The sequence below is a fragment of the Salvelinus fontinalis genome, chromosome 39 (assembly GCF_029448725.1).
Source record: "Salvelinus fontinalis isolate EN_2023a chromosome 39, ASM2944872v1, whole genome shotgun sequence".
In the NCBI taxonomy this organism is placed as follows: Eukaryota; Metazoa; Chordata; class Actinopteri; order Salmoniformes; family Salmonidae; genus Salvelinus; species Salvelinus fontinalis.
In genome coordinates, this window is record NC_074703.1 from 23,320,966 (window position 1) to 23,391,801 (window position 70,836).

Below are 70,836 nucleotides of genomic sequence, written 5' to 3' on the forward strand. Positions count from 1 at the left end.
CAGTGGGAACCACACATGCGGAGATCATCCGTTCACCTACTCTGCGTCTCACAAAGACACGGCGGTTGGAACCAAAAATCTCAAATTTGGACTCATCAGACCGGAGGACAGATTTCCACCGGTCTAATGTCCATTGTTTGTGTTTCTTGGCCCAAGCAAGTCTCTTATTCTTATTGGTGTACTTTAGTAGTGGTTTCTTTGCAGCAATTCTACCATGAAGGCCTGATTCACGCAGTCTCCTCTGAACAGTTGATGTTGAGATGTGTCTGTTACTTGAACTCTGTGAAGCATTTATTTGGTCTGCAATCTGAGGTGCAGTTAACTCTAATGAACATATCCTCTGCAGCAGAGGTAACTCTGGGTCTTCCTTTCCTGTGGCGGTCCTCATGAGAGCCAGTTGCATTATAGCGCTTTATGGTTTTTGAAACTGCACCTGAAGAAACTTTCAAACTTCTTGAAATGTTCCATATTGACTGACCTTCATGTCTTAAAGTAATGATGGACTGTCGTTTCTCTTAGCTTATTTGAGCTGTTCTTGCCATAATGTGGACTTGGTCTTTTACCAAATAGGGCTATCTTCTGTATACCACCCCTACCTTGTCACAACACAACTGATTGGCTCAAACACATTAAGAAGAAAATAAATTCCACAAATTAACTTTTAACAAGGCACACCTGTAACTTGAAAAGCATTCCAGGTGACTACCTCATGAAGCTGGTTGAGAGAATGCCAAGAGTGTGCAAAGCTGTCATCAAGGCAAAGGGTGGCTACTTTAAAGAATCTCAAATATAACATATATTTTGATTTGTTTTTACACCGTTTTGGTTACTATATGATTCCATATGTGTTATTTCATAGTTTTGATGTCTTCATTATTATTCTACAATGTAGAAAATAGTAAAAATAAAGAAAAACCCTTGAATGAGTAGGTGTGTCCAAACTTTTGACTGGTACTGTGTATATATATATATATATATACAGGGGCGCAACTTTCACTGAGGACTGGGTGGACATGTCCATTGCATTTTTGTCCCCCTCCCAGTTTTATCATTGGAATGTGATACAAAACAAGTCAGACCAGGACCATGCAGATGCCTCCGAGCAGTCAGGTAGGCTGTTTGGAGTGTTTATCTGTGTCACGCCCTGACCTTAGAGAGACGTTTTATTTCTCTATTTGGTTGGGTCAGGGTGTGATGTGGGTTGATGTTTTCTAGGTTTCTGTATTTCTATGTTTTGGCCGGGTGTGGTTCTCAATCAGGGACAGCTGTCTATCGTTGTCTCTGATTGAGAATCATACTTAGGTAGCCTTTTTCCCCACCTAATGTGTGGGTAATTATTATTTTTCTGTGTGTGTTTGTGTGCACCTCGGTTGCGTCACATTCTTTGCTGTTCACCTGTTTGTTTTGTTGGTTAAGTTTTTCACTCCTATTAAAAGATGTGGAACGACATGCACGCTGCGCCTTGGTTGTTTTATGACAGGGAGTTTGAGGATAGCGAGCGTGACAATCTGACTGGATAATAAAAAATATATAATCATGTCCCACCCACTTCTAAAACCAAAGTTGCACATATATATATAATGATATGTATAGACAGTATGGACAGTAAATGAATAGAAAAGGTGTGTACAGCAATAGTTATATAGGATCAGGCTTGACTAGAATACAGTATATACATATAAAGTGTGTAAAACAATATGTAAACATTATTAAAGTGACCAGTTTTCAATGACCATGTATACAGGGCAGCAGTCTCTAGGGTTCAGGATAGAGTACCAGGTGTGGTAGCCAGCTAGTAATAATGACTAAGGTTCAGGGCAGGGTACTGGGCGGAGGCCGGCTAATGGTGACTGTTTAACAGTCTGATGGCCTGGAGATAAAACCTGTTCATCAGTCTTTCTGTCCCAGCTTTGATGCACCTGTACTGTCTCTGCCTTCTAGGTGTTAGCGAGCTGAACAGGCTGTGGCTCGGGAGGCTGAGGTCCTTGATGAGCTTCTTGGCTTTCCTCTGACACGGGTGCTGTAGATGTCCTGGAGGGCAGGCAGTGTGCCCCCCTGGTAATGCCCTGCGGTTGTGGATGGTGCAATTTCCGTAATAGGGGGTGATACAGCCTGACAGGAGGCTCTCAATTGTGCATCTGTAAAAGTTTGTGAGGGATTTAGGTGGCCAAGACACATTTCTTCAACCTCCTGAGGTTGTCTTCTTCACCACAATGTCGGTGTGACGGGACCATTTCAGGTCGTCAGTGATGTGAACGCCGAGGAACTTGAAGATTTTGACCCTCTCCACTGCTGCCTTGTCGATGTGGACAGACACATGCTCTCTCTGTTATCTCCTGTAGTCCATGATCAACTCCTTTGTTTTGTTGACGTTGAGGGAGAGGTTCATTTCCTGGCACCACTCCACCAGGGCCCTCAAATCAAACAATACCACAAACATACATCTAAATATGTCCACGTCTACCAGTGGAGTTATTACAATTAGAAACATTATTTTACAAGTCCATTATCATTGTTGATAATCAGGCCTACCACTGTTGTGTCGTCAGCAAACTTGATGATTGAGTTGGAGACGCGCATTGCCACGCTGTCATGGGTGAACAGGGAGTACAGGAGGGGCTGAGCACACACCCCTGTGGGGTCCCATTGTTGAGGATCAGCGTGGCGGAAGAGACCCTAATTAAATCATAGCCTCAGGGCTGAAACAGTTCTCTCTTGCCCTAACGCTACAATAAAAACAATGTAACAAACCACTGCTCCCAAAGCACTCATCATAGTAGCGACTTCTGTCCACTACCTCTACTTAGTGATTTAGAATGGGACCCTGCTTCCTGTATAGCTCTCTCAAACAAGCACATACAGCTTTCAAACATATAAATCTCTCTCTCTCTCTTTCTCTCTCTCTCTCTCTCTCTGTATCTCTGTCTCTCTGTCTCTCTGTCTCTCTGTCTCTCTCTGTCAATTCAATTCAATTCAAGGGGCTTTATTGGCATGGGAAATATGTGTTAACATTGCCAAAGCAAGTGAGGTAGATAATATACAAAAGTGAAGTAAACAATAAAAATTTACAGTAAACATTACACATACAGAAGTTTCAAAAGAATGAAGACATTACAAATGTCATATTATATATATATATATATATATACAGTGTTGTAACAATGTACAAATGGTTAAAGTACACAATGGAAAATAAATAAGCATAAATATGGGTTGTATTTACAATGGTGTTTGTTCTTCACTTGTTGCCCTTTTCTTGTGGCAACAAGTCACAAATCTTGCTGCACGTCGATGGCACACGTTGGAATTTCACCCAGTAGATATGGGAGTTTATCAAAATTGGATTTGTTTTCTCGAATTCTTTGTGGATCTGTGTAATCTGAGGGAAATATGTCTCTTCAATATGGTCATACATTGGGCAGGAGGTTAGGAAGTGCAGTTCAGTTTCCACCTCATTTTGTGGGCAGTGAGCACATAGCCTGTCTTCTCTTGAGAGCCATGTCCGCTCACGGCGGCCTTTCTCAATAGCAAGGCTATGCTCACTGAGTCTGTACATAGTCAAAGCTTTCCTTAAGTTTGGGTCAGTCACAGTGGTCAGGTATTCTGCCACTGTGTACTCTCTGTTTAGGGCCAAATAGCATTCTAGTTTGCTCTGTTTTTTTGTTAATTCTTTCCAATGTGTCAAGTAATTATCTTTTTGTTTTCTCATGATTTGGTTGGGTCTAATTGTGCTGTTGTCTTGGGGCTCTGTGGGGTGTGTTTGCGTTTGTGAACAGAGCCCCAGGACCAGCTTGCTTAGGGGACTCTTCTCCAGGTTCATCTCTCTGTAGGTGATGGCTTTGTTATGTAAGGTTTGGGAATCGCTTCCTTTTAGGTGGTTGTAGAATTTAACAGATCTTTTCTGGATTTTGATAATTAGTGGGTATCGGCCTAATTCTGCTCTGCATGCATTATTTGGTGTTCTACGTTGTACACAGAGGATATTTTTGCAGAATTCTGCATGCAGAGTCTCAATTTGGTGTTTGTCCCATATTGTAAAGTCTTGGTTGGTGAGCGGACCCCAGACCTCACAACCATAAAGGGCAATGGGCTCTATGACTGATTCAAGTATTTTTAGCCAGATCCTAATTGGTATGTTGAAATTTATGTTCCTTTTGATGGCATAGAATGCCCTTCTTGCCTTGTCTCTCAGATCGTTCACAGCTTTGTGGAAGTTACCTGTGGCGCTGATGTTTAGGCCAAGGTATGTATAGTTTTTTGTGTGCTCTAGGGCAACAGTGTCTAGATGGAATTTGTGGTTCTTTCTCTCTTTCTCTCTCTCTCTTTCTCTCTCTCTCTCTCTCTCTCTCTCAAATTCAAATTCAAATTCAAGCTGCTTTATTGGCATGAAAAACATTGTGTCAATATTGCCAAAGCAACAATGTATACAATATACATTGTAATAAAATTATAAACAATAACAAATAATAATTTAAAATGGCAGTAAATAATAATACAAAATTATATACAAAAATAATAATAATAAAATGGTAACAGTCAATAGTAGAATGTAATGTAATAAATATAAAAATATAAATATGGAAAATTAAACTATAACTAACTAAATAACGGTCATCTTCACCATTACATCAGTACTACAACTACTATCATCATTACCACTACTACCACCACAACCATCACTAAACTGCTATCATTACCATTACCACCCATACCACTACTATTTGGAATGATAAACAACAATAATAATAATAATAATAATAACAATAACAGTAATAACAGTAACAATACTGCTTACTATGCAGATGTTATTATTCAGTCTCTCTCTCTCTCTCTCTCGCTCATAAGATCAGACTCACTCCAGACCAGAACGTTTTTAAGGAGCAGAGCCCACTTGACCCAGTCACCATAGCTCCACCCCGGGGTGTCAAACTCATTCCATGGAGGTCCTCGTCCCTGCTGTTTTTTGGGTTTCCCTTTCAGTTAAGACTTAAGACCTGGACAACCAGGTGAGGGGAGTTCTTTCTTAATTAATTATCTTTATTAATCAATTAAGTACAAGGGAGGAGCGAAAACCTTGATCCCTCCATGTAATGAGTTTGACACTTGCTTTTTTTTTTTTTCCCGTTATTTTACCAGGTAAGTTGACTGAGAACACGTTCTCATTTGCAGCAACGACCTGGGGAATAGTTACAGGGGAGAGGAGGGGGATGAATGAGCCAATTGTAAACTGGGGATTATTAGGTGACCATGATGGTTTGAGGGACAGATTGGGAATTTAGCCAGGACACCGGGGTTAACACCCCTACTCTTACGATAAGTGCCACGGGATCTTTAATGACCTCAGAGAGTCAGGACACCCGTTTAACGTCCCATCCGAAAGACGGCACCCTACACACAGGGCAGTGTCCCCAATCACTGCCCTGGGGCATTGGGATATTTTTTATTAGACCAGAGGAAAGAGTGCCTCCTACTGGCCCTCCAATACCACTTCCAGCAGCATCTGGTCTCCCATCCAGGGACTGACCAGGACCAACCCTGCTTAGCTTCAGAAGCAAGCCAGCAGTGGTATGCAGGGTGGTATGCTGCTGGCTTTAACCCATCAAGCCTCATAATCACAGTCCAGCAGTTCAAGCAAACTCCATCCAGCTGGAGGAGAGAGTGTCCTTGCTAGTTGCACGCACAACCTCACTCAAATATGCTCACACGCTTACACATTCACACGCAGGCCTGGGCCCTATACACTGTGACCAGATGTAAACCAGACGGGGACCAGATGAAGATAAGGACACAAACACACCACAGGAATCATAATAGCATTTCACCTTACCTCCAAAAGACAATGAACAGACCTGCTATTCAAGACAAGTATATAAATTTAGCTCAAAATTTTACCTTCAGTATGTTGGATTACATAGGTCATGTAGAAAATGGGCTATTTGTGTGGTTTAGGGTGTCATTGAGAGAGGGTTAGAGTCACTTTCCATTATGCACATATGTTGGGACGAAAACAAAGGATAGAGTTAACTCCTTGGCCCACCGGCCCGAGTATATTTACTGGAAAAACACCTTCCAAAGAGCAGGGACGTCATCACCTTAAACCACAGACACACTCTGAAAATAACAGACGACTCTGTACCCTAAATACAGACATACACACACACCTGTATACAGTGCGTTCGGAAAGTATTCAGACAACTTAACTTGTTCCACATTTTGTTATGTTACAGCCTTATTCTAAAATGGATGAAATGATTTCCCCCCCCTCATCAATCTACACACAATATCTCATAATGACAAAGCAAAAACAGTTTTTTTGGCATTTTTACAAATGTATAAAAAAACAATATATATATAACATTTACATAGGTATTCAGACCCTTTACTCAGTACTTTGTTGAAGCACCTTTGGCAGTGATTACAGCCTCCAGTCTTCTTGAGTATGACGCTACAAGCTTGGCACACCTGTATTTGGGTTTTTCCCATTCTTCTCTGCAGATCCTCTCAAGCTCTGTCAGGTTGGATGGGGTGCGTCGCTGCACAGCTATTTTCAGGTCTCTCCAGAGATGTCCGGGCTCTGGCTGGGCCACTCAAGGACATTCAGAGACTTGTCCCAAAGCCACTCCTGCGTTGTCTTGGCTGTGTGCTTAGGGTCATTGTCCTGTTGGAAGGTGAATCTTCGCCCTAGTCTGAGGTCCTGAGCGCACCAGAGCAGGTTTTCATCAAGGATCTCTGTGTACTTTACTCCGTTCATCTTTCCCTCTATCCTGACTAGTCTCCCAGTCCCTGCCGCTGAAAATCATCCCCACAGCATGATGCTGCCACCACCATGCTTCACTGTAGGTATGGTGCCAGGTTTCCTCCAGATGTGAAGCTTGGCATTCAGGCCAAAGAGTTCAATCTTGGTTTCATCAGACCAGAGAATCTTGTTTTTCATGGTCTGAGAGTCTTTAGGTGCCTTTCGGCAAACTCCAAGCAGGCTGTCATGTGCCTTTTCCTGAGGAGTAGCTTCCATCTGGACACTACCATAAAGGCCTGATTTAGTGGAGTGCTGTAGATATGGTTGTCCTTCTGGAAGATTCTCCCATCTCTACAGAGGAACTCTGGAGCCATGTTATAATGACCATCAAGTTTTTGGTCAACTCCCTGACCAAGGCCCTTCTCCCCTGATTGCTCAGTTTGGCCTTGCGGCCAGCTCTAGGAAGAGTCTTGGTGGTTCCAAACTTCTTTCATTTAAGAATGATGGAGGTCACTATGTTCTTGGGGATCTTCAATGCTGTAAAAATGTTTTGGTACCCTTCCCCAGATCTGTGCCTCGATACAATCCTGTCTCGGAGGTCTACAGACAATTCCTTCGACCTCATGGCTTGGTTTTTGCTCTGGCATTCACTGCCTACTGTGGGACCTTATATAGACTGGTGTGTGCCTTTCCAAATTATGTTCAATCAATTGAATTTACCACAGGTGGACTCCAATCAAGTTGTAAAAACATCTCAAGGATGATCATTGGAAACAGGATGCACCTGAGATCAATTCCGAGTCTCATAGCAAAGGGTCTGAATACTTATGTAAATAAGGTATTTCTGTTTTTTTTATTTAATACATTTGCAAAAATGTGCTTGGTCATTATTGGGTATTGTGTGTAGATTGATGAAGGAAAAAAATAATGTTATCAATTTTAGAACAAGCTGTAATGTAACACAATGTGGAAAAAGTCAATGGGTCTGAATACTTTCTGAATACACTGTATACTGTATCTACACACACACACACACACACACACACACACACACACACACACACACACACACACACACACACACACACACACACACACACACACACACACACACACACGCACAAAAGCACATAAAAGCACAAAAGCACAAAAGCTCACTCCAAAGAAAGAGAGTGTAATTGAAAGTCTACACTCTACACCACAGAACCTCCCAGCTCCCCAAAAAACAGTCATGCTAACTCCCCCCAAAACAGTCCTGCTAGCTCCCCCAAAAAACAGTCCTGCTAGCTCCCCAAAAACAGTCCTGCTAGCTCCCCAAAAAAGAGTCCTGCTAACTCCCCCCAAAACAGTTCTGCTAGCTCCCCAAAAAACAGTTCTGCTAGCTCCCCAAAAAACAGTTCTGCTAGCTCCCCAAAAAAGAGTCCTGCTAACTCCCCCCAAAACAGTCCTGCTAACTCCCCAAAAAACAGTCCTGCTAGCCTCCCCCAAAAACAGTCCTGCTAGCCCCCCCCCAAAACAGTCATGCTAACTCCCCCAAAACAGTCCTGCTAGCTCCCCAAAAAACAGTCCTGCTAGCCCCCCCCCCAAAACAGTCCTGCTAGCTCCCCCAAAAACAGTCCTGCTAGCTCCCCAAAAAACAGTCCTGCTAGCTCCCCAAAAACAGTCCTGCTAGCTACCCAAAAACAGTCCTGCTAGCTCTCCAAAAAACAGTCCTGCTAGCCCCCCCCCAAAAAAACAGTCCTGCTAGCCCCCCCAAAAACAGTCATGCTAGCTCCCCAAAAACAGTCCTGCTAGCCCCCCCAAAAACAGTCCTGCTAGCTCCCCAAAAACAAGCACCAGGCCTGGCATCCCCAGGCACAGTTCATCTTAAACCAGTTCACCCTGAAATGTTTACTCCCCCAGTGCACCCCTGACCATATCCAGCTGCTGCACTCTCTCCCTCTCCAACCTACCCCCCTACACCCCCACCAATCCCCACCACCGCTTTGCATTCACCACTCACCCCCCCATGAAATTGAACCAAGTCCCCCTCTCCCCTCCTCACCCACCTGTTACTCCTACAGCTGGAGGACTACTATTCCCCTACTGACACCTCCTTTCCCCTCCTTTACTCAATCATGGGGGGAGATTAGAGGTGTGGGGGGTCCATCATGGTTTGCTGCTTGTTATTGCCATACCATTATTGCTCTGCACAGCTTGGGTTGCAATATATACTATGTGGCTGAATTTTGATATTGAGCCTTAGGGAGACAGAAAATGGGAGGTAGTAGTCTTTTAGTACTCCTATGTTTTCAATTAATCGACGGTAGAAGCAGGCATGTCACTACTGGAATCTGACAGCCTGCCCCCCTTCTTTCCCTGTAGCCAAAGTCTGATGATGTGCTATCACTATCAGGACCACACAAGAGCCAGCAAAGACAATGAATGTCCTCATTTCTAGGAGAATCTTGAGAATTTCCTGAAAATAGTGTGATGAACCATTTTAGTATTATGGGGTGCCCTGAATTGTTGACAACCAACTAATGAAACCCCATGTGCTTGTGATACTAGCTTGTGGGACATATTTTATGGTCTCCATGAGCGTATGAACAGATACTTTCTGTAGTATCTGTGAGCCTTGGTTCATTCTGTCAGAAGGGCATGTGAAACCCCCTACACCTGTGAACTGAGGTCCTTCTCTCTGTGGTTCTCTACATCCTCTTACTATAGACTTCCTGTAGACATGAAACTGTGAACTGTGTCCTCTGCAGTGCCTCCTACGCTCTGTGCACATTTACCACCTTGGGGCATATAAGCCTACAAGTATTTCATATCAGTGCTTCCTCACACTCAGAAGCCCATTGACAAGATTTCTCCCTTTCTTTTCCTTTTAGAAAGGTGTGGTACGTCCTGAGTTTGACCAACAGGATTCGGTGTGGGATATTCTGGTAGTAATAGCAGAAAAGTTACTGATTTCTGTCGTGTTTTAACAAGACCAATACATATTTATGAGATCGTTCTCAAACATCTTCCATGTCAAACCAATGATAGCTATTTTTAGATTATATTATTATGATCCAACACAATACAAAATAGGGCCTACTCAGTCATATAATACAATGTACTTTGTGCCAGTTAGGGTATTGGCTGTTGTGCTAAGTGTGTTTCTAAAGGGACTGTACTCTGTAGACAACATGGGTCACTGTGCTAATGTGCCGTCCTTAGCAATACTGTACTGTGAACAGAGGAATCAGCAAACATGAAGGTTCAATTCTATCGTAGACAGACAGGAGGATTAAAGACTGGCCTGGAGAACAATAGATAGACAGTAAATAAGGACAGGGTCATGGGAAAACAATGGAGGGACACATTTCCCACAAACACTGAGGAGCTTCATGGTCTGCTGATGATAAGCCAAACATTACAATGTATACAACTTGCTATGCACCAGGGTTGGGCTCAATTACAATTGAATTTGAATTCCCAAAATGTTCAAACTTTTGACATGAATAACTTCTCCTTTTCAGTTAATTAATAAGCCATCAAAAATAGGTGCCCCTTTCTCAATCATTTAATTTTAATTTCAGTTTGCTTCCGGGAATTGACTGCCTTTAATTCTAATTGAGCCCAACCCTGCTATGAACACAGACTGATTCGTTCTTAATGGTACCAGCTGAATTCAGAGAGTCACGGGCATTGTCGTGGGCACATTCTCAACAGCGGGAACAGTCATTGAGTGAGTCAACCCATTACTCTGTCATAAGACAATAGTCGCCATGAAATGAGTTGGAATCAAATGGAGACGCCCAGTCATTCTCTTCTGGAAGAATCCTGCCTAACCCTTATTTTATAATGTGCAACTAACAAAATGCGCTCTAACCAAAGACTATATTTCAAACACATCCTTGCCAGCTCTACAGATCATGCTTATCTGTGTTTTAAACTCGTCTCGGGGGAGCGAGAGAGGGGAGAGATGGAGAGATAGGTGAAGAGGGTAGAAGGCCAGCTGTGTTATGATAATACTACCACCAGAAAAGTCGGCATCAAAGCTCCAGAACGTATAGTAGGCCTACGTTAAGTTAAGGAGAGTACAATGCCGTACAATCAAATTCCGAGTCAAATGTTCAAAAGTGACCTCTAGTTGGCATGTTTGGGATGCCAATATACAATTCAGTGGGAAAGTGATCCTGTATGTCGTATACATTACATCAGCTGATGTGTATAAATAGCAATAGCCGTTGTTCTGGAAACCTGGAACAACCTCAGCTCAGACTGAGGAGTGGTGTTGGGTGTTGGCCCCTGAACAAACAGTCCCTATGACGACACCCCACAGCCGTGTAAGAATGACAGAACCTATGTAATAACTGAAAGAGGAGAAAGGACCTATGAGGAAAGGGATCCACTGGTATGGACCTATGAGGAAGGGGATCCACTGGTATGGACCTATGAGGAAGAGGATCCACTGGTATGTAATAAAGGAACAAGGAAGGAGAAATTACTTTAATAGTGACACCATATATATTACTTTAAAACTGGACTGTGTAGCTTAGGCTACATGTCACTCTTATCGACAGATTAGCCTTGAATCACAAACATAACGTTTATGGGATTTAAAAAAAGGATTGGACAGAGATGTAAGTAGCCTATACAAGGACAACTAGCTATATCTATGAATTATGCAGGCTATAAACCAGGTTAGTTCATTAAATGTACTTTATGTAGGCTTATGTATCATATGTAGGAGATATGTGTTGAAAGGGAAAGGGGGATACCTAGTCAGTTGTACAACTAAATGCATTCAACTGAAATGTGTCTTCCGCATTTAACCCAACACCTCTGAAATGTTTATAGGCTGAAGATAGCGCATTAATTAGAACAAATTAATATATATAGAACAAAAAGGTATATATGTTTTGTTTATTGACATAATTTAACCCTCTCTGTGAGAGTGGATACTAAACACATAAATTAAAAGGTATAACAAGACATAAATCATCAATAATAATATGACACTTCAGCTGCAGTTTACACAGGCAGTCTAAATCTGATATATTTTCCATGAATTGGTCTTTTGACCAATCACATCAGCTCTTTTTCAGAGCTGATTTGATTGGTCAAAAGACCAATTAGTGAAAAAAAGATCAGAATTGGCTGCCTGTGTAAACGCAGCCTTGTTGTTGTCCAAATGTGGGCCTACTATAATAGTGTATTAATAAAGCTTTGTACATGTTTTAATACATTTTCATTAAATATTCGTTTATTGACACTAACATTGTAATTCATGTTAGTTAGAATAATTAATGACTGTTAATTAGGACTAATACTAATAGATAGCCCAATAGACTAACTAGACGAACATAATAAACTAACATGGGCCTTATGCTTGATCTGTAACATACTCTTCTAAATAGTAATCTGACTGTCTCAAATATAGGTCCAACTTTTAGAAAACGGCGCAAAGCAACAACAAAAAACATTTTGTGCCTAGTAAATCCCATTGAGAACTTTTCGAGCGGGAGATGACTGTATCTAAATGAAACGTAGGTTATATAAACTGCGGGAGAAAAAAATACAAAATGGAGTAGAGGGTTGACTAGATCACGTTGAAATTCAACGTGACTTATGGTCTTGGAACTGAGCCTTTGCAAAACGTGACGCAATGCCAACATAAGAATGTGTCACATTCAAAAGAGCAGGGAAAATGGGTCCTACGTGCCGAGATATTTTACCTAGAGAGTATAACTCTGGCACAGTGCAACAAGTCTTTGCGCGCAGTTCGAATCTTACCACTGAACTTCAAAACTTTCTTATGATGAAAACGAGGTAGGAAATCTATTGAAAAACTCATGAAATATTTATTGATTTCAAGAAAGTAGTCTATACCAAGGTTATTTTTATTGCATGCCAGATCTTGCATTAGACTACACTCTTAGAAAAAAGGGTTCCGTAACGGTTATTTGGCTGTCCCCATAGGATAACCCTTTTTGGATCCAGGTAGAACTATTTTGGGTTCCAAGTAGAACCCTCTGTGTGTGGAAAGGGTTCTACATGGATCCAAAAAAGGGTTCTTCAAAGGGTTCTCATATGGGGACAGTCGAATAACCATTTTCGGTTCTAGATAGCACCTTTTTTTAAATTCTAAGTGCATTGAAGAATGCAAGGCCAGGTTGCACATCCTTTGTGTCATTTGTTGACATTTATTTGAAGACATCAGGAATGACTGATTACATCAAGGTGTTTTCCTTGGGCATTGTCCAGCTCAATGGTCCAGCTCCAAAACCCCGATTGTTATGATGATTATCACGTGATTAAGTCTTCTGTGGCGGTAGGACGTCCCATTGCCTTGTAGGAACAAACAAGTCACATAAGGGGACAAGGGAGCCCAATAACTGGGAGATTTTAAAGTTAAATTAGTTCATCGTGGACAGTGAAGAGCATCAGTCTATACTTCGGTGAGGCGCGTCATTTTTTGACCCACAACATCAGGAATCGCAACATTATTTCATATTTGAGTGCATCATTGGACACTGCTGGTAAGAGAAGTCACATATTGGCAGCATTTGAGAAGTTTTCTTATTCAGACTTTGCAGAGGCAAATCTGTGCTGTTCGGGTTTTTATTGTCAATGTGTATTTTTTTCTGTTGCATCTCATTGATCAACATCTCATGTAGTATGCGAATGTAACTGCGTCATCTGTGATGAATACTTCTGCTGTGTTATCTTCAATAATGCTAATTTGAATCTATTTTAACATCTGGCAATGATATCGGGTGCTATACTCTTAAAATGTGTGTAAAACTTTTTCTCATCTTATCGCCTATTTGGAGAAGTTGGACATAATTATAATCGGAGGTTGAGAATGTTTGTGTAGGTCTGGGGATTCCAGAGAGTTGTAAATGATCTAGTTACCGCGCCCACTTTTTCGACGCAAACAACTTTCACTCGGAAGAGTTGAGCTGTTGCGGTTGAGGGATTGACAGTTTATATTCGTTTAGGATAATGTTTTTATTTTCATAAAAATATGTTATCGGAAAGAATACTTATTTCAATCAAAGGATTTGACCTAAAACTTGTTTTCAAACCACTTTGAAAATAGGTTTTATTCACTGAACAGGCTAATAAGAATATTCTCAAACTGCGTCATGAACGCAGTGTAGGGTATGGGCATCTATGGCATAGTAGGACTAACCTATATCCTACTAGGCCTACTTTACACTTTATGAATATGCTTTATGTAAGTTATTCAATATCTATAGCTAGAGAGCAACGAATATAATGTACATTTGTTTTAACCCCATCAATTCCCTGGCTCTCGCCACTGTTATCCTCAAGATTCTTACACTCAAAAAAATGCTGGGTTAAAAACAACACAATTTGTGTTCTTTGGTAAGTCAGCAAAAGGTAAATATTGGACATGCTGAAATCTTTCTTGAATAACCAAACATGTTGGGTTGTTGGATTACCCCAACATGGGTTAATTTAACCATCAATCATGTTTTTATTTACTTTCATGCTGGGTTGACCCAGCAACTCGGTCTTTTTTTACAATGTTATTTTCAGGAGGGGTTTCCTATAAGGGGCGTGGCTTTCAGATAAGTCTCTGATGTGGCCAAAAGTAACTAAGTGTCATTCTTGTTCATGATGTTAAGTTTGCACAGTGCAAAATAAAATGTTCCTAGAATATTTGTTGCACATTACATATTTTTATATAAAACGAGTAACATTATTATTTCCATATTGTAACAAAGTGTTAACTGTCCCAACATTTGGATATACATAGGCTCTTGAGGAACTCATACAGTTGTGTAAGCCTCGTTAAAGCTATAAAAGTGTCCGTGTTCCACCTTAAAATGTGTTAACCGTTAGGGATGTGACAAATAGTAAACATTTCTTAATGTTTAAACCTCAATTTTAAAAAAAAATCAGTTTTCCGTTAAAACACTATGACAAATTCATAAAAATCTACTTGAATTCACAATGCAGACGCACTGCTGCAAACAACTATTTGGGGTCTCACGGGGTTGCCTTATCAGGTGGTTAAGCATTCCACCCAGTGGCGATTTTAGCATGTAAATCTTGGTGGCGTAAAAAAAGATTTGGGATGGCTGACTTGCTTAAACAAATGTGATTTCTACTGACAATTGAGATGTACAAACTATGGCATAAGGGGATGACAAGCGGATGAGATGCAATCCGTAATTTCGATTAAGACATTGATGAGGGAGCGCCGACGGACGTAGTCAATATAACTATTTGTTCAGCACTTTTGAAATGTACGGCGACAGAGTTCAGAACAAGGGCTGTTCTTACAGTGTACAACAAGTCAGAACTGTAGGATAAATAAAGGGGGCATATAAACAGACAATAAAAGCTCTTACAATATTCAATGATTACATTTCTCTAAAACAGGTTATAGGCTACATGTGCACCACCAAGTTAGAAAAGTAGGCGAAATTAAGAGGTAAAAATAAGAGGTAGAAAATAGGTAAAAAAAATAGACCAAATTATTAAGGTAAGGCACATTGAATGCTGTTTGGGTCTTTGCATGTCAAAAAAGATACACGTCGTATAACACTATTTATATGACGCATTAAATAAGCTTTCTATTTGACACATCAAATAACACAATTATATAGAATGTTGTGTGTTCTGAATTTGCACGTGCAAGCCAAGCGTCACCACTACTATCAGTAGCACTGTCAAAGCTGTACAAAAAAAGTTAGGAAACAAGCACACACTGGCCAGGAATGATGTGTTTACAATACCGCGTTGGTGAAAATAGACCAAATTATTAGGGTGAGGCACATGGGCTACTAACAGCTTACTACACAACATACACTTAGTATTATTTTCTTCTCTACAGGATACATATCTCTCTGGCATATTACATCATTTATGCAGCAGCAAAATACATTTTTGGACTCACGTTGTTGTGATGTGCTTGAACAGGAAAGTGGCACGGCAGTTCTTTGTGGGCAAATTTTGTCATCATTGTGAAAGATGCTGAATTTATCATTTGCGAGTTGAATGGCCATTCAAAATGCATTTTCCCAGTTTGAGCTGTTTATTCCAGACTTCCCAGTTGCAATGCTTGCAGTTAGCCACTGTCACTGATTCCTTACAAACCACTCATTGTTGAATTTGCGATCTCGAAATTGTTGTGTAAGTTTATATCCAATGGCCGATGAGCACCGGTATGTTTTATCTATAGTTTCTCTTCATTATTTCTCTTCAAATGACAAGGATTAAAAAGGATTTGCCAGTAGATTGTCGACTTGATTCATGATGATGACCGCTAGCTAAGATTGTGAAAGTAAGATGTTGACATGATCAGTCCCATCAAAGCTACTGTACATATAACGTGATTTGATGTCATTTCTGTGGCCAAAGACCTTGAGCCTTCTTGGAAGGGCACTTGTAATATAACTCTATGGCAGGACCCAAAGGGCTGAAATGTTGATGTCTACCTTTTCTAAGGACTTAAGCTTGGGAATGTAAGGTTCCCATGAGTGACAGAACACTGAGCCAATCACAGCACAATGCTCCTATTTTCTGCTGGCCAGCTCCGCCACCACAGAAAGCAATGAGCTAGGCTGAAACACCTGCATTTTGGAGCTGCCTTACTCAAGAAAACAAAAAAGAGACCATGTTTGTATGCGGCTTTATTATACATATATTTGTACATTGTTTGCAAATACGTATTAATACCAAAATAACATGCAAAACAGGCAAGAGCCCCCCCCCCCCAAAATATTAATATATATATATATATATATCTTTTTTTTTTTTTAACAAAAAACGAGGGTCTCAAAACAGGTGGGGCTCTGCCCTGAAACACGTGTCACCACTGATTACACCTGTACCTCCATTACTGTACCTCAATTCCACTTCACAAAGTTAGCATTTCCTTCTCATTTAACTTCTCAAAGGATTGCTATACAGGACTTCACTGCTGTCGCTTGCCTATCTCTGCCATTTTACCAACTCTTAACGACGATGACATAGGGGGGGAGAGTCGACTCCAAATTAATATATTCCTCCACTCCTTGCACGTTGACTCCCATTTCCGAGTGCAAGATTTGACTCATAAGATTTGGTAATTTTGGAATGGAGGAGACTAGAGGTCGACCTCTAGAGGAGACTGATTTTTGCCGTACATCAGAGAACGCAAATACTTGCGTCTTTCATAGTGAGCTAGTGAAGGACGGAGGTAGACGGGTCGGCCGCCATGCAGACAGATTCCGAACTGTGCACTCGGCCTATCTATCGGCAATCAAAAGCTGCAACTTCAGTAAAGCAGGGTTTATCATCAATGAATAGGCTACGATATTCTACACGCAACATACCAGAGACTGAACACAAACTCTCATAATTGGTGGAGCGCGAGGGAGAGAACGGAGGGGGCAGGCAGATATGTGCGTATATTTCTTGGTAATCTGTATCTCGCAATGTCTTGTCGTGCATGCCTTGCAAATTCACCAACGTCATCCTCTCTGGTTTTATTTAAATGACATAACTTTCCCCAGGCCTTAATTGCCTATCGTCTAGATGTCAATAACATGGAAAATAATATGTTTGGGGATAACTACACAGTGATTTAAATTTTGTAAGGGGAAAAAAACGAAACCCGTTGTTTTTCATGTAGGGATTTTTCTGAATGTTAAAGATCCCAATTTAATTTAAACGGGTTAACGTTCACACCCCTAATAACAAAACAACAGAACAGATGAACCGGAATGACATTTATTCTCACGGGTGACCGACTGTCTGAGAGCAGCGCCCTTACTAAGCCATGCCTCCAGTCTTCTGATCTGACCCTCTGGGTCATATCTCAACAACTCAGCTTCAATGTTATGTTATTTTTTAACCTTTATTTAACTAGGCAAGTCAGTTAAGAACAAATTCTTATTTTCAATGACGGCCAGGAACAGTTGGTTAACTACCTTGTTCAGGGGCAGAACAACAGATTTTTACCTTGTCAGCTCGGGGATTTGATTTTGCAACCTTTCGGTTACTAGTTCAACGCTCTAACCACTAGGCTACATGCCACCAATAACCTGGTATCAACAACCCAGCATCAATAACCCATCAGTTATTAAAGAAAACAACCCAGCATCAATAACCCATCAGTTATTAAAGAAAACAACCCAACTAAGTGACCGAATGGGTGCAAACCAGCAGTTGAGTCATCCAAGCAACCCAGCATAGTGTATGCGTCTCTCAAAGTATAACATCCCAAAATTTGATTCAAACATTTATTATTATTTATTTTTTGGTTTGTTTTATTTTCAATGTGGCTGTTTCTTTGAGTTTTCTTTATAGATGAACGTCCTAAAAGGTTGTCCATCTGATCCATAAAACCTAATGTTCTCAATGTGGAATAATGGTTTCTTTTACTCAAGCCCGTTTCTTTGTACGAGGGGGCTGGCATTTTAAGCCAGACGTTTTACTAGTTGCATTCCAGACGCTGTAAAGTTTGCTCAATCCCACCGTGTAATGATTTTTTGGATTAGCAAAGGCGCAGAAATGGTTCACTGCCTGTCTGACGCACCTTTGTTAGTGTGGTTCCTTCCCATTCACTGATGCTGATAGTAGGTAACTGACTGTTGCACTCTGGCGGGTAAAACTGTATTTCAAGGAGGCAAAATAATACGAAAAAAAGATCTAGATGTTTCAGGAAAGGGAACTTTTGAGGGTCTTTGTCATTATAGACCGAGGATAGACTCAGCAAGGCAACTCTGACCAACCTAACAGGTATTTATTTCAGGAAGTCAGACTGTTACATGTGATCTATTGAATAGTAATGAATATTTTCTCGACTTTGGAAGTCGTAATGTAGGCTGTATAATGTTTTACTTGCTGTCACTTTTTGAATATAATTGCTGTGGGGAATTATGTGACTGAACATTTGAACAAAAAGCTGATCATGGCCCGTATCCACAATGAGTCTCAGAGTAGGAGTGCTGATCTAGGATCTGTCCATATAATCTTATACATTATGATCTAAAAGACAAAACTGATCCTAGATCAGCATTCCTACTCTGAGAGGCTTTGCGGATACAGGGCCAGGTTTCCGTGATGGGTAGAATGTTTGCATGTCACAACAACAAAAAAGGTGTTAAATTATAACACTAGTTTTGGACGGTTGTAAATAGGTAACTACAAAGAAGTGTAACATTCCTGAAGTTCAGAATGTATCCCTGCAATTACATGGGGTGACTAGAAGAGCACATAAAACATTCTCACATGAGGTGAAACATTCTCCATACGTTTCCCGGTCCGCACCATGTGACCTTTCCTCCTGACCTCTCACCTCTGGCAGCCAGAGCAGAGACCAGAGCAAGTGGAGCAGGTTCATTTTTACATACTTCAGGTGTTCTTCTATTCTGATTCTGTGGATGTTGGAGATTTATTTGGTGTGTGTGGTCTCTTACCGTATGGTTAATTACAAAGGGCAGGGGTACTCAACTCTTACCCTACGAGGTCCGGAGCCTGCTGGTTTTCTGTTCTACCTGATCATTAATTGCACACACTTGGTGTCCAAAGTCTAAATCAATCCCTGATTAGGGGGAAATAATGAAAAAATGCAGTGGAACTGTCTTCGAGGTCCAGAGTTGAATGTGGGGGAGGTAGGGCATGTGTGTTTGATAACATAAAACTCAACGATGTCCCAAAAGGTTAAACGCTGAACAGAACAGGCGTTCTGTGTATTTAGTGTGTGTTGGTATGAGTGTGTGTGTGTGTGTGTTTGTGCATAGCCTAAACCTAGACCACACCAATAGTGACCTGGGTCACACCTCATAGAAAAAAACAGACACCTCACCTCTAACCCTCTCCCTTTCTCTCTCAGGGACATTAAGATGACATCATCATCATTATCACCTGACGGGGCCATGCTGGTCTGTCGGAGTGTGGAGGAGCTGAAGCGCAGGGCCCAGGGCCCGGTGAGGAGGAACCTGTTTGGGCCTGTGGACCACGAGCAGCTGCAACAGGACTTCCAGAGGCACCTGGGTATGAGCGTGGAGTCGGCCAACAAGCGCTGGGACTTTGACTTCAACACCGGCCAGCCGGCCGCCGAGGGCGCCAGCGTGGAGTGGAAGGAGATGAAATGCCAGGATGTGCCGGCGTTCTACCGCAACTGTGTGTTGAGGAAGCCGGTGATTGGCATCGACGGGCAGAGGGCGGAGAGAGAGAATGTCCGGTTGGCACGGGCATCGTCTCCAGGGTCGTCCAGCTGTGGTGAGGAGTACCTGGAGGTGACCACCAGGGAGAGCTATACGATCCAGAGGCCAGAGAAGAAGACGGCAGGAGCAGTCAAACGGAGACAAGCCGCCATAACGGGTCAGTGTCAATGAACGAGCTTTCCTCCCTCCTTTTTCCTTCTATTGGGCTTCATACAAATGCCATACGAAAAAAGCAATAGAGAGTTAGTAGTATACACATTTTCTGACACAAATAGTGAGTCCAGAGGTTAACTTGACTATAATTATGATGATATTAAATAAATCAAAGCAATAAATACAGTTGTATATTTTGTATTATTATTATAGCAACCATGAGCCCAGAGGTCTTCATTTAAAGAGAGATAATATACGTTTACAGGTTGTTTTGAACTTCAGAAGACCCTTTTTATTAACCTGTTATTAACCTTTTATTAACCGTTGAGTGACAACGGTGAATACCTCAGTGTGCTGCCAAAAGCACTGTATGTGAACCATGTTAGGAACAGGCCATGCAACAACACTGTGTTACCTGTGCTATGTCTCCAAACAGTTTATATAACCCTGTTATAAGCCTTGATGTGTGCGTCCCAAATGGCACCCTATCCCCTATATCAAGTGCCCTTTTGACCCTATGGGCCCCGGTTGAAAGTAGTGCACTGTAGGGTGCCATTTGGGATGCGCATATTATTTCCCTGATAGAACATTACTGGGACTGGGAACTAACACCTGTTCTCTCTCTCTCTCTCTCTGCTGGTCATCCACAGAATTCTTTGTCGTGAAGAAGAGGACCATGCAGCACAAACAGTCCTCTCTGCAGTAAACACAGCCCCAAAAAGAGTGCAATTCAGTGGGCATGCTCCGTTTGGAAATCACCTCATTAAGATGGATATATCATTTCTGCAGCTTTCTGTAGCGACTCTGACGGTCGAAAAGCTCATAGCTACAGTGTGTCTTAAAGGAAGTGGAAAAGGAAGTGGAAAGGATGGATGTTTGAATATATATTTATATAGCTGTGTTTCATCTATATTTTCTAAGCTTGTATGACTGTCTAAGCTTTAGATTATACTGTGAAATAATTCCAATGCACTCATCAGGAAAAAACCTCAATGGCTCTGTCGTAAGAGATTTCTTCCAACAGTACCCATGGTATAGTGTTTAACTCCCAACCACCTCGGCCCACACTCTAACAGCTTCTCTAAAAGTAGTTCAACTATTCCTGACCTCACTCCACGTGTAGTCTTCAGTTTCACCGCGGCTGTAAAAGTATCAGCCACGCGAGTAAGAGGCCCCGGGGTTACCTCAGGTCAAATTGGCAACGCGACCATGATTAGCCTAGGGTGCAAAGGTCAACTGTGAAGTTCCAGCCCTTAGGCTATCAGGCATCGGTATGATAATGATACATCTTATTGAGTAATATTACTTCTCAATAAATGTCTATTATTACAGTAATTGTTTTATTCTTAAGCTTTTTGGTGTGAGTATTATTACAGAGTGATATTTGGTGTCGGTAGGAAACGAGCTTAAATTAGCTTAAGTTAATTGTCAAATATTGTTATTACGGCTAACATACACTTCACCGTTGGCACCACCGTCTCTGTACAATTTGTCAAAAATGTCAGTGCACAACTGAATAAAATAAATCGTTTTTATTTTATTTAGCTCCCTTTATCATTTTAAGGTAGTAAAACATATTCTTGGAAACTTTTTGGTAAACCTTGTATGTTTGCTTTGTTGGCTAAATCCTTTTAACAATGTTGCATTTTCTACTCTTGTCTTCGTATAATGATAGCCTCTAGGCTTTGAACTCTTTTCTGTATGAAGGAAGGTAGCTTTGACATTGTTTGGAATTGAAGTTAAAGGGTGTTGCAGTTCACAAAAGTACATTCATCCTTAATGTATATGGAACATTCCAGGTTCTGTCAGTAAATGATTATTTTTATGAGGAGCTCAGCTGAAACACATTTCCATTGCTGTGCTAAATAGTAGACTGTTGTGACAACTGAGGCAGTTGACCAAAAAAAAGAACAAATATATTATGTGTGAGTCATCCGTAAGCGTTGGCTTGAGTCAAGGGACATAGAAATCCACATGCCTTACGCATCTCCAAATACATCTCAGATAAACCTGTGATTCATATGCAGTATCACAGATTTATCCATTGGCATTACATTCCAAACTTTATGCCATTCATTCTCCATAGCCAGAGTCACATCGCAATACTGTAAATAATGGTGGCAAAAGTAGCAGTCCAACAGGGATTGCCGTTCCTTAAATGTGTCATGTTCGAACAAAGAGACATAATCTGGATTACCTACCTCATTGAACGATTGACAAAAAAAGTGAAAAGAATAGAAAAAAAATATACAAAATAAAAAATGTCAAATAATTCCAACATATTTGTTGGAAACTACAGGAGTTCATTTTGTATTACTGTTCATAGCTGGTTCAGTGGGAAAGCGGGTTCAGACCATAGGCTTTAGTTACACATCAGGTAAAATAGTCAGTGTGTCTGAGTGATAGGACCCGTTCCAGCTCAAAGCAGGACTGAGGAAACTCAAGTCCTCTGGGAGTCCTGAGCTTTGTTATCTCTGGCTTGCTTTGCTTTGACTGGTTTCCCAGAACTAGACAGAATGGAGGATGGGGGCAGGGACTTTATTAATAGACAGCAACAGAATGATGTCCGAGACCCTCAATCAAAGTGGTTCTATAGCCAGACAAGTGGCCTGTGTTCTAGAGTGCTTTTGTCTGGAACCATAGAGGTCCTTATAACACCGCCCTCTTGACTTGCCAATGTAGAGAGTCATGTCAACAGAACGTTCTGTTTTCCGTTTACACACTTCACCTCACAAATGGAATCGATTATCCGTTTTTATTTAATAATATTTGATGGTGTTTTTTTTGTGTGTGTTTGGACTTGAGTCTGTATGTATGTTGGTTTATATGCGCCTGTCTTTTAATGTGTTCAAAATAAAACTTTAAACGTCTGTTAACTTATTTTTAACTATGTATCTTGTTTTTGTAGGGGGACAATTATAAATGCCCTTTTGGTAAAACTAACTGATTATGTGTATTGCACTAAAACATTGACAAGATAATTCTATATTTCTGATTTTATAGAGCTACTCTCATGGAAGGGGAAGAGTTTAGAAAAACTAAACCGTCACTGCTGAACTGGGACACAGACTATGGGCTATCATAGTTTGGGTCGGACACAAAATGATAAATAAATATTAGGTGCTTTCTTAGTATTACAACAGTGTTAAAACAAGGCAATACTCAGCCCTAATATTACTGACTACTGGTTTTCCCAGAATTCCCTTTGCAAGCGAACTGTGATAAGTTAATGATCATAGATTTGTATACGGCTACTGGGCTGCTCCATCCTGCATCCCCCCTGGCCCAGTGTGTCCCACAGTGGCAACATAAAGTTTGCTCTAAATCGAATTCACCTGTCTATCGCAGGTATATCAAAACATAGTATTGCATGCCTTATATGCATGAATGAATAATATCCTCATATATGTTTTTGATAAGATAATGGTTAATGTATTGAAAGTGTACTACAATGTAATTACATGGGAGCAGAATATTAACTTTGATTTGGTAATAGTTTGAAAATAAAATGACAAATGTTGAAATTGTGAACATTTTTGTGGAAGATTCAATGACCGGTTTTTGGTGCACTGTTGACTTTGATGTTAATTTGTTACAGTATGTTTCCGATTATTATTAAATTATATAAATATAATACAACGTATTGTTTTCTTAGACTGGTCTTCATTCATAATCTGCTACGTCCTTATACATTCATATGATCTTCAGTGTCAACAGCTGGAAAATCTAGTAGGCCTACTAATTCAACACATATTAGGCCTACTAATTCTATTAGGCCTACTAATTCAACACATATTAGGCCTACTAATTCTATTAGACCTACTAATTCTATTAGGCCTACTAATTCTACACATTAAGTCTACTAATTCTATTAGACCTACTAATTCTACACATATTAAGTCTACTAATTCTACACATATTAAGTCTACTAATTCTATTAGACCTACTAATTCTACACATATTAAGTCTACTAATTCTACACATATTAAGTCTACTAATCCCATTAGGCCTACTAATTCTACACATTAAGTCTACTAATTCTATTAGACCTACTAATTCCACACATTTTTCTGGTATTATTTTTTGCCTTAAGGGCTCCTCCTGGTGGTTCTGAAGTGACGTAACACATCTACAACAGGATTGAGCAGAATTTATACATTTACATTTAAGTCATTTAGCAGACGCTCTTATCCAGAGCAACTTACAAATTGGTGCATTCACCTTATCCACTACACCTCTACAGGATATCTATCTCATTAGTAATTTACTAAGTCCTTCTGAACAGATCCTATTCATTTGTGTCCCTTTAACATGTGAAAATAAATCATCCTGCCAAGTATGCTATTTCAATGTTTCTAAATGCTGGTTTCATTGCTTTGAGATTTCTACAAAGAAGTCAGTTGTGTGAATAAAGTTTAGGTCATTGAAGTTCAAATTCATTGAGGTGGCTTCCCAAAATATATCGTAAATTCCCTTGGGAATAATAAAAGATAGGAGTCAACAGTTTTGAAAAAGACAATTTGCTTTTCTTGAAATGTTTTTTAACATAGGCTCATTAAAACATTAATTTAAAGTGCACATATGGGGAAAAAATGAACATTTACCACAGATTAAGAACATACATTCGACAATGATCAAATTAAATACACATTCCATTTCATCAAGTTTAGCAGGTCCTGGACCAGCTGAAATGCACTTGTGGCCTTGGTGAAAACCACTACAGTAATTTAGCAACTGATCCCAATCCAACCAGAAGAACTACTTGTACCGTTTTAATTTATGTACCTACAGTAAATAAAATCAGTATACCTTTTAACTTATTTTGATAAGACGTGACAATATATATTTTTTACATTGATGTAATCTTACTGTTCTTTAAATAAATAAATCCCTTGAGGAAAATATTTTAGAGGCGTGTAGTTAATGTTAACTGACCGTTAAGACTTAAAAAAGCTGTTTAAAAACGTTATTGGCAAACGTACCGTTTACTCTGACCACGTTCACATGCACACCAATATTCCGTTATTATTCGGGATACTCAAGTACTCTGTTTTTGAGCTGACACACGTTAACATCATATCTCGTTTACAATAACCCCAAAAAGTTTGTATCCCGGTTATGAGAAACCCGGATAAAATGCCTTGGATTTTCTGATCTTAGATGGGATACTGTGGCATATAAACATCTTATCCCGTTTACTGTTGTTTTTCGCAGTCTGTGTAGGCTCAGTTTCAGGTACAATGGGTGTTGTGTGATGTTGTCATCTGATTGTTAAAAAAAAATCACTTCCAAAAGTAGGCAACCTGCACAGTTCCATCCACCATAATAATTTATTTAGCTGATACTCCATCCTGGACCGTGTAGCGTAATTTAGACAACTTTCTGTTAACAATTTACGACATTTGTTTGTCAACGATAGTTAGATACATGCAGCTTCTCTTCCGCCATAACTTGTTGCCCCAGAACACTAAATAAAATAGTGTTCATCAGAATAATGTCTTACATTGACAGAATGAATGCATTAGTAATGTAGTTAAAACCGGTAAAGTTGTCTGTTTCGTTTAGGGACCGGGGAGAACAGTGGAAAGATTGGTCTGTGCAAAATGTCCAAATGTCATGAGTTTGACTGGTTTCAATGAAATTAAAAACTGAGAAAACGATGAAATAGGTTTATGATAAGACTTTAGTCTGTCTTGGGTGCATATTTTATGTGGTTGAAATACTGTCTGCTTGCATAACAGTGTCAACGATAACACATTACAGACGCACTCGCATTTTCTCAAGAGATGCTGAAAGAATTCGTATTTCTCCACTCCTGTTTCCGAGACAAAATTAACATTTGTTGAGTAATTCCACTGCAAGAAATGCATCATTCTGCAAGAGTTAATATTATATTACGCGACATGTGAAAGGTTATAGGCCATATTTCAGTTAATATTTAACCCATATCAACTTAAATGAGGAATAATCTGTTTATTCATCGGTACAGGGATATCGTGAGCGGGATATCAAAAGTGCATGTAAACAGCTTAACACGAATACGACCTTCTGGATTTGAGCTACTGTCCAGAATACGGTGCGCAGGTAAACGTGCTACAGGCAATGACTAAAAATCCACAGAGCGGACGTGTGACTGAGATTCTAGGAGTGAGTGATGGAGTGTTTTGTGTGTCTTTGAAATCTGATCTCTACTAAGCAAATGAGCAGATCCAAATCATTCTATACTCCAGCAAACTGGTAAAGGAATTGGAATAGTCGTTAGCTGCTTGGAACTTCCTATCTCAGACCACGAACATTGAGAGGGCCCTGCCCCCACTCGTAAAAAGCGCTGAAGTAATATCTAAAAAAAAAAAAAAAAAAACGCATTTCAGACCAAATATATACATAGACTGGACACACACATGTTGTACATACATCTACAGTAGTGATCAGTGGACATAGTCTGACTGACAGGCAGTAGGCCCCATAGGGAAGGAGTAGGAAACAACATGGCCGTCGTGAGGAAGGCGTCACAGCTCGTGTGTCCGTGCCCGTCTGTCCCTCCACATGGCCCGAATCTCAGTCACGATCAGCGGCAAGATGAAGACTATGCTGCACCCGGTCTGTGAGGCGATCAAATAACAGGGCCAAATATGTCACAAACAGGGACAACACAGTACCTTCTGTAAGATGCTCCTGAGGAGAATGAGTGGCTAATTTATGGCAGGACAGGAACATTGTCTCACATTATGGATTAGACAGATGATCTTACCATGACTATGAAAAAGTAGAACACACACATCCAGCCCAGCTTGCTCTCGATCAGCGATACCAAATACTGGAAGACAAGGTAAAAAAAACTCAACATTAAATCACTGGAAAGCACATATTTTTGTGTGTATGCATGTACTGTATGTATGTGTGTACTTTCTCTGTCTCTAGTGTGCGTTACCTGTCCCGCAGCAGCTCCAATACTCCCGGTCCCGTCCACTATGCCGGTGACGGTAGCAAGAGCCTCCTGACTGCCCCTGAGGGCCTCCTGTCGCCCCAGGTCTGCAGAGATGGCTGAGCTGATCATGTTGGACGGTCCTCCTATGAAGAAACCTGTGGTGGCCAGGAGAGCTGCATTCACCACCTGGTCCGGAGGAGAGTCTGAGGGGGGACAACACAGGGTTAATTCACATGTTTTCTTTTGTGGATTGTGTATGAGACACCAAGGGATGTGGTTCTACTTTTATTTTTCCGCCTTCAAGGGCTCCTCTTGGTGGTCTAGAATTGGCATAAACACAATAATGAACAATTTCCATTTTTTCCTTAAATAAATTGGATCACATTAAAATTGAATGCTGGCCTGAATAATATAGTGAGATGTTTTGGGCTATAAAAAGGAGGACGGCAGATGAAAGAAGGAGGAGTACTCACGGCTGTAACCCACCAGGGCTCCCATAGCCAGCAGCAAACTGACGGCTAACACTGGAGCTCTCTTCCCCATGAAGTCTGAGATCAGGCCCTGGACCGTACCACCTGGGGGAGGGGGGGAGAGAAAGAGAGAGAGAAAAAGAGAAGAGAGAGAAGATTAAATACACAATTTCCTGTACCGTCTAAAGGTGTCTACACAGTCTACGTTCCAAAAATTCAGTCGCACAACTATACGTCGAACTACGTAGAGAGCGTTGCAAACGGACCTCCATCGGCTCCGTTTGCGTAGACCCTTTTATACAGCACAGATAAATGACTCCGCATAGCTCGCTAGGATGTTACCACACCTGAACCGTAGCCAACAACACCAATGTCATTCACATCAACCAGTCAATACAGCTAGTGTTAACTAGGCCTGGGCCGTAACACTCGCCTATGATGCCTCCCACGTCGTACCACACAGAGAGCCTGTCGGCCTGGGCCTCCTTCCAGCCAAAGTTCCTGCTCAGGTAGAAGGGCAACCAGAAGAAGAAGGAGTAGTTGACCAGCTTCAGACAGGCGTACGCCAGGGAATACTGTGGAGAGAGGAGGACCGTCACCAGTTACTGAGAGAGTCATCTCAGAAAGCCAGAACTAAAATCTTCAGATCGTCAGATGCTCCAGAATACAATACTTGCTTTATTGGTCCATTTTCACAGGTAAGGTTCTGGGAGGAGAGGTTGAGAGAAAGATACTAATGCAACTAGTGACGTGTTCACCCCCTCCTAAACAAAACTGTCAGCCAAAGAATTGAGATAGAATGGAAACTCTTAAACCGGGAGGGGCTGATAGCAGAGAGGATGATAAGATGATAGATATAGAAATAGATAAGAATATAGACAGGGGGGGGGGGGTGAATGAAATAGGGAGATAGGAGGGTGAGTGCGAGAGAGAGAGTGGGTGACAGCCGACCAGAGTTAGAGGTCATGAGGAAGAGACATGGACACAGAGAGAGCTCTAGTAATATCCCACTCACAGGCAGCACCCCGGGTAGGCAGAAGGCCTGGCAGAATCCGATGGCTTTGGGTGTTTCCCGCAGCTCCTCATCCCCCTGCCGGGTGGTGTAGTACCCTCCGTCACACACCTCCTCCGATCCTTCCTCATCCTCTTCATCACTCATCAGAGGCCTGTGGCTGTCTGCGTCTCTTTCCACTGGTCTCAGACCTGTTTCTGACTCCAAACACAGACCTGCTGGGACAGAGAAACACTCTTCATCAAAAGAATCAAAGTACATTGTAGCTAAACTCAGCAAAACTAAACGCGTTTATTTTCAGCAAACGTAACGTGTAAATATTTGTATGAACATAACAAGATTCAACAACTGAGACAAACTGAACAAGTTCCACAGACATGTGACGGACAGAAATGTAATAATGTGTCCTTGAACAAAGGGCGGTGGGGGTCAAAATCAAAAGTAACAGTCAGTATCTGGTGTGGCCACCAGCTGCATCAAGTACTGCAGTGCATCTCCTCCTCATGGACTGCACCAGGTTTGCCAGTTCTTGCTGTGAGATGTTACCCCACTCCTTCACCAAGGCACCTGCAAGTTCACGGACATTTCTGGGGGGGGATGACCCTAGCCCTCACCCTCTGATCCAGGTCCCAGACATGCTCAATGGGATTGAGATCCGGGCTCTTCGCTGGCCATAGCAGAACACTGACGAGCAGTATGGATGGTGGCATTGTCATGCTGGAGGGTCATGTCAGGATGAGCCTGCAGGAAGGGTACCACATGAGGGAGGAGGATGTCTTCCCTCTAATGCACAGCGTTGAGATTGCCTGCAATGACAACAAGCTCAGTCCGATGATGCTGTGACACACCGCCCCAGACCATGACGGACCCTCCACCTCCAAATCGTTCCCGCTCCAGAGTACAGGCCTCGGTGTAACGCTCATTCCTTCGATGATAAACGCGAATCCGACCATCACCCCTGGTGAGACAAAACCGCGATTCATCTGTGAAGAGCACTTTTTGCCAGTCCTGTCTGGTCCAGCGACGGTGGGTTTGTGCCCATAAGCGACGTTGTTGCCGGCGATGTCTGGTGAGGTCCTGCCTTACAACAGGCCTACAAGCCCCCAGTCCAGCCTCTCTCAGCCTATTGCGGACAGTCTGAGCACTGATGGAGGGATTGTGTGTTCCTGGTGTACCTCGGGAGATTGTTGTTGCCATCCTGTACCTGTCCCGCAGGTGTGATGTTCGGATGTACCAATCCTGTGCAGGTGTTGTTACACGTTGTCTGCCACTGCGAGGACAATCAGCTGTCCGTCTCATCTCCCTGTAGCGCTGTCTTAGGCGTCTCACAGTACGGACATTGCAATTCATTGCCTTAGCCACATCTGCAGTCCTCATGCCCCCTTGCAGCAAGCCTAAGGCACATTCACGCAGATGAGCAGGGACCCTGGGCATCTTTCTTTAGGTGTTTTTCAGAGTCAGTAGAAAGGCCTCTTTAGTGTCCTAAGTTTTCATAACTGACCTTAATTGCCAACCGCCTGTGAGCTGTTAGTGTCTTAACGACCGTTCCACAGGTGCATGTTCATTAATTGTTTATAGTTCATTGAACAAGCAGGGAAACAGTGTTTAAACCCTTTACAATGAAGATCTGTGAAGTTATTTGGATTTTCACAAATTATCTTTGAAAGACAGGGTCCTGAAAAAGGGACATTTCTTTTTTTGCTGAGTTTATATGTGCTTTATATCATATTCCGCACACACAAACATTACTACAACTTTCTCACAAAAAAATATCATATATTTTTAACTTCCTCACGGAACAATAAAGATTACTTTCAAGAGAATTGACACAAACAATTAGATGGCACAGAAAGGAGGAAGTTGCTTCAATGTTTATTCTATTCTACTGAGCCTGCAAGTAAGCATTTCATTGGACGGTGTATACCATGCGTATCCTGTACACACGACTAATAGAACTTGAGACTTGAAGTGAAAGAATGTACAGTATGATACAATGACAGGGAGACAATTCCAGACCAATGAGGGAAACTGGGCATGCGTGGACCTAATACTCACCCACTTCTTTAGGGGAGGTGAGCAGACCAAAGAACACCACCACCCCACCGGCAAACTGCAGCACTGAAGTGACCAGGAAGGCATACTGCAGAAACAAAGCATAACACTGAGCTGACTTGTATTGTGAATCGTCCTGTTCGTGCTATGTAGCAAGAGGTTGAGAGAAAGACACCACCACATAACTTCACTTTTCTCTAGACAACAATGTAGTGACGTTTTCTTCTAGACTTACTAAATAGACCATTCCAGGTATTGTCTATGCTACATAGCATGTCCGTTTTTCATCTAGACCTTATGAAAAAGGTGAGTCCCAGAGCAGATCTGTAATAGGTATATCTGTGTGTGTCTGCACACACCTCATAACCGTACTTGAGAACACTGGATGCCAGGAAAGCTCCCAGAATGTTCCCAACAGAGGCACAGGCACTCCACAGGCCAAACACAAAACCTCGCCTGGAGGGAGGAAGAGACAAAGCGGTTACTCTCGAGAACATGCACAAAGAACACACAACATACTCAACACAATACTCAATTAGAACCTTGTCTTCTAGAATACAATAGGACCAAGAAGAAACCAGTACATCACAGGGTCGTTCCGTATGATTTCAATCCCTTTCTGACAGCGCCCCATTAGATGATGTAAAATAGGGTCTAATCTACAACATTTGTGAAAACGTGTCAAATCTGAGGTCACTTATTTTTAGATAATTAACATTAATGCTTAAAAAATAGAAGTCATTTTCTTAAAATGAAAAACAACAAAAAAAGAAAATCATAGAATAGACTGAAAACCCGGTTTGTAAGCGTTTAAATGATATCAAACTCAACCGTTTGTCTTTATCAGTGATAAAGACATGGATGTCTCATGGTAGGGTGGGGAATTGTTACGGGTTTTAGTTTCCATTTATGTTTTAAGGTTGGACTTTAGCACGTATAGCTCGTTAGCACGTAGAGCACACCGATTGGTGTCACCTTGTTAGTCAGTATTGGTTACACCTATGCTGGTTGCCATCGCTTTAGTGGGAAGGCGTTAACCTGTCCTGGCCCAGGCGCTATTTAAGAGCGGCTGGCCCTGTGCTCCAGTTGTCTTGATAGACGCAGAGGGTTAACACCTTTAGTTGGCGCACCCCATTTTGATTTCTAGACAAACAATCCTGTATCTGATTTTGTTTTGCTCCACCTTTTTGGTTTGCTTCCTGTCTTTAACCTTGGTTTTTCTTTTGTTTGCCTCTTTGGCTAATTTAATGGGCGCTAACGGTGGACGTCTTTTAGGTTTCAGTTAGTCAACTAGTCAAGTTTCAGTGGACACGCCCGTGTCTTTCAGAACCTCTCCTAAAACAACCCGTTTCATTTTGGTTGTTGGTCATTGACTCTTAGTTCCCCCTTTTGTTTGCCTGACACTTTTGGTTTTCTTGCTGGAGATTGTAACAGTATGCAACATGGGTCAACTTTGAACACCTATCTACTGAATGTTTTGGCATTCAGGTCCAAAAAGTTACTTTCTGACCAATTTTACCATGGGCAAACATGTATGAAAGGTTTCAGGCAAATCAAAAGGGGTCCAGTCAGAAAGTGATTGAAATCATTTGGAACGTCCCCGCAGTAAAGCAATCACCTACGGCTACTGTTTGTAAAGACAACTTCCGATTGTTGACATTCAAGGAGCTTTACTCAATCTGTGAGTGATCTGCATTGATCAGTAGTGATGGGGAAAACACAGTTTCAGATGAGGTTATTCTTTTTGACGATATTGCAATATTCTTTTTGCGCTAGTTTGCTGTACCAGCACCTAAACTCCAGTATTTTCCCTTCATAGCTTGTTCTCCATCTTATATTTAGGGAGCCCATTTGTTTCCAGCACTTTTATTTCCATGACTGACCAAAACTAGTTCTCATGGCTCTCTCAGACATATGGTGAGGAATATTGTTTGGAACACCGAATCGCAATAAAATCACAATATCGAATCACAATACATATAGAATTGTGGGAATCGCAACAAATATTGTATCGTTATAATATCATATGGTAAAGTCCCTGGCAATTCCCAGCCCTAATGATCAGAGTTGGAGTACACTAGTGTCATGGCAGAGAGAGGGATAAGATACTCACCCCGACTTGCCGAACCAGTTCCCCATGACCGCCACCACACAGGGCCAGACAGCAGACTGCAGTAGGCCGTTCAGCACCCAAAGGCCACAGTACAGGTAGATGTTATAGAACTGCAGCCACTCAATCAGGGTACCAAACACAAACTCCTGGGAAGTGAAGGAGGGGAACAACAGAAGGTTATATATGATTACGTCACTAAATAAACACAATGAAATGTAATGGGATCAAAATGCAGAATCTGCAGCACGTGACTATTGTAGTAATTAGGTTTTCACTAAGTACCTATTGTAAAAATCGGATGTCACAACCATGTAGATGTATATGAAATATAAAAGCAGTGCCCCACTTACCACTATGGCTGAACCACACAGACCAAAGCAGAGGACATACCGGAGGTTCATGCGATCTCCAATCACTCCACTCATATATAAGCCCTGCATGAATATTGTAAACAACACATGCATGTTTACCCGGTCATCCTGCTTTGACTATGCATCAGTGTGCTTGTTTCCATGTTGATAATGAAAGATGACATGAATTAATTAGCATTCATTAGTTTAAAATGTGCATATTAGCATGTGGCAGGAGACTGAAGTAAATCTGATCTGACTGATTAGGTTACATTGAGTTCCTGTTGCTAGACTACCAACCAGTAGCCCCTCCCCCATGACCCCAGCTGACCCCGACACTCACCACGGCGTAGGAAAACAGGAAGATGGTGTCGAGGACACCCAGGAACAAGGTGGCTCCATCGGAGTCGGCAAACAGGTTATGCTCCTCCCATGTCTGGAAGAAGATACAGAATAGACAATCAAAGACACATACAGTAACACAATAAATAAACTTTATATCATTTAACGCAAAAACGTTGTCAGAGTAACTGAATAAAGGGATTTATTTAACCATTATAACCATTTATTTAACCGTATTAGCTGTACTTCATGGTCTGTTTCAACATATGATCACATGCAGAGCACTCGTCAGTAGCTCCACACCTGATAACACTTCCCCATCCACTACACACAAAGTAAATATTGAGGATTGCACGTGAAAAGATCACTAAACAAACCCAATGGTGCAAACTGAGGCAAAATAGCAGACATCCAGGAGTTAAGTCATTATATCAGAGGTCATCCTTCAGGGTAGGCAAAAAGGAGGGATAATTCAAGGAAGTGAATCCACATCCTCCCGAGTACGTACCTCCCCGGGTGAGAAGGCAGGAGAGCTGGCATTCTGCACAGAGGGAGTCCACTGGGCTGAGATGCTCACTTTCACATTACTGAAGGTCTTCCTTGAGGCGTGCAGGAGGACATAGCTGGAGAGAGAGGGAGGGGAGACTTAATAAAGCCCTGTTATATTCCTAGCACAACAAGGGACCAGAAACATCCAGGGCCTTACAATGCTGTGTTGAGCTGTTTAAAGCAGCTGGTGTGCAGTACTCATTTACAACTACTATACATTCCTCAAGACTATAACATGCAATAAGAACTCTAGGCCATACGTCACTTCCTGATGACAGGGCCTGGAAAGCACAGCCACAAAATCTTTGGCACAGCTGAGTGGGGTCAAAGGTCAGGGTTCAGAGTGGGGAGGTCAGGATAGGGAATGTGAGAAGCACCGATTCAGCATGAATCTGATTCTTACTGCTCAACTGTCTAACACGTTCACTCTCTCCTACTCTGATAACAACCAGTCTGACCAAGAAGCAATGATGTCACGCTTTTTTTTTTTTTTTTACAGTGTAATTACAGTGGAGAGCTTTATAAGACTGTGAGTACTGTAGCTCCAGTCCAGGCATTAGCACTTTTTGGGCCCCTATTTACTTAAGGAGGGTGTAGGCCTATATGAGCACAAGTGAGCCTGTGTATGTATGCTCTGGTTTAAGTGCTTGTGTAGAGAGAATTTAGGGCAAAGAGAACTGGAATGAGAACTCTGAACATTCATAGGGTCTTAGACCAGATCCCTACAAGGCTGGTGGGAGTTCAGGAGTTGAGTTTACCTAAAGAAGGTGAGGAGGAAGGCGACCAGGTGATGGTGGGTGTACTGCGCCAGGAAGCCGCAGCACGGGGACGACATCACAGGGGTCACCAGGAGGGATGGGAGGGGGTGGAGGTCTTCAAGGGAACAGCAGGAGAGGCAGCAGGAGAGGGAGGGGGTTTAGAGAGGGAACAGCACCACTAGTTTATTCAACACTACAGCCTAGGTCAAAAACACAGCTTTGCCTGAAAAGAATGAATTGGGGTTTAAAGTCCTATGAGACCAGGTGGATATTTTGCACCATAGCAAATGTAGGTAAAAGGCCAATGATATAAAGGCACAAACAAATCACCAAAGGTCTTGGTCAGGATCTTCCAAAAAAAAAAAACATAAGCTTGTATTCGTTAACCTACTTCTCATTATGGGACCTTACTGTTAGTCCTACAGCCAACAAACCTTGGAACCTGGCCTGAAAGATTTATCTGAAAGATTTACCCTCTGAATCACATTCTTCCAATAAAAGCAAAACCCCCAAAAAGATTGCGATTTCCTTACCTACTTTTTTCGCAAACGTGTACTCGTTCTAGATAGGAAGAATTTAGCTATGGACAGCAATACATAGCCTTGGGAGCTGTCTTCTGTCTGCTTCTGTCGCTGGCTAGCAGCGCAGCACTCAAGTGACTCACTCTGGTGATATGTAAAGCATATGAAATACACTAGCTCGATACTTCTCTTTCACTAAAGATACATTAGGCATTGGATAACACTGTATGGAAATGCAAATATGTAATCGACATCAAACGAATAAGGACTTACCTGTTTTATTCACATCAACACCGACGCTAGCGTGAGATCAACTGTCTACAGTCCAGTCTGCTACAGTGTAGCAATCGGTTTTCTTTTTGTCTTCTTCTGCTGTGGTTTCACATTTCCTATTGCCACCAACAGGACTGGCGTGTGCCGGAAGTGAACGCATGCAAATAAGATCCACATACCCCTAGTTTCAGCCAATCGTGGCTTTTCGAGTCAGTAGGGGAAGAAATGAACCAATAGTATTGCGAGTCGTGGAGCAACAGCTCGGGGATGCAACCCGCTGTAGTTTGTCACCTACGGATCAGCTGTGCTAGTGTCGTCTGATAGAGAGCCAGGAGGCTGTTGTTAGTGCTTTTCAAGGTAAGTTCTCTCTCTTATTTTAATTTAACGCTTATTTGAGCTTAGAATTATCATACGGTCCAGAACTGTGTTTCAAGTAGTTTTCACAGTCTCTATGTGCTTGTGATTCTGACACTCGTTTTCTCCCTGACCAACTTGAACTGATTTCAACAGCCTTACCAATTGCTTTAAATACAATGTGAAAGGTTGGATCATTCTGTGGCTGATTCAACCATCTGTTCACTAGAATAAATGCATGTGTAGATCATGTCTCTAGCTAAAGGGGGTTTTATTTGAAAAAGAAAAAGAAAAGCCGATGTCACACAGCAAGTTTTACAGATGTACCATGCCTTGCTTCCTTTCTACAGCACAGGTTAAAACATGCTTACATGGTTCTACTTTTGTCAACTTTACATTGTAATTTGCTTTTGTCAGTAGCAAACTGTCAACTAACTGTCAAACCTCTCTCTTTCCTGGGCAGGGAGGCAAGAGCTAACCACCAATATGGCCACAGCACAGTCAGTCTTAATGTTAGCAGTATGTATCCTCATGATAACTGAGTTCATACTGGCACAGAGGGACTACTATGACATCCTAGGTGTGCCAAAAGATGCCTCTGAGCGCCAGATCAAGAAGGCCTTCCATAAGCTAGCCATGAAGTACCACCCTGACCGAAACAAGAGTCCTGACGCAGAGGCAACGTTCAGGGAAATAGCTGAGGGTGAGTCCTGTCAACTTCTGTGTTAGGTAGATGGGCACTCCCTTGTCTGTTACATTAGGGCTCGTTACGTCAAGTCCACATCAAATGTATTGGACGGAGTGTTAGTCATTCATCCTGTAATTGTATTAATACTATCGGAAACATTTCAACAACTAATGGATGTTTTTCCCAATCTTTAATATTGTCAGTGCAATATACAGGTGAACAAGGAGAGCAGTTGTTGATAATATCAATAAAAAAATGTATCTGGTTTAATTACAAATTTGCAAACAGGGATAACAATATCCCGCACAGGAGCAGAGAGTGTCTAACTGGCCCTCACCGAAAAGGCCCAATAGCCTAATCAGGAACACGAAATGTACTGCGAACACCAGCCGAGAGGCTTGTAGGAAGTCAAAACAAAAGGCCAGTGACTTTGTCAGCTGCTACAGAATCACAGTGTTCACAGACGATGCAATAATAATCAGTCCTTGTACCTCCAGTCTGGCGTCAATCACTATCAACAGATTTGAGTTTAATCCATAACAGTCAGCATCGAGTTTAGTGACCATCAACCTGAGTGCCACAAACCGAACACTGGAAATCATGTGTAATACAGAAAGGGAAAACGCGTAAATATGCTTAACATTGTGTTAATCACTCTAAATTCAATATGAACTGTATTGATCTTAATATTCCCATTACAGTCAGTTATGAAGTTTTTAAATGTTAAAGCATTTGTTGTTTTTCTGATGTCTGTGGACACCAAGAGACTCATGTTTCCTTTCCTTTGCCAGCGTACGAGACGTTATCAGACGATAAGAGGCGACGGGAGTATGACCAGTTTGGACAAGGCCCCTCCCCTGGTGAGCCAGGCACAGGAGACGGGAGGAGTGGGCAGCACTTCCACCAGAACTTTAACTTCAACTTTGATGACCTGTTCGGTCATAACCAGCACTCCCATCATGCCCATCACAAGAGGGCCTTCAACAGCCACTTCCAGGCACACCAGGAGGCCCAGAACAGGCACAAGAGACACTTCCAGGGCTCCTTTGGTGGAGAACTCTTTGATGATGTGTTTGAGGACATGGAGAAGATGTTCTCGTTTAACGGACACAGGGGCGGGGCGGACAGCCAGTTCCAGGGCTCAGCAAAACAACACTGCAGGACAGTGACACGGCGCATAGGGAACATGGTCACCACATACACAGACTGTTCTTGATTTATTATCACCACAAACACATCCCGCTACTCACTGGGTATGAGTTTAGCTATCGTGGGTATTTTGGAATTACTGTTAATTTAACACTTTGTGGAACATGATTTTGGGTGGTTTTGTAAAGAAAAAAAGGTGTGCTATAAATGTGTTGATGCCTATGGGCCATAAAACAAAATGTTCTCAAGCAATACCTTTCACTCATTTTGGATATAATTAAACTGGGCTTATGTATTAGGTTCTTACTTATGGATAGCATTGCATGTTACGATGCCTCCATTTGGATCTCAATTTGCTTTGTTTACATCGTGCTAAGCACCAGCTCTCTCAGGTTCTCTATTGGCTTCCATCTTTGTTTGAGAGTAGCAATTGTATTGAGTTGAAAAAAAAAAGAAGCATTTTATATCATGCGTCCTTTTATTTTCCTTCTGGAGCATTAAAATTGCTATGCAAAACCAAAGTAATTCTCTCTTTCAGAAAGAGTTCATCCAATATCATGACAAAGTCAGTGTAATAGCACATTTATATTGCTTATGCCTTGTAATTTTAGAGCTGTTGCATTTGATTGTGGACTTATTAATGCATTCCCCCCAGTGTGCTAAGTTGCTGTCACTTACTTCAAGGCCCATCTTAAACCTTTCCCGGTTATGAAAAGAGCACATGAGTTGAATCTCATCGTGAAGTTGAAGAGAACCTAGCCATATACATGTATCTAACATAGTTATACACCATTATCAACTGTTACCTCTTGTTTTTTTTTCTGCAAAGTGTGCCTCTTCTGCCATTTTATTTTGTGCAATATTTGCAGTCGGCACCTTTGTTCTCTGTTCTGTTGTCTCTGACCTCGACTTTGCTGCCTGATTGTCATTTTGTGTGAAACCAATGTTCAGTTATTGACTGCTGTCTGCACTTTCATCCTAAGGATTATCTATTTTTTAAATATTGAAAGGATGAGGAGTAGTACCTGTTTGGAAATAAAAATATATTTACTCTTAAGGTCCCTGCAGACTAAAATGTATTTCTACAAGTCCTATAATTCTATCCTATTTTGTTCTATTCTCTTGGTCCATGGATTTAGATTACTGTAGTATCTTCTAAATGTGTGTCTATTCTATTCATGCTCTGACATTTGATCAATTAATGTAAATCTCAGAATAGGTTCACAAAACACTATGTATATTATCATCTGCAACTATAATGTAGCTACTATTTTAGCCTAGCGGTTTGAGAGGCGAGCAAGCAACCGGAGGGTTGCCAGCCCTGGGTCTGACGGGAGCTGGTAACTGGATTGTTGACGGTATCAAATCATAGAGGCTGTTGCCTGCCGTTGTGCCCTTGAGCAAGTCACCCCACAAAAGCTCCCCGGCTGCCCAGTCTTTTGGAGGGGTTGGGTTAAAAGAGGATGTCAAATTTCGGTTGGAGCTTGTGTGCAATTGACCAGTAAAGTGATCATACACATCTATCGAAAAACGACATTACAATATGTTTTTGAGCAGCGGCCTTATCTTGGGAAATGCAGTCCTATTTGGAAAATTCAAGCAGCGTTTGAGAGCGTTTGGAATCTGGAAGACTACAAGTCCCAATAATACACAACGCAGTCGCAGACTGGTGGCAGTGGCTTATTTCAATGTTGTCTATGGGACGTTGAATGAATTTGAACAGAGCTGGTGGACAGCTGTTCCATTACTTTATCTCTCTAGAAAGGTGTCAATTTAGCTTGAACATGGAGGCTCTAATCGCCGTTATAAACACGCTTCAAGATGTCTTCAATACAGTGGGAGCAGACATAATACAGCTGCCGCGGATAGCAGTCGTTGGAACCCAGGTAAAACCCATCCCCTCGTAGCTGTCAAAATAGGGCTGCTAGGCTCTTCACATGACACTGAAAGATGCCTACATGGCTAGCTAGCTACATACATTGTTGTCTATCCAGCTATTTTGTGTTCGAGGGTTTCATTATGTTCGGCAAAACATCCGGATTGCTTAAAATGAGCCATTGAACCGGAGCGTGGTGCAGTTAAAAATACACCCCTTTCTGTCTCTGTTTGTGCACGAGCCAGTTGTGTGGCTATTATTGGTGTGAATGTGTTGGTAGACACAACGTGGACAAACACTCAGCTGTGTGACGGTCTTGTCTGTTGGTTTTTTGTGTTCTCCTATACATGCCGCCCTTGACAGTTATTAGGGACATGTATACCAGACCGTTCACACCTGCACAAGCAGTCTATCTAGGGTTATTCCATAAATGATTGTGATCATAGAGATCTTATTAATAAAGTATTCTAATCATATGACTGTAATCCCGTGTGGCTCAGTTGGTAGAGCATTGTACTTGCAAAGCCAAGAGTTGTGGGTTCGATTCCCACTGGGGTCACCCAAATGTTAAATGTGTACACCACACGACTGTAAGTTGCTGTGGATAAACGTTTCTGCTAAATAACAAGTATGATACATTATATTATTGATTCATATCCCATATTCCATGACCTTATTTTGGTTAGGTGAAAATGTGTATCTTAACCGTGTGTTATTGTATTCCACAGGCGTGGAAGGAGATGAATGGGGCAAATTCTTACACACCAAAAACAAGGTATGACTTATCTCAAACAGTGATATGTGTTGCTACTCATGATATTCTGTTTTCTGTGTTGTTGATTGAAGAAAATATACATGAACAAAGCTGGTCTTTTCAGATCTACACAGACTTCAGTGAAATCGGGCAGGACATCGAAAATGAAACGGAAAGAATGTCAGGTACTAACAAGGTAAGACAATCACAGTGTAATAATTTAGGACTTTATAAATTAACCTCCTTCATATCATACGTCCCTCACAATTTCAACACAGCTAGTCATTGTTTGTCATTGTATTTCCTATAGGGGATCAGTGATGAGCCTATTCACCTGAAGATCTTCTCTCCTAATGTGGTGAACCTCACTCTGGTGGATCTACCCGGCATCACCAAGGTAACAGTGACTAGAGATGGAGATGAACTGTACACTAAGTGTCTGCTCTGCATAGGTGAAGCTAGAAGCCTCGCAGACATGCACGGCAACTGAAACCTTGGCTGGCACTTGATACACTAGAAAGACTCCGTTGTCAGTCACTCCTCTGTGTTTTGTGCCCCCCCCCCTTACAGGTACCAGTGAGCGACCAGCCTAAAGACATAGAGGTACAGATCAGAGAGCTGATCCTGAAGCACGTCTCCAACCCCAACTCCATCATCCTGGCTGTGACCGCTGCCAACACAGACATGGCCACCTCAGAGGCCCTCAAAGTGGCCCGTGAGGTCAACCCCGACGGTCAGTACTGGGTTTGAGTTTTTTCCTGCTTATTTAGTTGATGGTGACAGTTTGGATGTCAGGGTTTTTCTGCTTTGACCCTCATTTCAGTTTTCACATCACTGTAAAATGGCTATAATGCTCACTTTCATCCACAGTATTTGGGCAGCCACTTATCTCTCTCTGCGACTGGTAAAAGTGTATGTTGTGTACAGTATGTTGTGTTAGACTCCTTTCTCTAGTCTGTCGTTGTGTACAGGCAGGAGGACACTGGCGGTGGTGACGCTGGTACTGATGCTATGGACGTCCTAATGGGCCGGGTCATCCCTGTCAAACTGGGCCTCATCGGAGTGACCAACAGGTCTGGCGTTATACTCTACTGTAGCGGGTTACACTCACTCCCAATAATAGCCTCTACTCTATCTTACATAAAATGAACATCAGCTGAAACATGTCTTGTGTTATTGTGAAGCCGACACGTCTCTGTTTCGTGCAGGAGTCAGTTGGACATCAACAGTAAGAAGTCGTGAGCGATGCCATCCGAGATGAAGATGCTTTCCTGCAGAAGAAGTATCCCTCTCTCGCTAATTGAAATGGAACCAAATATCAGGCCAGGACTCTGAACAGGTGAGAATATTATTGTTTCCTCCATAGGGCAGTTAGATATTACATAAGCACATCAGCAATGGTAGTGGCAACTACAGTAGTGACTTGTAGCAACACTTGCCAGTCAAGGTTCTTAGCTCTGATCAGCCAAAATGGTGGTCAGGCAAACAACCTATGAATCGCAAAGTGCAACCTACTTTATCTAATGCAACTTTGAGATCTCAGATATTGTGCCCATAGAATTGCAACTACTAGAATGGAATTCTGTAATAGGAATTTCAAGGTGAACAAAAGAGAAGAGCAGTCACAGATAAAGTCGATCAAAAATCAATCGGATTGATTTTTGCAGCAGGAAGACCCCTCCAGCACAGAAGCAGAGAAAATGTCTAACTGGTCATCACTGAGAAGGCCTTTATAGTGCATTCGGAAAGTATTCAGACCCCTTGACTTTTTCCACATTCTGTTACGTTACAACCTTATTCTAAAATGTATTAAATTGTTTTTCCCCCTCATCAATCTACACACAATACCCCAGTGGTGTAAAGTATTTTAGTAAAAATACTTTAAAGTACTACTTAACTTGTTTTTTGGGGTATCTGTACTTTACTTTACTATTTTATATTTTTGTCAACTTTTACTTCACTACATTCCTAAGGAAAATAATGTACTTTTTACTCCATACATTTTCCCTGACACCCAAAAAGACTTGTTACATTTTGACAGGAAAATGGTCCAATTCACGCACTTATCAAGAGAACATCCCTGGTCATCTCTACAGCCTCTGATCTGATGGACTCACTAAACACACATGCTTTGTTTGTAGATTATGTCTGAGTGTTGGAGTGTGCCCCTGGCTGTCCTTCATAAAAAATGAAATGGTGCTGTGCTTTGCTTAATATAAGGAATTAGAAATGGTTTATGCTTTTACTTTTGATACTTAAGTACATTTTAGCAATTCCATTTACTTTTGATACTTAAGTATATTTAAAACCAAATACTTTTAGACTTTCACTCCTACTTGAATCATTTTCTATTAAGGTATCTTTACTTTCACTCAAGTATGACAATTGAGTACTTTTTCCACCACAGCAATACCCCATAATGACAAAGCAAAAACAGGTTTAGACATTGTTGCTAATTTATATATTTATTTTATTTTAAATATTACATTGACATATTGCGTTGTTGAAGTAACTTTGGCAGTGATTACAGCCTCGGGTATTCTTGGGTATGACGCTACAAGCTTGGCACACCTGTATTTGTGAAGTTTCTCCCATTCTTCTATGCAGATCCTCTCAAGCTCTGTCAGGTTGGATGGGGTGCGTCGCTGCCCAACTATTTTCAGGTCTCTCCAGAGATGTTAGACTGGGTTCAAGTCCGGGCTCTGGCTGGGCCAGTGAAGGTGGTGGTGGAAGCATCATGCTGTGGGGATGTCTTTCAGCAGCAGGGACTGGGAGACTAGTCAGGATCGAGGGAAAGATGAACGGAGCAAAGTAGAGAGCGATCATTGATGAAAACCTGCTCCAGAGCATTCCGAACCTCAGACTGGGGCAAAGGTTCACCTTCCAACAGGACAACGACCCTAAGCACGCAGCCAAGACAACGCAGGAATGGCTTCGGGACAAGTCTGGCACATTTCCGCGTTGTCTTGGCTGTGTGCTTAGGGTCGTAACATATAATGTATGTAACATAACAAAATGTGGAAAAAGTCAAGTGGTCTGAATGCTTTCTGAATGCACTGTACATCGTAATCAGCTGACAACTGTTCTGTAAACACCAGCCAAGAGGCTTGTAGGAAGTCAAAACAAAAGGCCAGTGACTTTGTCAGCTGCTACAGAATCACAGTGTTCACAGACAATACAATAATAATCAGTGTGTCCTTGTACCTCCAGTCTGACGTCAATCACTCAGCAGATAGTTTAATCACTCAGCAGATAGTTTAATCCATAACAGTCAGCATCGAGTCTAGTGACCTTCAACCCGAGTGTCACAAACAGAACACTGGAAATCACGTGTATTACAGAAAGGTAAATGTCACACTTAACTGAACATGAACTTTGTTCGTTTGAAATATTCTCATTACAGTAACCTACTGTATCTCATGAATCTTCAAGGTCTCAGATACTGTGCCCATAGAATTAGAACTATTAGATTGGAATTCCCATTCAAGTCCCATTCAAATCAATGTTCTGTAAGTTCTATGAGTCTAATTCTCCTGACCCTGCTAGGTTACTGATGCACCACATCAGAGACTGTCTACCGGAGCTGAAGACACGTATCTACGTGCCGGCGGCCCAGTACCCGTCTCTGTTGAGCAGCTACGGCCAGCCCGTGGAGGACCAGAATGCCACCCTGCTGCAACTCATCACCAAGTTCGCTGCGGAGTACTGCCACACCATCGAGGGCACGGCCAAGTACATTGAGACGGCCGAGCTGTGAGTAGTAGTACCCTCTCTGTTCCACAAGGAGGTGCCGATGTGTGGGAAAAATGCCTGTGAAAACCCAGAGATGCACCTTATGTAGTATTATTACCTGTATTATGAAGTGCTTGAGGCGAATAGCATTGGGGTTTGAATGTTGGCACTATTCCTTTGATTCATAGTAGCACAACGTGTTTGTCACAACACGTTAACTTCATCTATCCTCTTTTTTTCAGACGCGGTGGTGCCAGAATCTGTTACATATTTCACGAGACTTTTGGGCGAACTTTAGAGTCAGTGGATGCCCTAGGAGGACTCAACACCATAGATATCCTGACTGCCATCAGGAACGCCACTGTGAGTAGAAGTACTGAGAGGTTCTTCTTCTCTCCTTCTGACAGTATTGACTAAAGAGTGGGCATACCTTCAAACTGGGGAACGGATAAATAATCATCTGTCTTTCTTCTTAATGCTACTTTGTCTGAACAACACACGGTACATGTCTGTCTCTAGTCTCTAATTGCTCTCTCGCTCTCTCCCTCTTTCCGTCTCTAGGGCCCTCGTCCGTCTCTGTGCCCGAGGTGTCGTTTGAGCTGCTGGTGAAGAAGCAGGTGAAGAGACTGGAGGAGCCCAGGCTGCGTTGTGTGGAGCTGGTCCATGAGGAGCTGCAGAGGATCATCCAGCACTGCAGCAACTACAGCACACAGGTAGACACAACATACATACATACATACATACATACATACATACACACACACACACACACACACACACACACACACACACACACACACACACACACCAACACACTGTCATGTATAACTAACCCAAAAACTCTAAAACTAGCCCTAACTCCTAGCTCCTTACCCTACAACTAACACTAATTCTAACCTTAACCCTAAACCCCCTAGAAAGAGCATTTAACCTTGTGGGGACCAACAAAATGTCCCCAGTTTTTGTTCGTTCTAGTCCCCATAAGTATAGATAAACACGTCCACGCACACACACACCTGATACCTGTGTGTTTTCCATAGGAGTTGTTGAGATTTCCAAAGCTCCATGATGCCATAGTAGAAGTGGTCACCTCTCTGCTCAGGAAAAGGCTGCCTATCACCAATGAGATGGTACATTCAGGTTCAAACGGTGTAATCTGCACGTGGATTATTTGTATGCCAACTGCATCGGGTTATTGTATCGCATCACATACAAGTCTCCTGTTCCAGGTGCATAATCTGGTGGCCATAGAGCTGGCCTACGTCAACACCAAACACCCTGACTTTGCTGATGCCTGTGGGGTCATGAACAACAACATAGAGGTGGCAGCTCATGACCTTTTCTGTTGACAGGAATTCTGTAGGATAGTAGTTGGGATGTACAAATAACATGATGACCTATGCCATTTAGCAGACGCTGTAAGCCAAAGCGACTTACAGTCATGCGCGCGTACATTTTACATATGGGTGGTACCGGGAATCAACTGAGCAACAGAGGACATTGTGTGTTGTAAAAGGGATGCAACTTTCTTCCGTGCTGTCTGTGTCCTGTAGGAGTTGAGGAGAAACCGAATGAGAGAGCTGCCCACTGCAGTCCCCAGGGATAAGGTAACTAACTGACCACCGTATGTAACAGTTTAACTTTAGTCCGTCCCCTCGCCCCGGGCGCGAACCAGGGACCCTCTGCACACATCAACAACAGTCACCCACGAAGCATCGTTACCCATCATTCCACAAAAGCCGCGGCCCTTGCAGAGCAAGGGGAACCACTACTTCAAGGTCTCAGAGCAAGTGACGTCACAGATTGAAAGGCTATTAGCGCAGCACCACCGCTAACTAGATAGCCATTTCACATCAGTTACACGTACTCTGAATCTCTTCTATAATACTCTAAACAAAATGGCTCCCAAGCTCAATCTCTCCAGCTCTCTTTAATCGCAATATAATACCAATTGTCCCTGGTCTTTCCTTCTTTACCTCTCCTGACTTCACAAGTCCCTTCTCCATTCTCTCTTCTCTTCCTCTTAGTCAGTAGTTAATGGTCCAGTCGGCCAGCCTCCCAATCCTACCGAGCCCCCTGCCTCTGTGGACGCGGAGGGTGACAAGGTGGGGCATGAGATGGGCATGCTCCGTGCTTCCTGCTGTGCTCTGCTCTGTGTACTCAGTCTGCTCCCCAGCCCTCATGCCCTCTCTTAACAATGTCCTCTCTGCCTTCTCCCTCTCTGTGCGTTTGAGTTTGGCTCTGGATTAAATAGATTGGTTTGTATTGGGATTCTGCAAAGCACCTCGAGGCACAAGTTGCTGTAAAAAATGGCTTTACATCTGATTGTTTGTGTGTAACCTCAGGCTCCCGGAGCAGGGCCCAAGGGGGACCAGGAGGGGACAGGGAACTGGAGAGGCATGCTGAAGAAAGGGGACGAGGGGGCCCCCAGCTCTGGCCCCTCCAGCCCTCATAAGGGCCTTGCCGTCAACCTGCTGGATGTGGTGAGCGAATAATAAAGTTATTCAATTTCAAAATGCTGTGTGGTGCTCTTCAGTGATTGGCTGATGCTGTTGCTCCTCCCGCTCCTCCCGCAGCCTGTTCTCGTTGCCAGGAAGTTGTCTTCTCGGGAACAGCGTGACTGTGAGGTCATCGAGAGACTCATCAAGTCCTACTTTCTCATCGTCCGGAAAAACATCCAAGACAGGTGCTTTCTGACACTGTCCCTCTCTCTTTGGGAAAGAGGATACCTAGTCAGTTGCACTGAACCGAAATGTGTCTTCCGCATTTAACCCAACCCCTCTAAATCAAAGAGGGGGCTGCCTTAATCGACATCCACAGTACCCAGGGAGCAGTTGTTGTTTGGGGTTAACTGGCTTGCTCAAGGACAGAGCTGCAGATGTTTTTCACCTTGCCGGCTCGGGGATTCAACCCAGCAACCTTTTGGTTAATGGCCCAACGCTCTTAACCACTAGGCTACCTGCCACCCTTTGTATTTCTGTGCAGTGTTGAAGTCTAGAGGTATTTGCTCCCATTAGGCCAGCAGCTCAGATTTCTCCCTCTTCTCTCTCTCTCTCTCTCTCTCTCTCTCTCTCTCTCTCTCGCTCTCTCTCTCTCTCTCTCTCTCCCACTCTCTTTCTCTCTCTCTCTCCCACTCTCTTTCTCTCTCTCTCCCACTCTCTTTCTCCCTCCCTCCCTCTTCCGTACTGTAGCGTGCCCAAGGCAGTGATGCACTTCCTGGTGAACCATGTGAAGGACAGTCTGCAGAGTGAGCTGGTGGGTCAGCTCTATAAGTCTGGTCTTCTCAACGACCTCCTCACTGAGTCTGAGGACATGTCCCAGAGACGCAAGGAGACATGCTAGAGGTTGGTACCTTAACCATGAACAGAGAGGATTGACACACATCCTCTTGCCCATTCACTCTCTGGATGGCAGACAAACACAAGCCATGTCTCAATTGTCTCAAGGCTTAAACATCCTTCTTCAACCTGCCTCCTCCCCTTCATCTACACTGGTTGAAGTGGATTTAACAAGTGGCGTCCATAAGGGATCATAACTTTCAGCTGGATTCACCTAGTCAAGTCTATGTCATGGAAAGAGCAGGTGTTCTTAATGTTTTATATGCTCAGTGTATATTGGCACGAAAAATGTGTTGCACTTTGCCTATTTATCAAACAACTTGAAGGTGTTATTTCTAATAAAATGACAGTGCTGCTGTATTCTGATTTCAATTACTGTAAAAAAAAAAAAAAAGATTGTGTAATTTTGTACCGTGACCACACTTGGGACCTGAAATGTCCTGCTTCACCACTATGTCTATGAGCCTGAAAGAGCCATAGGGACCAATTTTATTGGCAAGAATACATTTCTGGATTTTGCTGAAATCTGCCCAGAATAAAGTCATTAATTGTCCAATTATCACAACATCAATGTAAATCGTGCAGTGCTCAAGGACATTTGATATAGAGCATACTTAAATGCTTAAGGGATTTGAACTTGCAACCTCTTGGTTGAGTCCATCAATGTTTCTGCAGTGCCACCACATCCATACTTATTGATTGGAATATATGTTTAACACACTCTCAAAGAATAAGGCTATGGTTAAGGAACAGTGTTGTTCCCTGGGGTACAAAAAAACTCAAACGTAAACTTCACAGCTACACATATGATCTCACATGGTACAGTTCGGTACCTTGCAGGTATAATGGGACATTTTTCCACCCAATATTTGGAATATAAGGTACAATCACTGTGCTTTGATAGATGGGGGCATTTCATTGTAGGGCTCACTTGCATATTTGGGGCATGGTCAAATATATATATGTATTTGTGGCAACCATCGGTAGAAGTTTAAACGTTTGATGGTTATGCCACGTCAAGTTGAACACCTCTAACGTTGTCTGTTCTGCAAACTTTGTAAGAAAATGTGTCGGTAATGAGCTGCACTGTAAAGAGGTTAGTGTGCATTTTGTTGCCAGAATTTGCTATGTCTTATCTGAAAACCATTTGTAGGTAAGTTTTTGTAAGATTCATAAGTACTAACCGGCAAACCGTTGTCAGTAACCTACAGGCAACTTGCTTTCACTAGCAATGCATGCTAGTAACCTACTGTGTCTTCGCTGACTTCCTGTTGACAACATGTGCGTCACTTGCTAATTGGCAGCATACTGTAGCAGTGGCAGAATATTGCAGGCGTGGCTTTCAACTAGCTCTTTTTGGTCTCCCATGAGAGGGAATGTAGTCCCAGTTCATGTGGTCTGTTGTATTCTGTTCATAAACACTGAGTTTGTACGCTGTTGCTTATCCAGTCTTATTAAAAGCGAACATAAGTGCATTTGATGCCAAAGAGCCATACAATATTTCATTTTTAGCTAGTCACCATGTCATTGTAATACCCACTTTCTTACCAGACCACCAGGTCAGTGAGTGTGACAGATTAGCTACAGTAAGTTACTGTGAATCTTACAATAACCCACCTGCAGCTAGTTGACAGTAAGTTATTGACAATGTTACTTTCTGTGAACCAGCTGCCATTATGCTACTGGAAAGGCACAGTAACATCTTAACAGTGCAGCTCTTGACTGTCAACTGTTCTTACAAAGACTGCAGAACTGACAGTGTCAAAAGAGGGGCTCAACCATCATCAACATAATGATACATCACTGAAACTGGTATAACATTTCCACTGACGGTTGGCACAAATACAATAAATGGCCCAACATATGCTAATGAGCCCCCGCCAGCACATTGCCCCACCTACATTTCAAACTGCAGTAATGATTGAATATATTGGCAAAATCGTATTTGTATTTTATTTTTCCATTAAAAATATATATTTTATTTGAACCCCTTTTTCGTGGTATCCAACAGTCTTTTCCCATCGCTGCAACTCCCATACAGACTCGGGAGAGGCAAAGGTCGAGTGCCCTCCAAAACACAACCCAGCCACTGCGCGCTTAAACCAGAAGCCAGACGCACCAATGTGTCAGAGGAAACACCATACACCTGGCAACTGTGTCAGCATGCATTGTGCCTGGCCCACCACAGGAGTCACTAGTGCACGATGGGCGAAGATCATCCCTGCCAACCAAACCCGGACAACGCTGGGCCAGTTGTGCACTGCCCCATGGGTCTCCCAGTCGCAGCTGGCTGCCCAGACTCAAACCAGGATCTCTAGTGGCACAGCAATTCAGTGCTTTAGACCACTGTGCCACTCGGGAGGCACCGGGTAAATATTGTTTTAAACATTTTACTAGATTATCCGCACATTTCCCGACCAGTATCATGTACCTCTGAAGGTACAACAAGTGTACATTTGACCTTTTTGTAAACCAGGGAACAACATTGTACCGTAACCGTACTCTTATTTTTGAGAGTGTGTGGATATATGTTCTGCTGCGACATTAATGCACTCCAGACCGAATGTGTGCAAGTTCAAACCTGAGTGCATTTATGCACACTTAATGTTAAGTGTCCCTGAGCACGGCTACTTTTTTGTTGGTGTTGTCAGATAATCTCACAATTATTGACTTGATTCTGTGCAACTTTTAGCAGTGCAAACATGTATTCTTGACAATAAATCTGTGGCCGATTTCTATCATGGCCACAGACCTGGTGGTGTAGCAGGAAATTCAGGTTTCTGGTGTCCCCCTTCCGGAAATCACAAAGGATTTCATATGTGAAATATCACGTGAAAGCGTGTTTTTGAACACTTTACGTGACATTTCATATGTGAAAACGTGTTTTTGGAACACTTCCCATGTGAAATCATGTGCAAGTGAAATTTCACATTTGAAATCATTTGCAAACGTATTTTTGGAACATCACATGAGATCATGTCTTCACGTGCTTACATGTCGTCATTTGTAGTTTCATGTTTTCACATTTTGCTTTACATATTGTCACGTTATCACGTTAACTTCACATATGATCACATGCGATCTCATGAAATTCATGTGGTTTTTCCGTAAAGGGTGAGGACCATATTAGGATGTTTGTAAGATGTTCTCAAGGCATGTGTTTTACCAGTTGTCAGGACATCATGTGATGGTCCCAAACCATCCCAAACAATTTATAAGTAAAGTAATGAAAAGGTATGGTGGTTTTAAAGTGAGTGGTTCGCTGTTCAGCTAAAATATGACCTGCGATTTGAGGTGTGGTGATATTTCTGCTGTGCCACAAAGTCTGTAGTATTCCCCTACACATTCATTACCTATACACTTAGCGAAAGAAAGCCATATGCACTGCTATTTTAGTTATCAGTTAATCTGTGTATTTTCACATCATTGATTTAATTGAGGTATTTCAGTCATTTGAGGGTTTTCTGTATATATATCTAATGTTGGCGGGGCATACTATTCTTTTTCATTTTTCAGTGTTACTCCTGAATCACTATGATAAATACATTTTTTCTTGAATGTATTTTTGAACAAAGCTGAGATTTACTTTTAAGTCCAGTGTAGGAATACAGGTGAAATCAGTTTTTGACACAGACATGGTGACGTAACAGGCAGATTTGAATGCCGTTCAAATCCCAGGTAAGGACAAAATGAATACTAATAACTGTAGAAATAAACATACACCAGGTAATTATGTGTGTCAAATATGTAAGTTGAAAACACTATGTGAAAAGCACTGTGTATCATTTTTGTTTTCACATGTGCAGTATTCCAAAAACCCGATTTCACACGTGAAACATCACGTGAAGTGTTCCAGAAGCATGTTGTCAAGTGAAATTTCTTATGCGAAATCCTGATTTTCTACATGTGAAGTCATGTGTTTTTTCTGTAAGGGATTGCACTGTGCAGGCACTATTATGTGTTATGTTGTACTGTGGTATTCTATGTGTGGTTAACAAATAGATGTATTTATTTCAATCACTTGTGGCCTTGTCTAATAATAATAATTGATTGGATTTATATAACGCTTTTCCCAGATGCTCGAAACGCTTTACGTTATGTTAAGTTATCAGATGGAGGTGGAGGGAGAGAAGGAAGCTAGATTTAAATTCACGACCTCGGGGAATTGAGACGAAAGCTTTAGCGCTACTGGAGCCACAGTATTGTACATTATATAATAATAATAATAATATATACAAATTGACGGACGCTTTTATCCGAAGCGACTTGCAGGAGTCATCCGTGCATTTTCATATGGGTAGCACGAGTCTTGTACATTTTTTTTCGGCCTCCAACTTTTCATTATTTTTCTTTGATATTAAATCAGACACAATCAAAAGCAAACATATTTTTATTGTTTCTAGCCTCATCCACAGCAAACAGTGACCGTGACAACAGCACATTTCCATAGTAATTTGCATGTGCGCTGATAACAAGGAGAACAACAAAACAATCCCCCGTCATCGTCTGGCGTCTCAGTCCTGGAGACTTCATCCTGCCAGGTCTCATTACCTCCGGACCGCCTTGGCCTTGCCTCTGCCCTTGGCACTGTGAAACCACACAGAGTAGACAGACCAGTCAAACACCTCTGCAACTGTTTCTATCTGGCCAGTAGGTGTCGCTATTATAATGATTGTGCTTAGGAACAAAACATGTGGTTATACTAAGAGCTGAAAAAGCTCCACTTTGAGCTAAAAGGAATACTAAAAGTGATTATTATGCTAACGTAAGTGAATACATATGACAAACAAAATATTTAAAATATTGAGGATATGTGTATGGTGGCCATTCAAAGGTTCTACCAGCAACATCTTCAGCATATATATCCTCAACATTTTCTCTGATGATTACAGGACCAGAGAGAGAGAGTAGAGTTTTGAAAGAATGAGTCAGAGATAGATAGACTGATGCATGAAAGTGGGGAGAGGGGCGATGGGAATGGAAACAGAGACAGTTCTGTGAGAGGTGGCATGCGTCACAGGATGAAAGGGAACACAGAACTTTCACAAAACAGGACCGGGGGTTAGTGAAGGACGAGGATGAATGAATGAATGACATGGCGATCGTGTCCTATCTTCAGCCGTCTTACCGTGATGTTCTCTTAGGGTCAAATCCTAGCTTTCATTTTCTCGTAGTTTCCCATTGACATCAACGCATGACTGAGTGAACGTTTTGACTGAATTGGAAGTTAGAATTTCACCCATAATGCACAATTTAAATGTATAATTTATCATAGGCTATCAATCTATCATTCCTAAAGTCTGACATATGAGTTAATTAAAAAGCTATAGCCAGCCAATACCTGTATGTAAAATTCAACTTACCATCAGAAAACAGTGAGACTTCAGATAGTGGACAGGAGTCAACCCAGACATCTTGGACTCTGTCCTTTACTTACAGAATTTTTTCCAGAGGTCATTTTTTGGAGGCATCACAGTACATATTGTATGCGCTGCAATACATACGACTTAACTAAGTTCCTTAACCTACAAAGACTATAATATACTGTCAGTTTTGATGATGACACAATGTTCTGGGGCCAATAGTAGGCTGTTGATTAGGATCACGATCTTCCCAGACTATTGGGGTCTATTCTAGATGAATGGAGAGGGATGGATGGAATGGAAGGAGCCACTCAAAAGACTGGTCAACTTAGGATGCAGCACTACGATCCTAATATTTTCTCCCAGGTTGAATCATATGCGCCCAGCTAGTTCTCTTCAAGCAGGATCATGTGACTTTAAAAGGCCTTGGGGTTATGACCGTGAACAGTGAATGGGTGAGGAGGGACAATGGGTGTATCTCAATAGTCTAAAGTAGCTCCTTCACCTTGTCTCCTTTCCTTCATCGGCACTGATGAAAGAAAAAAAAGCAGGAAAGGTTGCTTTCACATATCCTGTGTCTTCAGATCAATACAGATTAAGGAGAGGAGACGAAGAGAGGAAGCCTCTTTAGACTTTTGAGACACCCCTGAATGTCTTGATAGTACTCCAGCACTGGGCTTTATTTCATGTTTTTTTTTATTTTTATGAGTAGCATTCATTATAATTGCTTGGTTGGTTTGGGCCCCCCAAGCTCTTTTAAATAGAGGAGAAACTGACCAGTGTGGCTCTGGGTACTTACCTCTGGTGGTCCTGGACACGGGCCAGAAGCTGATTGATCTGTGAAGGGACACACAGTGGAGGCTGCCTAAGCACTGAGACAACACACTGACTGACACCTGTAGGGAAACCTGGGATCCTGCAGTTTGGATTCTATCCTTTTGGAGCCACGGCCTGGCTGCACCACCACCTGTCTGAGGAGTGTGCGGTTCACCAGTGGTTCACCTGTGGTCGAAAGCATTCACCTGTGGTACACCACCTGACCTGACCCGGTCGCCCGGTTGAGCTCCCCTGAGCCCCGAGTGTAAAATAAAAAACGCTCACTCTGACAACAACGACTGACAGCAGACTACACAACAATGAGGTTGACGCCCCCACAGCCGATTACTCACAACTTCTGCTGCTCATTGATTCGGGTCTGGAGAACATTCATCTGGAAGCAAGTCAGAGTTTTAGACAGCTACGCCCCTCGTAGGGTGTCCTCTTAGGCAGTAGGATTAACACTACCAGTTTCAGAGTAGGGGGCTTGTTAAGCATGTATATATTTAAACTGCTTTGTATTTCATGAGTGTAAGTTACTCTCAGTGAAATGGACTCCATTTACAGCATGTTAAGGGACAGGCGGCTGGTGGCACCTTCATTGGGGAGGACTGGCACATAGAAATGGCTGAAACGGAATAAATGGAATGGTATCAAACACCTGGTTTCCATGTGTTTGATACCATTAATTTTACATGAACATTTTAGTCATTTAGCACACCCTCTTATCCAGAGAGACGTACACAGTTTGTGCATTCATTTTAAGATAGGTGAGACAACCCTATCACAGTTGTAGTAAATACATTTATTCTCGTTTCACTCCCATTATTTATTATGAACAGTCCTCCCCTCACCAGCCCTCCTGTGGTATGCAGTCATTGGATGACAGAGGAGATGATAAAGAGGTCAGAGGAGATGATATGGAGGTCAGGACACATGAAAAAGACCCAGACCCATTTGAAGTAAAACATCACAATCTTGCAATCATCACTGTACTATGCTGTCATGTCATTGGCACGACCAGTGATCTTGTTTTTACCCTGTGGATCACAATGCACAGTACAGCCACGGGTTTTATCACCCTAGCTTGGACCTGAGTGAGAACCCTTACGTCGTATTTCTGCTTCTTCAGTTTCTCGCTGAGGTCGAACTTCTCCGCCTCCAACTCCATCATCCACTGCCACATCTCATTGGCCTTCTCCCTGCAGGACGACAACCAATGGGAAGCCAGCGTTCAGTCAGCGCATGCGGTTCTACTTTTGGTCTCTCCTTCACAGGAGACTTTCTAAGCAACCATGTGTATTTATGTACAGTAGATAATTTCAACAATGAAATAGAGCTTTCAACATGTGTCCCAAATGACACCCTATTCCCTGAAAAGTGCATAACTTTTGACCAGAGCCCGGGTGCCATTTGAGACTCAGCCAAAGACCCGTCAGTATTTCGGGGTAATTAAACACATCATACTTGAGTTTGTCCTCGTTGAGATGGTCGATGATCAGAGCCTTCCTTCTGTCAGCCAGAATCTTCTTCTTCTTTTCTCTCTCAGTCTGCTTCTTGGCTCCCTTCTTGCCTTCTTGCTGTGGAAGGACATCACCGCAGCACAGCGAGAGGGCACGCAAGTGTCAAGATAACCACGAGGGGGCAGCAACTCTGATGCGAATGTTGTGATCATGAGTGAGAGCGAGTGAGTGCGGAGCTAGCGCTGACCTTCTGTTGGATGCCACCGTACGTGTGAGTCATGGTAGTCAGGGCCTTCTTCTTCTTGGCGTCATCATCGTGCTTCCTGCGCTGTTCATCTTGCTCCCTCCTCTCTTTCTCTTCCTGCGTCGGGGAGTGAGAAACAGAGGGTTAAAGAAGAGGAGAAAACAACTCGGGCCGCAGTTGGCCTTGACATCACAATTGAAACATGACACAATGAGAGACTCACGGCTAGACGGGCCTGCCTCTCTTTCTCTTGCTCAGCGCGAATCCTCTGCTGCTCTGCCCTCTCGGTACGACGCTTCTCCTGCACACACACACACACACACACATAGACACACAGATAAGGTATCCAACTTGATTCATCTGTGTACCTCAAGACTATGTTGGCACACTGAGCCTGGGCTTAAGCTATGGGAGCCAGCCAGAACATCAGGCTTGCAATGTCACTCATTGCACACAGTGTGCAGTTCACCAACACGCCCATGAAGTGTTCCAGCAGTGTGTGTGTTCGAGCTCCAGCCGTGCTACAGTAGAGGACTTACGATCCTGTTGACGAGACTGATGAGCTCATCTTCATCTTTCTTCCTCTGGACAAAGTGAGACTCAATCAGAGAGGTCAGCTCAGCCATGTCCTTCTCTTGACGCTTCCTGTGCAGGTCCTGTAAAACACACACATGCACGCACGCACGCACGCACGCACGCACGCACGCACGCACGCACACACACACAAACACACACACACAGAGTAATTAGTGAATTAGTGAGTGTGGCACTCTTATTGCTATATTCAGATAATCTAGCTGGTAGGATTGCATCACTCACGTCAAAATCGACTTTACCATCTCCCTCTGGTAGCTTTGGAGGGGCAACATTTGGCATAAAACTTCTGAAAAAATTTTGAGATGAGTCCATCAAATACTCTCCATTCAATTACTTTGATTCAGTGACACGGCAAACCACAAGAGAAAGTTGTTGGCCGAAATAGAATCAAATACTTACTTTGGTTTGGCTTTGGAATCTGTAAGTCACAACAGAAAAGGCTATTATATTCTATTATATATTAAATTATAATTAATTCAAAGTAGAAATAAGAAGTGATCAAAATCAATATAAATCTGATTAGTAAAATCAAAATGTTTTGAAATGTCTCTTAACCAAATTTAGAAAAATCCAAAGGTTTGAAAAGTATTTTAAAACATAAATAGCATTGAAAATGTTTCAAAAGACATTTTTCAAAACTTCAAAACAAAATCTACTTGTGCCTTCAGTACGGTCTGTTGTTTTATAGCAAAAATAATCCAATATTATAAGACTGAGACACATGATTTTCTGAAATTCTCTACAAAATACACACAGTGAACTACACCTAGAACAAGTTAAAGAGAACAAGAATAGACCTAGAACTAGTTACATAAAACAAGACTAGACCTAGAATGAGTTACATAGAACAAGACTAGACCTAGAACTAGTTACATAGAACAAGACTAGACCTAGAACTAGTTACATAGAACAAGACTATACCTAGAACTAGTTACATAGAACAAGACTAGACCTAGAACTAGTTACATAGAACAAGACTAGACCTAGAACAATAGTTACAAAGAACTAGGCAACACTCACCTTGAGTCTCTCCACCGGCTGTTGGTGAAAAACATAGAAAGAGAAGGGATGATTACACACAGAGCTTTCAACAGAATATTCACACATTTACAGTACTCTATGGTAACAAATTGGATTATTACGGCAGGATATTTCAGTGATAGGCCTTATCTATTGAAACCTACTGTATGAAAGTGTGTATTATGCAACCAAAACCAATGCATTATCACATAGTGATGGCTCAATATTCTGACAGGCAGCGGAATGGTATGAAACACAAAGTATTAGATACTAAGGAATACAAAAGAACATTCACAGCAGACCGTCACAGTCTATAGTTATAGGTCTACACTTCATGCATTCTGTACAAGACAACAACGTATAACAGGTACCTTCTTCTGCGGGCGTTTCTATGTGAGGGACATGAGAAGAATTCGTTTAGTAGTCGACAGACAGAAATGTGGATCAGTGGAGTGTGAGAATATGACGTTGTAAAAACACATGCTGCAAAGGTCTATTGATATTTAATCAGTACATATGAATCAGTAATGGGGGTTATCAATATGATACGTTTGTTAGCTGGGTATGCTAAAGTGGCCCAAATGGTACCAGTGAAAGGTGTGCTATTTAAGCAATAAGGGTCGAGGGGGTGTGGTATATTGCCAATATACCACAGCTAAGGACTGTTCTGTGCCTGGACACAGCCCTTAGCCGTGGTGTATTGGCAATATTCCACAAACCCCCGAGGTGCCTTATTGCTATTATAAACTGGTTACCAACATAATTAGAGCAGTAAAAATAAAAGTTTTGTCATATCCGTCCGTGGTATACGGTCTGATATACCACGGCTGTTAGCCAATCAGCATTCAGGGCTCGGAACCACCCAGTTTATAATACAGTTTATAACATGCATACATCTGGGATATCAAATGCAGCTCAAACTAAGTGAATTTGAAGCCAAGAAAAGTTTTACCTTCTACTACTGCGGGGGGCGGCTCTGTTATAAAAGCGACTGATTAGCAAAGATAGGAAAACATGAAGCGAATAATAGAATATGAGATGATGTACTGTACATATTTGTAAGATGAAGCCAAGAAAAGCTTTACCTACTACAACAGGGGCACTGTTGCAAGGACACATTAATGAATCAATGAAGCATGAAGCAAATAATTACGAAAATGAATGTGCAAAAATATTTTGTTGCGTCTTTGACAGCACCTGTGGGCCAGATTAGCTGCATGCTGCTGTTGTGCCTAGTTAATATATTATGTTACTATGGCTACAGTATAATCCATGCAGGGGAAAACTTCGTAATGTAGAGGTTAAGAGAACGAGGAGTGGATCAGTTGAGTGTAAAAATATGAGGTCAAGAACAATAATATATATTATAATATATGTAATAATAAAAAATAACTCAGTCAGTGTTGTGAAAATACGTTTATACTGTATGCTACATTAATATTATTCCGATTGCTCATGTGTCTTAGATTACTTCACTGGCATTAATGAATGTGTACTATTAGCACAAATATACATATATACTAGAAACTAAAGACCATGGTAAAGCAAAAATGGCCTTTACCTTCTACTTCTGGTTCTGGCTCTGGCTCTGGTTCTGGTTCTATAGTGAAGATACAACATTAGTATGTGAATAAAGCTTGAAGCAAACAAGACAGACGTTTTACTCTAAACACTTATCTCTGGCAAGACTGACAAGAAAAGTAGAATCATGATGCCGTAGCTAGGGTGCATCCTAACATGCAGCAGTGACAATTAATGTGAAAAGCAAGAAAGCATCACCTGGTTCTACGTCTAGTGTGGTCTCTATGGTAACGGTAGGCAAGGATTAGCAAGTGGATCAACTATTACTATTATTCAATAATAATAATCATGTGCAAAAGCAAGAAGCATATCAAGCAATGACAGCGTTTAGCTACGACTGCAGAGGCAGGTTCTGTGGTAAAGTCATGCCGTTGATTAGTGAATTTGCAATGAGTGAAGCAAATAACTTAAAAACGGGATAGTTCAGCAATTTTACATATTTAGATATACTGCAGATAAATCACTTAACTATACCTTTGATAAAGATGATTACTTTTTTGGTAGCAAGCCGATAATAATAATAATAATAATAATAGCCAAGAAAAGCTTTACCTTCTACAGGTTCTGGGGCAGGTTCTGTTACAGCTAAAGGCATACGATTGTTTAGTGTCAGCCACTGTTATGCTAAGGCAGAGAAAATAAGGCAGAGAGAAATACAGTCTGTGCTCTGATTAGGAAGCAAATATTATTTTGCAGCTCCGTGAGGAGAGATATTATGTATATCCGCTAGACAACTGCTCTCGACTTGATTGACTACAAAACCACCATGCGTGCACATACCAAAACATTTTTCTAAATGTTTCTAAATGTAAAATGTAGTATTTTGTATATTAGTATTAGCATGCAGAATCTCTACATATAAAACATTGAAAATCATGACCTTCCTCTGCAGGAGCAGCCTCTATTGTAAGGACATCAGAAATATGTATGAATAAAGCACATTGTTTTGCTCATCATTAATACAGCCAAAATCATTCATGCAGCACTAACTGTAGGAATACTGTACACCATCTGAAATTAAGGTACCAGTGACTAGAGCCAAAATCTTACAATGCATTTTATGAAACTAGTATGTATGACCTAGGAATATAGAGTATTTCAACCCTGAAGAAAACTGAATCTCTAGCTGTACAATATGCACATCTTGATAATACTATCATTTATAGATCTGTTTCCATGCAGTTCACAGCACATGGGACGCTTTACCTTCCTCTGCTGGGACTTCAACCTCGACTGATGAGTGGACAGAAGATTGATTAGTGGTTCTATGAGTTGCAATGAGTTGGTAGAAGTTGGCCCTAACCACTGACCTAGGGTCAGATATTGTTTAAGAATAATAATGATTGTGGTTTAGAATTGGGGTTGGGTGATCTGATCCTAGATCTGTAGTCAGGGCCACTTCTACGATAAGATCAAGGCAAACTGTTTATTACACCATCAAACTGGTATGAAACTCATTTTCATACATAATGATCAGATTGTTTAAATATGATTCAGTATCAGTATGATTTCCATACAGTACATACACACATTTCATGCAACCTTTGTCAGAACATTGAAAACCATTCTGGAGTGAACAACACTGTCTAGCTATTGGATGGAATATGGAGATGGACGCATGAAAAGGGTATAAGTCTCATACTCATGAATTGGATGTTCATGTAACCACACACCACAAAGACAGAAGGGTACGAAATCAGTATACAAATGACATGCAAATTCCACATGTTTATCTCGACAGACAAACGTAGACATAGCATTTTACATTTCACATTAAAAAGATCTCATTTAACGTATATTTTGATCAGGTACACAAAGCATGCTTTTTTGAAATTCATGGAGACTTTTAGTGTGAACAGTAATGAATGGCCTATGACAGGCTTTGCCAATGACACAAGAAGCACAATAGACTTGCTACAGTATATCTATCTTGCACTCAATCAAACACCGTCTAAGTAACGCACGAAGCCATGCGAAGCTTTTACCTTCCTCTGTGGGGGTTTCTGCGACCGCGCAGACATAGGTGAAGTCAGCTCAGCAATATAGCTAATATAGTCAATCTTAGCATTATACGTGTATTTGAGTGTACAAAACATTAGGAACACCTTCCTAATATTGAGTTGTACCCCCTTTTCCCCTCAGAACAGCCTCAATTTGTCGGGCCTCTACAAGGTGTCGTAAGCGTTCCACAGGGATGCTTTCCACAGTTGTGTCAAGTTGGCTGGATGTCCTTTGGGTGGTGGACCATTTTTGATACACACGGGAAACTGTTGAGCGTGAAAAACACAGCAGCGTTGCAGTTCTTGACATTCTCAAACCGGTGCGCCTGGCAGCTACTACCATACCCCGTATCAAAATCTTTAGTCTTGCCCATTCACCCTGTGAGTTGCACATACACAATCCATCTCTCAATTGTCTCAAGGCTTAAAAATCCTTCTTCAACCTGTCCCCCCCCCCCCCCCCCTCATCTACACTGATTGAAGTGAATTTAATAGGGGACATCAATTAAGCATCATAGGTTTTCACCTGGTCAGTCTATGTCATGGAAAGAGCAGGTGTTCCTAATGTTTTGTACACTCAGCGTACAGTGGCTTGAAGCACATTTTGTTTAGTCAAAAAAGTAATAAGAAATTCTCAAAGTCTTGCTGTACCTTCCTCCCTGAAAAGAAAAACAAACAAAAAACATGAGACATTTTGTTGGAAGACATTGTTTTGAATAACATTTTCATGACTAAATACACTGTAGTGTAAGCTATCGTTTCTATCGTTTCTGAGATGACAAAGATTAATAGGCTACACTTACTCATTTTCTTCATCTGCCATGTTTAGATCGGATTACCTGGACATGAGAGACAAGACTACTGATGTTTTCTGTTTCACACAAATAAGCACGGGGAGAAGGAATATAGTGGTGAAATGACAGGGGGCATGGATGGGTTGAAGAAATACTTGATAAAGACTGAACCCCTTGAATCTTTTCTCCCCACACAAAGCTGTGTCTAAAATGGCACACTATTCCTGATATAGTGCACTACTTTTAACCAGGGCTCTAGTGCACTAGATAAGGAATAGGGACCATTTTAAACGCACTCAGGCCTAGTAACACTTTTCATCTGTGGCAAAACACAGTACAGTAATATCTGATGTGTTTGAGTTGAGTCTATGTACATGTATACTACCGTTCAAAAGTTTGGGGTCACTTAGAAATGTCCTTGTTTTTGAAAGAAAAGCACATTATTTGTCCATTAAAATAACATCAAATTGATCAGAAATACAGTGTAGACATTGTTAATATTGTAAATGACTATCGTAGCTGGAAACTGCAGATTTTTTTTATGGAATATCTACATAGGAGTACAGAGGCCCATTATCAACAACCATCACTCCTGTGTTCCAATGACACGTTGTGTTAGCTAATCCAAGTTGATCATTTTAAAAGGCTAATTGATCATTAGAAAACCCTTTTGCAATTATGTTAGCACAGCTGAAAACTGATGTCCTGATTAAAGAAGCAATAAAACTGGCCTTCTTTAGACTAGTTGAGTATCTGGAGCATCAGCATTTGTGGGTTTGATTACAGGCTCAAAATGGCCAGAAACAAAGACCTTTCTTCTGAAACTCATCAGTCTATTCTTGTTCGGAGAAATTATGGCTATTCCATGCGAGAAATTGCCAAGAAATTGAAGATCTCGTACAACGTTGTGTACTACTCCCGTCATAGAACAGCGCAAACTGTCTCTAACCAGAATAGAAAGAGGAGTGGGAGGCCCCGGTGCACAACTGAGCAAGAGGGCAAGTACATTAGAGTGTCTAGTTTGAGAAACAGATGCCTCACAAGTCCTCAACTGGCAGCTTCATTAAATAGTACTTGCAAAACAGCAGCCTCAACGTCAACAATAAAGTGGCGACTCCAGGATGCTGGCCTTATAGACAGAGTTGCAAAGAAAAAGCCATATCTCAGACTGGCCAATAAAAAGAAAAGATTAAGATGGGCAAAAGAACACAGACACTGGACAGAGGAACTCTGCCTAGAAGGCCAGCATCTCGGAGTTGCCTCTTCACTGTTGACGTTGAGACTGGTGTTTTGCGAGTACCATTTAATGAAGTTGCCAGTTGAGGACTTGTGAGGCATCTGTTTCTCAAACTAGACACTCTAATGTACTTGTAATCGAACCCACAAATGCTGATGCTCCAGATACTCAACTAGTCTAAAGAAGGCCAGTTTTATTGTTTCTTTAATCAAGACAACAGTTTTCAGCTGTGCTAACATAATTGCAAAGGGTTTTCTAATGATCAATTAGCCTTTTAAAATGATCAACTTGGATTAACTAACACAACGTGCCATTGAAACACAGGAGTGATGGTTGCAGATAATGGGCCTCTGTACGCCTATGTAGATATTCCATTAAAAATCATCTGTTTCCAGCTACAATAGTCATTTACAACATTAACAACGTCTACACTGTATTTCTGATCAATTTGATGTTATTTTAATAGACCAAAAAGCTATTATTTAATAGACCAAAAAGCTATTATTTTAATAGACCATTAGCTTTTCTTTCAAAAACAAGGACATTTCTAAGTGACCCCAAACTTTTGAACAGTAGTGTATGTGGTGTTCTTTCACTACTGGCACTGGCTTCCCTGAGGCCCTCAGCTCTAAACAGCTCCAAGACTAATCCTCAGCCATTTCCTCTTGGCATGGATAGCCTCTCCTCTCTGCTCTATAGTCAGGATAACCTGTTGTCTGGATAACACACTAACCATTACACTGGGACGGGGACTGCAATGGACACTTTGAGGGCCACATTTTAAGCATTTTTGCACCAGGCACTAAAACGCACTGTTACTTTCCAATACTTTATTTATAGATTTCCAGTTTAAGGCAAACAGATAACAGTAAATTCAACTTTTTTATTTAATTTTTTACAACCACTGCCCTGCCATCCCAATCGTAAATCAGTGCACTATAAATGTGTTTACTCTATTCTAGAAACAGAAGGTGAACACGTTGCACATGTGCTAAGGAGTAGCAGATATCTCCCAGATACGTACGGTCACTTTAATTCAACTCCAACGTATTATTTCAAGCTGATGGCCTTGTCATACCACATTCGGGCCATTTTTACGGACAACCTGAAGGTCATCATTACCTTTACAGACAGGAACAGATTCACGAGGTTACGTGGTTCTATATTTCACTAACAAATGTCAGAATGCTATTGTGTGGATGAATCATTTGAGACACGACATCTTTCCGTTCGAAAGACCAATCATCAGATCATAAAACTAGTGTCACTCCGTTGATATACAGAGGGGTTATTTTTAACAATAATAAAGCACAGTTCGTCAGCAGGTGTTAGGTGCTCTTCCAGACAATGAAGTTGGCTGAGCTTATTGAGCGCCTGCATGCTTGTACTCACACACACACAGTAAATCAATGAATAACATGCCAGTCAAGGCCAGCTTATTTTGGACAACAGGGATTGGCCAGCCATCTAGAGCTTTACATACAGCACCCATCAACTCCACAGTTTTTAACAACATGCATTACATTCCCAAGATGATCCCATTATGGAACTATCTATCAGAGGAGATGGGAGTCAATCTTAACATTGACCATATTTGCCATGAAGGTAAAACTGAAGCAACCCTAGAGACCTGGATTAGAAAACCATTACCCCTCACCTCACCCATCCCTCCCTCCTTCCCTAACCCCTTTTCGGTCCCTTCCTGTGCCCACCCTCTGACCTTTACATGCCAGTTCATGTGAAGTGTATTTGGGACACACTCCTATGCATAACATACATTTGGACTGAAGTAGCTAGCCGACAGTGTATTTCTTTAACAGACTTTCAATTCAGTTGAGGACCCAGTGTCCCAGTCCGACCCCCAAATGGATACAACAGACAACTCTAGCTAAGAGAGATGTGAAGTAGAATATAGACCATCTGTTTAAAGAGCTGTCTCAAAAACGTATTTACTGAAATCCACCGAGAATTCACAGGCGATGAGACTTGTTTCCCTGTGGAATTAAATGTGTTTTGCTTTAATGTGTGTGGTCAGTATTGGATCCTGGCTCGATCGCTGGAATAACATGGTCTGACAGTGGCAGGAATGTTGCGGGCGCCGCTTTCAGCATTAAGTCAAAGCCCAAAGCATGCTAACACCCAGTCCCCCCTACAGAGGACTAGCTTAGCGCCCACTGACTGTCTGTCTCTGTCCAGTCTGGGCCATGAGAAGCAAATCAAACAAATGGAACGAAACAGAATCCATAAACTTTTCTCTCTGGCAGTGCCTGAAATGTATTAGTTCAGCGTTTGTGAATGCAAAAAAATATGATATGGTCCCTCTTGCCCAGAGAACACTTATTCCACATCCCCAGTGCCCGGATTGACAAGGGTTATGAAGCAGAGGTCCAGCCTCAGAGCAGGCATTCATGCATGCATGCATCCCTGTAAAGTGTTACCGTCACAGCCAATAGTCTTACCTCCAAACCCCACGGGAAAGAGAGATGGTAAAGTAGTGCTGGGCCGGTCTTATTCTTTGAGATCCAGTAACAAGACAAGTTCAATGAGACTCTTAAGGCTCACATAATACAGCCCTGCCACCAATGTCACCACCTCTTATCTCTGATTGGCTAGGGCAGTGAAGTCTATTGTTGGAGCTAGAGGAAGCCTAGTATATATCTCAACCATTAAAGCAGGAACAATGACTTAACCGCGGCTGATCTAATAGAGCTATAGTCATGTAATGTCATACTCACACAGACCGTTAACATTAATTTGGTTCCGAGTTCCAAGATAGGTAGAGGTTAAACTGTCTAAGCAGCCAATGATATAGTGAGTTCAGTGTTAGAAAGAGAAAATAAACTAGACAAATTGGAACAATTTATATCTCTTTATTGCGGTTGTCGAGTCAGCGGTACAAATATTTCAGAACATTTATTCTGTAAGAAACTACCCACTACCATCACAAGGTTTGATCTGAAACTGTAGATAGTGTGCATTGCATAGTTAACTCTACACAATAAATGAGGGTGTTTGAAATAAAAGCAAAAATTACCAAAAATATGAAATAACGGCAATGTAAAATAATGTTATATATTTTGGTCAGACTCCATTGCTTGTAGTTCTAAGGAGTCATGGAATGTGATTGTCAAGGTTTACACAGAACAATCTTTCAATGCCCCTGCTAACCTTTATTTAATACCCATATTAACAAATGTCATGCAAAATGAATTAATGAAATGTGAAACATATAACCTCAATAATGAAACAGTAAAAAAAAAAGAAAAAAGAAACAGCTGAAGTCATAATGAGTTGGCAAAGTGTAAGGTACAGTTTATTCGGTGCCTGCATTAACAAGGCCTTGAGACCATTGGATGTAAAGGATTTGTGCTGGAAACACGATCTTACATACCACAATGCAACTTTAAGAAAACTCAAAACAAGCGTCAAGCGCAATTGTTGTCCGGAGTCAAAATCCGTCTTCTAGTTGACCGACTCAATCCTCTATCATTGTCAACATCTAAAATGTGCACTTTCCCTTCTTTCAGAGTCCTATAGTTAGTACGTGAGATTTGGGCTTAAATGGCAAGGCGGCATACGGCTTAAAACCGATGCCGTCTCAGGGTACAGACACAGTGTATAAATGTGTATCTGGCCTGCGATATTCAGACAACCTCACTGACAAAGCTGAGGTCCTTAACCTCCTAAATAGAAGCCATTGGAGCACGTACGTGAATAAGCCCCGGCGGCGTGCTTAGTGGCGTGGAATGTTGCGGGTCAGAGAGTCTCTAGGATGAGGATGTAACTCTTAAGTACACCTGCTGCATTATGGGTTGTTTGAAAGTTTAACAAAGTGAATTAGAGATTCAAACAGCAGGTACAAAAGCCACAAAAAACAGCCAATGACAAAACACGTAAAAAAAAAACATAAATAAATTGAAACAAGGATAATAAACGTTATAATAGCCGTCTTAATATACAACTTTCCTTTAGTTGCTTTGCACTGCCTTTCATTGCCTCTTGTCAGTTGGTAGTCACGTAATTTTAGAGTACAAAAGCCAAACAAATCTTGAGTATAAAGCTGTAATGGAAGATACAGTATAATATTCATAACGACATGTACTTCTGTGCTAACATATTAACTCAGACCATTGTTGCACTATTGGTAAGTCAAAAAAAGTGAAATAAGCCAAATCTACGGAGTGCTTATAATCTCTCTCCTGAACTGGTGAACATGAATAAAAGAGCTATATGTGAAGCTTTGCTTTAAATATAAATACGAAAGAAGTGAGATGGACGACATGGACAGAGCATTGGTGGTAGATGTCTCTCTTTGGAACACGGATATGATTGTGGAACTGGAAACCTCATATAAAAACATTTCTCTACTATATCAAAAGTACACATGTACTGAAGAGCGCATGGGGAAATACAATCTAATCTCAATTATTTATTTTTTTCTCCCGCAAGTTTTTGCTTATAACATATAAAACAAATCACCATATCATAAAACCTCCAAATTTCACAGCATATTCTTTTGTTTGTTGCGAAAGTAAGTCATAGTAAATCGTTGTGCAAAGGCACTACACTGTCATGGTACGAGATGGTGTCTATTCGTTTAAGTACAGTGCTTATTAAATAGAATCTCCTGTTTCTCTCCATTCCTTGGGGTCCCGCAGGGTGGTGGTCATATTCTTTTGGTATAATACACATAGAAAAGGAAGAGTCTTGGATTGTCTTGGTCCCCACCAGCCTTCAGAAGAAGCTCTTCGTATCATTCGTGTCCCATACCTGCTGAGGGACAGAGACAAGTCTATCAGAGCTACAGTGAAAATCTAAAAGTGAATACTCTAACCTATTTCAGATGGGTTAGACCCACACATCCATCCACCTACCCACACATACTTTTTGTATAAAAAAAAGTATTTTTTATTTAACCTTTATTTAACTACTGTATCTATTAGAAAGAGGTGTAGGATGTCTAGTCTAAGGACAAAACCATTATGCCTTTACCCACAGTCAGTCAAATGTAGCTAGCTAAAGAGACCTCTGTCTTGGTAGTAATCTTGATCTGGTGTTAAGTCTGCAGTGTGACTAGAGCCCTCAGGAAAAACAGTCAAGCAGGCCTTTCTGAATGAGACTGGGGTTGCTGCATGCTGTTCGATGTGGTGTCAGATGCCTCTGAGGTCCCTGCCTGCCTACCTGTCTTCACTCCCATTTATATAACTGACGCCTGCCATGTTGTCATTTGCCCTTCTCTCAGCGACAACAAAGAGGGGGAGTGAATACAAGGTGTGTGTGTGTCGAGAAACGTCGGATGTGTGCAGTCATTTCAAGCGTCTCGCTCTACTTTAACACATTCAGCATTAAAGTAGCGAGAGACACAGATTATCTGGGGCCGGGATTTTCAGAATGCACTAAATATGGAGCCACACCTCGCCTGAACTGTGAAGTGAGCTTGTTACATTAAGTTTGCCTCTACTCTGCTAGCCCCTGACAAAATGAGGTGTATGGCGTGATAATCTTCCACCACACGAGCTAGTAGTGTGTCAACCCAACAGCTGTTAATTTGTTCACAGCCTGGAAGGCCAGACCCCAACAATAGAATCCAGGTCGGGTTAAGGAGGGGTTGGACAAACGACACATTTCACAGACACGTCCGACATCCCTGGAGGCCAGTTCTCTCTACTGGGACAAAAGAGTCGTGGTGGGCAGGCCACTTTGGAAATAGAACACAATGCGAAAGTGGCATCTGAAAACACCATTGCCAGAGAGCCAAACAGCAAACAGAGATGATTTACAGCTGGCACCAGGTCTCAGGGGCAATGGTGTTATAGGGAAGGAGTTATGGGAGCTGGGGAAGGAAGGGAGGAAGTGCTGCTGGGCCACATGGTCGTCAGTAAATTACAACAGGCTCCTTTCCTTGTCCTTCTTCAGATGGAGCAGAACCCTTTAACCTCACTGACTCTGGGTGTGTGTTGTCACTAGAGCAGACTTATGACTATTGTAGATACAAAGACATGCATAGGCCCAAACAAGATGGGCACAGATACACACACACAGTCAGTCAACTTTGACCTCCGCCTAAGGCTTAAAACTATGTTGGCTATGGTAACAGAATGGACTCACCATTGGCAACAGATTTATTCTCCCCTCTACCAGTCACCTGAGAGAAGATAGATGGAGAGAAAAGTCAGAGAGAAAGTCATCCGAGGTAGCAGTCACTTCAACAGTCCATTTAGTCAATGCTGCCATATCCTGAGAGATGCTGTGTGCACTGGAATCTTTCAATCTCAGGCTGTGGTTCGACCAAATTGATCTCTTCTACATTAATAAGGAAGGGTTGATGTTAATTTGAGTATGATTTCCATTCTTTTTAGGGACTTCAGTTAAGAGGTTTGAGAGAGTGCATATTTAATTTTTATTTTATTTATTTAACTAGGCAAGTCAGCTAAGAACAAATTCTTATTTACAATGACAGCCTAGGAACAGTGGGTTAACTGCCTTGTTCAGGGGCAGAACGACAGATTTTTACCTTGTCAGCTCGGTGACTCGATCTTGCAACCTTTCAGTTACTAGTCCAATGCCCTAACCACTAGGCTACCTGCCTGAACCAAGAAGATTATTCCAGCCAATCAGGGGATTTGGGAAACAACATGAACAGGGTTCACATCCTGCATCTACAAAAAACACACAACCACACTAAGCCTATCCAGTAAAGCCTGGTCGTGGCGGTTAGTGGATGACATCTCCCACAGTTCCCTGCGGTAACACTGTCCTGTCTGTGTCGCAAATGGCATCCTATTCCCTACATTGTGCACTACTTTTGACCAGAGCCATTCCGGATGCAAACACTAATACCCCGCCCGCTTCCATGAACTCATCTCAAGCCCATCAGGCCCCTACGTCCCCTATCCCCTCATACAGCTCTCCTGACATCACCACAATGTGTGGTTAGTTAATAACACAGCTCATAACCGCCAGCCCCCTACCTTCCCCAGCTCCACGCCTGGTTTACGTCAGCACTAACCAGCAGTCTAGTGCCCCTCCAGCTCTATGTGGCTCGCCACAGGATTGGACTGCACTGCTGGGAGGTTGCTATACTCTGTCTGTGTGTTCAGCTATCGGGAGACTGCAGAGCAAGGCCTATTTCACAAGGCTCTCCGCTCCAGGGGCCAAATTTAGAGCCATTCCATAAATAAATATCATTATTGTGTCTTTTATCGGTGAAATATCATCCTCGTAAATAACAGAGGCCACATGGTGGGGTTGTGGCCAACACTGTGGTCATTGGAGCGCCATGGGGTCCTGTATTATGAGGGTCACAGTAGAGGTTGGAGATAGCTGTCCTTACAATTGCCTGTTCAGAATGTGGTTAAAAGGACCCACACATACAGTAGCAATGATTGGTTCTGCTAGCAAGGCCAAGTGTATGTATTATGTGTAAAATGAAGTGTACTTCTACAACAACATGAATTTGAAATATAGAGCAAAGTAGAAAGGACTATACAGGAAGCATGGGTGCTGCTGTGTCAAGAGGGGCATAGAAATGAGAGTCAGGAAAAAAATATAGAACAGCCATTTTGTGAAAGGCACTTGAGGCTCTAATTACCCATAGAATAGCAATAGCACAATACATGGCCCTTAACAGTGACTTCTATTTACAGTGCAGCTGGTTCCAGATCTGTTTGTGCTGCCTTGCCAACTCCTATGGTCATTGCTACAAACAGATCTGGGACCAGGCCATTTTTACCAATAAAAGAGAAGAAGACCTGACATCGTAGTAGACAGGTCAGTCCAGTGATAATATCAGTGCAGTGAAGTTGACATCTTTAAAACATCTTTACCTCTCCAGGGTTTCCAGACTAGTTAACGGTGAAGTCAACTAGCTAAGAGAGCTCTTCTTCAGAGCTCTTCAAACAAAAACAAGACAAAGCAACAAGCCGTTGTTATCCCCCTAGCTGGCAAATGTACATCATATGATATTATTAACTAACAGATGAATACTACAGGGCCTCAAAACATTCCCCAGGTAAACTTGTACGTGTACTGTTGTTGTGTGACATCATGGGAATGTACTGTAGAGTATACCGTATTGTGTCCCAATTGGCACCTTACACCCTATGTAGTGCACTACTTTAGACCAAGGGCTGTAGTAAAATAAAAGAATATGCTCTGTGTAGGGAGTAGGGTGCCATTTGGGACACAATTTGTGAGAAAGTATGATGGTACAAATTCCAGTAATGTTTGGGATCTTTGCTAAGTTTTTGCATATCTGTAACGATACTGAACAAAAATATAAACGCAACAAGCAAGAATTTCAAAGATTTTACTGAGTTACACTTCATATGAGGAAATCAGTCAATTTAAATAAATACTTTTAAATAATACTTTAAAAGGGCCTCAGGATCTCGTCACGGTATTTCTGTGC

The 70,836-nt window shown here is 41.8% G+C and overlaps 5 protein-coding genes and 1 pseudogene across 22 annotated transcripts in view; 3 read left to right on the plus strand and 3 right to left on the minus strand.

Annotated features, from left to right (window-relative positions):
- Positions 1-12,363: 12,363 nt before the first annotated feature.
- Positions 12,364-22,932, plus strand: LOC129838886 (cyclin-dependent kinase inhibitor 1-like). 3 transcript variants are annotated; one of them, XM_055906137.1, is made up of 3 exons: positions 12,364-12,538; positions 19,566-20,056; positions 20,703-22,932. In XM_055906137.1, exons 1-3 carry the CDS (start codon positions 12,417-12,419, stop codon positions 20,756-20,758), a joined length of 669 nt encoding a protein of 222 aa, XP_055762112.1. In that variant the 5' UTR covers positions 12,364-12,416; the 3' UTR covers positions 20,759-22,932. The 3 variants fall into 3 exon arrangements, with proteins under 3 accessions (XP_055762112.1, XP_055762114.1, XP_055762113.1); XM_055906139.1 differs by lacking the exon at positions 12,364-12,538 and adding an exon at positions 12,545-13,248; XM_055906138.1 differs by lacking the exon at positions 12,364-12,538 and adding an exon at positions 16,572-17,130.
- Positions 22,933-24,556: 1,624 nt separating this feature from the next.
- On the minus strand, positions 24,557-35,556 carry LOC129838884 (sugar phosphate exchanger 3-like). 3 transcript variants are annotated; one of them, XM_055906135.1, is made up of 15 exons: positions 35,421-35,556; positions 35,160-35,291; positions 34,627-34,741; positions 33,828-33,942; positions 33,321-33,413; positions 32,978-33,061; positions 32,628-32,773; positions 30,874-30,970; positions 30,518-30,602; positions 28,466-28,680; positions 27,884-28,025; positions 27,454-27,555; positions 26,984-27,183; positions 26,804-26,869; positions 24,557-26,654 (listed from the first exon to the last, which is right to left on the minus strand). In XM_055906135.1, the coding sequence occupies exons 3-15, from the start codon at positions 34,701-34,703 to the stop codon at positions 26,562-26,564; spliced, it is 1,515 nt and encodes a 504-aa protein (XP_055762110.1). In that variant the 5' UTR covers positions 34,704-34,741; positions 35,160-35,291; positions 35,421-35,556; the 3' UTR covers positions 24,557-26,561. The 3 variants fall into 3 exon arrangements, with proteins under 3 accessions (XP_055762110.1, XP_055762111.1, XP_055762109.1); XM_055906136.1 differs by lacking the exon at positions 35,160-35,291 and having other exon boundaries at positions 28,466-28,677; XM_055906134.1 differs by lacking the exon at positions 35,160-35,291.
- A 123-nt stretch (positions 35,557-35,679) lies between these two features.
- Positions 35,680-38,672, plus strand: LOC129838322 (dnaJ homolog subfamily B member 9-like). Its single transcript, XM_055905235.1, has 3 exons — positions 35,680-35,777; positions 36,238-36,477; positions 37,254-38,672. The coding sequence occupies exons 2-3, from the start codon at positions 36,261-36,263 to the stop codon at positions 37,676-37,678; spliced, it is 642 nt and encodes a 213-aa protein (XP_055761210.1). The 5' UTR covers positions 35,680-35,777; positions 36,238-36,260; the 3' UTR covers positions 37,679-38,672.
- Positions 38,673-39,154: 482 nt separating this feature from the next.
- On the plus strand, positions 39,155-51,328 carry LOC129838403 (dynamin-1-like protein; annotated as a pseudogene).
- A 355-nt stretch (positions 51,329-51,683) lies between these two features.
- On the minus strand, positions 51,684-60,088 carry LOC129838321 (troponin T, cardiac muscle-like). Of its 3 annotated transcripts, XM_055905232.1 has the most exons (14): positions 58,948-60,088; positions 58,376-58,414; positions 57,767-57,790; positions 57,186-57,203; positions 56,815-56,832; positions 56,194-56,212; positions 56,017-56,080; positions 55,737-55,853; positions 55,421-55,498; positions 55,201-55,314; positions 54,958-55,070; positions 54,602-54,692; positions 53,474-53,511; positions 51,684-51,898 (listed from the first exon to the last, which is right to left on the minus strand). In XM_055905232.1, exons 1-14 carry the CDS (start codon positions 58,988-58,990, stop codon positions 51,859-51,861), a joined length of 816 nt encoding a protein of 271 aa, XP_055761207.1. In that variant the 5' UTR covers positions 58,991-60,088; the 3' UTR covers positions 51,684-51,858. The 3 variants fall into 3 exon arrangements, with proteins under 3 accessions (XP_055761207.1, XP_055761208.1, XP_055761209.1); XM_055905233.1 differs by lacking the exon at positions 57,767-57,790 and having other exon boundaries at positions 58,948-60,084; XM_055905234.1 differs by lacking the exons at positions 57,186-57,203; positions 57,767-57,790 and having other exon boundaries at positions 58,948-60,082.
- A 5,192-nt stretch (positions 60,089-65,280) lies between these two features.
- The window catches only part of LOC129838883 (non-muscle caldesmon-like), a 55,578-nt gene continuing 50,022 nt past the window's right edge, over positions 65,281-70,836 (minus strand). For 8 of the 12 annotated variants that reach the window (XM_055906125.1, XM_055906124.1, XM_055906128.1 and 5 more), the window contains 2 exons: positions 68,535-68,571; positions 65,281-67,199 (listed from right to left, as the gene is read on the minus strand). In XM_055906125.1, coding sequence (XP_055762100.1) covers positions 67,180-67,199; positions 68,535-68,571 — 57 coding nt within the window. In that variant the 3' untranslated portion in view covers positions 65,281-67,179. Of the gene's footprint in view, positions 67,200-68,534; positions 68,572-70,252; positions 70,319-70,836 lie in introns of all 12 variants that reach the window. The other 4 variants (XR_008756919.1, XR_008756921.1, XR_008756920.1 and 1 more) reach the window with 3 other exon arrangements.

Bases quoted from the DNA above. Each gene is read 5' to 3' on its own strand.
- LOC129838321 (XM_055905232.1), bottom strand. From the start codon at position 58,990: ATGCCTTTAGCTGTAACAGAACCTGCCCCAGAACCTGTAGAAG. The intron at 58,415-58,947 runs GTAAAGCTTTTC...TCTTCACTATAG, and splicing joins TGCCCCAGAACCTGTAGAAG to AACCAGAACCAGAGCCAGAG. The intron at 53,512-54,601 runs GTAAGGGTTCTC...GTCCCTTCACAG, and splicing joins TGAAGAAGCAGAAATACGAC to ATCAATCAGCTTCTGGCCCG.
- LOC129838886 (XM_055906137.1), top strand. From the start codon at position 12,417: ATGGGTCCTACGTGCCGAGATATTTTACCTAGAGAGTATAACTCTGGC. The intron at 12,539-19,565 runs GTAGGAAATCTA...TTTCTCTCTCAG, and splicing joins TTTCTTATGATGAAAACGAG to GGACATTAAGATGACATCAT. The intron at 20,057-20,702 runs GTCAGTGTCAAT...GGTCATCCACAG, and splicing joins GAGACAAGCCGCCATAACGG to AATTCTTTGTCGTGAAGAAG.
- LOC129838884 (XM_055906134.1), bottom strand. From the start codon at position 34,703: ATGTCGTCCCCGTGCTGCGGCTTCCTGGCGCAGTACACCCACCATCAC. The intron at 30,603-30,873 runs GTGTGTGCAGAC...TTGTTTCTGCAG, and splicing joins TTCTCAAGTACGGTTATGAG to TATGCCTTCCTGGTCACTTC. The intron at 27,556-27,883 runs GCGAGTGTTACG...CCCCTCCCCCAG, and splicing joins CGACGTGGGAGGCATCATAG to GTGGTACGGTCCAGGGCCTG.
- LOC129838322 (XM_055905235.1), top strand. From the start codon at position 36,261: ATGGCCACAGCACAGTCAGTCTTAATGTTAGCAGTATGTATCCTCATG. The intron at 36,478-37,253 runs GTGAGTCCTGTC...TTCCTTTGCCAG, and splicing joins GTTCAGGGAAATAGCTGAGG to CGTACGAGACGTTATCAGAC.